Source organism: Aptenodytes patagonicus, chromosome 1 (assembly GCF_965638725.1).
Source record: "Aptenodytes patagonicus chromosome 1, bAptPat1.pri.cur, whole genome shotgun sequence".
NCBI lineage: Eukaryota > Metazoa > Chordata > Aves > Sphenisciformes > Spheniscidae > Aptenodytes > Aptenodytes patagonicus.
In genome coordinates, this window is record NC_134949.1 from 84,726,342 (window position 1) to 84,785,629 (window position 59,288).

A 59,288-nucleotide genomic window follows, 5' to 3' on the forward strand; every position below is an offset into this window, starting at 1 on the left:
TCAACACCACACTTCTATTTGCTTTTCTATCTGAGGGGACTTAAAGCCACATTTGCTACTAAGCTACAGACTTTGCCGATGGAGGGGTATTACCCCATTCGGCCTGTCAGAGCTGCCTGGTGCCCGCGCTGCCAGCAAGCACAAGGGGGAGCACAGCTTATGACAGATGAACTGATCCCATCTGCTGACCATGCTATCTGTGACTGCCAGACTTCTTCGCCTTCTGGGTTTAGTCCAGCTTTCCAAAGTAATTTTGCTAACAAATAGCTTAAGCCATTAGCAGGACAGAATCTGCTCTTCGAAGGGCTCCTTCACGTACAGAATACCGTCCTGTTGCTGGAGGTAGTCCCTTCTTTCTCTCAAGCGTAGCAAATTTTACGAGGTACTCAGTTCATCACTATCTTGCTTCTGATGACTGTTGTGGCTGGTCTCCGAGTGCTGCTCCTTGTCACGCATGTTTGCTTTGTTCCATTTGCTTCTCAACGTTGGGGTAAGATTGCAACTTTGTGTTTAAATGCTGTTATAGCATAAAGTCAAGCCCTTGAACTTACACAACCAGAAATAAGGTTGTTTGTACTTGTGCATAATAATATATTCTTCTAATTCTGTGGTCCCATGGGACCACAGTTCTGTGGTGGCTGCTGACTTCTACCACATGCAGTATATGGTATGAAGTAATAGATGTATTTTTATGCAGCACTGATGGTCTGTCCTGATACCTCAGTGAGGCAAAGATACAAGAAGAGGATAGACATCTCTACACTTCTGACCTGGTGTGAATACCAGGGAACAGCGCTGTATTTTTGGGTATAGGACAGGCAAGAAATAAGAGTGAATGTGGCATGCAAGACTAATGCTCAAAATACTACACAAGCATAAATTAAACTTTCCTCTAATGAAGGGAAAATGAGGTGCAGATCAAATGAATTGATCAACTTTTGAGCTCAGAGAAATAACAGAACTGGGCTAGAACACGTAATCTTGGTCATAATTTCCTCCTTTAAATTATATCCCCTCTCCGTAATCACCTTCCGTGGCTTCACTCATCTCTCATACAACGGGAAAAGTTATTTTATGACATCTTTCAGCTGTGCTTCATTAATTTAGATTCTGCTATGCAGAGTGAACTATTACAGAAGGAAAGACCTCAGATGCGATTCTCACCTCTCGGGGCAGTGACATCTACTAACAGTGAAATTCCTGGAGTTACAAGAGGGTAAAAGCAGTCTGGTCAGGACGAGGTCTGTAAATCTGTTTCTCAACTGTCTGTATTCTTCTCCTCCTGTTTGTCATCAGCCACCATGTAAACAAACGGACACAGATCATACAGCTGAAGGCAATAGGCCGAAGGTCAGTTAGCTGTGTCCTTGACAAATTGAGACTCTACTTTTTTTTTTTTTTTTTTCCTTGTAATAACCTCAGTTCCGATTCTGTAAAGGGCACCTGCAGTTTGCACTGGTCACCACGAGCAGGTTAAAAAACCGAAACAATGGCACTCCTTCCTCACCTCTCTTTTAGTAACAAGAACAACTTATTCAATACAAGCTACACGTACAATTTTACACAACATTTTCAAGGCATCAAATACTGTCATCCTTCCAAGGAATGCTGCACTGCATATACAAATAGAAAACCTCATGCCTATTGAGTCATTTTCCTCTTAATCTCAAATAGCTTCTCATGACCCAAACAGGATCGCTCACGTGGCTTTACTCCATAAATCGCAGTCTGTATCCAGAGTTGCCAGGTACAGATCAAACAAAGTACAGTTTAGGTCATCCCACCTCTACATTCTGTTTTTCTACAAAGACAGCTAAAAATCTGCTGTTAGCACTACTTCCTTGGGAATAGATATGAAAAACAGGAATAATAGCTGTCCTTTAGACAAAGATTCAGTTTGGCAGGCCAAGTCAGCATTTACAAGGGCCAGGCTTCAGTGCCACTTTAAGCAGAACTAACAGTTTTCCCATGCCGTTCCTACCACTTTGATTTTCCAAAACCTCACCACTAGAGCCTGTTTGTTCTTTTTAGTATCAAAGATCAATGCTGAAAAGTTCATATGTAATCCGCTGAGGACTGAAAACACACAGATTCAAAAAATGAAATTATTATTTTCTTAGAAAAACTGGCAGTTTTACACAAGCGGTACTAAATTAAATGGTGTCTTAATGTTTTGGCAAAGTATCAGGAGAATTCAGGCATAATTTTTATTAACAAAGAGACTAAAAGTATAAGCAAGATGATTTGCTCATGCATTTTTGGTGTTCCACCGCTACTTGTTGGTAGATGTACTGACTGAAGAAAAAAAAACAATAAAAGTACCAAGTATGTAACACAGACCTTTTTCACAACACAGGTAAGTCTCACGACTTATAAAAAGGAATACTTCTGCTACCGCACCTTTCATAAACAGAATATTGGTTAGAGCACTTACTTTTCTGGGACCAGAGTTTGATTTCAGCTTAAGGCTAGCAATGTAAAATGAGCTCTAACAGGATTAATCCAGCTCCTTCTAGATGAATTTAGATCCTTCTTTTCTAGAACACCAAAATCAGGTCACATTACTTGCATGATTCTTCTTTAGAAGTTGCTGGCAGAGGAAAAGAAAGCATCTGACAGTTCAGCAACAGATGCTCGCTGGGTCGCTCACATGGCTTCTGTACGGCATGCAGGACTCAATAAAAATACTAAGCTAAGAGTTCGTTAATTACATGGTGACTTTATAAACGTCACGAACTGATTAATATTCCTTTGATTCTCTGTGAGAATTTTAAATTATGCAGTTTCCCCAGAACAGAGCTTTGCAATCTTCACATTTATCAAACTAAATGATAAGAATAATAATTTAAAAAAAAAAAAACCATATCACACTGAAAATAGAAAATAATTTTATTTTTATTTGGCTTCCAGGATCTCTAGTTTTCAAGTGCAGAATTTCAGCAATACACAGAAAGAGATTTCAGATTCAAAGCCAGCTCAGCCAGGATTCCCGTGCTTCCTACATAACAGAACTGCGGACTTCAGAAAGCTACCTGGGACCTTCACCACCCCAGCCGCCTCGCTGTAAGCCTGACTCTTCTGGCAGCCCCGAGAATCCCAGCTCCAGACAGGACTTTCCCTGTGCCCAGCCTCTGCACTGAAGGATTGCTTCCAGCCGCCTGGGTCCACAGCTGAGTTCAAAAAGCTCGACTGCCCAAGATGGGGGGAAAATAGTTTCCAACCTCCCCTCTGCCCACCCGTCATGGGGAGGCAGGAGGGTGTGGGCTTTTTTTTTTTTTTTTTTTACAGTTGTTTTTTTTTTACTGGATTCAAGTTTGTCCCAAGAAATTTCATAGCTGCATCCTGAGCTGTCTCCCCGGCATTTCTGATTAGATTGTTTAATCATAAAACATGAATAATGAATAAGCAGCAAAATATACCTGTACAACAGAGTCCAGAACACTACAGTGTTCCTATTAAGTTGTTCATGCGACAGACTTGTCAATGTGAAATCTTGAAATAAAGCAAAAACTTCACATAGTAAAAAAAAAAAGGAAGAAATAATAATTAAAAATTCTAATTATTGTCACAGGTATATTATTTTGATTTTTCTTTTTTTGTTTTTTAAACACTTCCGTGATTTACAAAATGCAGCAGGTTAAATGCTTGTTTCATGTGTTTCGTTTTGCAACAGTAAAATGGTAAAATGAGGCAGTAATACATTTTATTTTGTGGTCACTGTGACCCTGGAAAGACAACCGTGACTAATTACATTGAAGTTATTCTAAGGAGACACCTGACATTGTTCATATCTTTTTAAGTATCACTGAGCAAATTCAGAAAATGTTTTTAAAACTCAACACCCTGAAGCCCACCCAGAAGATCCTATTCCTACCATAAGCCCTTATTCCTACTACTTAAGTATGAGAATTGCTTATATTTCTGTAGATTACATACAATAAGTTACATTGAATGTCTTTCAGATAAAGGTGATGAATTCAACATTAATATTCTGCTGAAACAGAAAGCAAGAGGCAAAAGTCAACTGCTAACACCCAAGTACAGACAGCATTTATCTCTTCTTGCGACATGATTCTTGAAATTGCAACAAATACCACTTCAGGGTCATCATCCCTCAGAAAAGAGACATTCCATTCCAGAATCTCTGTAATCTCATCCTTCGTCAACAGGATACATCTTACTGCTGCACAAAATTCAGTGCTTAGAGGTCAGAGTCAATGTAGAGGATACTCTGAAGATTTGCGGAAGCATATTACTCAGTTGGTAAAACATTTCCTCAGAAATTGTCTGGAAAAAAATTATAATTAAAAAATACACCAGTAACCTTTGGCTTTTTGCTGTAGTTTCATAGAATCATAGAATAGTTTGGGTTGGAAGGGACCTCTAAAGGTCATCTAGTCCAACCCCCCTGCCGTGGGCAGGGACATCTTCAACTAGATCAGGTTGCTCAGAGCCCCGTCCAACCTGACCTTGAATGTTTCCAGGGATGGGGCATCCACCACCTCTCTGGGCAACCTGTGCCAGTGTTTCACCACCCTCAGCGTAAAAAATTTCTTCCTTATATCTAGTCTAAATCTACCCCCCTTTAGTTTAAAGCCATTCCCCCTTGTCCTGTCGCAACAGGCCCTGCTAAAAAGTCTGCTGCCATCTTTTTTATAAGCCCCCTTTAAGTACTGACAGGCTGCAATAAGGTCTCCCCGAAGCCTTCTCTTCTCCAGGCTGAACAACCCCAACTCTCTCAGCCTTTCTTCATAGGAGAGCTTTGGAAAAATTTGGAAGAGTTTGGAAGAATTAAGTCTCTCCACTTTGTTTCTTGATATTTAAGAGAATTGCTGTTTTTCAGAAGACCACAAAGATCGTTTTCAAACTATGTGTTATAATTCTATTTAATTCAATCAAAAGGAAAAGATGGACCTAAAAATACTGTTTGTGTATTTATGTGACATACCTGTTTCCAGTAGATTTCTTGTTCTAGTAATTGATTATTTCTGCCTAGCATAAGCAGGACAGTGCTGTTTGTTATCTACAGGACTCCTGCTCTCTGAATTCCAGAATTAGACTCAACTTCACTACTTAGTTTGTTCTTTGCTTCCTCCTTGCTCAGCCATTTACTACTTTGTCAAGAAATATGCGTTATTTCTTTCCTAACATAACTCCAATTTTTACATTACTTCCAGTACTGCTTTTTAGAAGAAATAAAACTTAGTGCTGGCCACCTTTGGAAAACTTCCTGTCTCTGAAGATCAGCTAGAACTCAAATCATTTCAGAATCTTAATTACAATTAACTTCAAATACCTAGAGTCATTAATGACTTTGTGGAAGCATGACTGAACTCAGTGCACATTGTTAGACAATATGACTAATAAACGCCTAAACTTATGTAATGCAAGGTTAGCCCATCTCTTCAGAGTAAGTAATAGCAAAAAAGCATCTTTTTCAAAGGTGATGTATTCACCATTTGTAAAGATGACCTTCCCACTTTGAAATTTTAGCATCCTCAGAAGATACTACAGGATATCCAAAAATACTAACCCCTCTTATTCCTGTTTTATAGGCAAGGGACCAAAACCACAGTGATTAATTTAAGCTCACACAAAAAGAGCAGGGCATAGCAAAGAAATCAAAACTAGATCTGCTGACATTTAACTTCTTGTTCCAACGGTCTCCTACGTTAGACATGAACTCGGTTTAACGTACCTGTGGTACCAAGAACTGTACAGTCCGAGAAATTCCTCCATCCCATGAGGCCATTTCCATCATGAAACCTAAAAACCAGCATTCATACTATATGCATTACCTATGCAATCTTCCCCGTCAATTACACCGTTATCAAGCAGTGAGGGAGTTTTCACATACAATTAGGATTTTAACTGCCTTAACTAGGGATATCGTTAATCGCATTTAAATGAGACTTGGCCAGTCTCCTGACTGAAATCTGCTTTAACCGGAAAATCTAATGAGTTATGGAGAAAATCAATATACCCTTGAAGAGCAGAATAACCAGTCCTACTGTACAGCAGAGTGCTAGCCAGCAGAAGCGAGAGGTTTCTCCAAATATGCGTGTTATGAGTTCTTTCAATGGCTTTCTTTCATTGAGAAATAGCTCTTTCCTTTAGCTCTGATGTGATCACATCCACGTGAGCGAGTACAAGCCTGTTGCCAAAAGTACACTGACAACCTGGCAGCAACAGAAACTACCTGGACTGACTTATATGGAAAAAGCTCCGCACTCCTTTATTGCTCAAGTTAAGCTACGGCATTTTTATGCTAGCATTTCCTTACAAATGAACTACAAGGTCCACAGGAACACACTAGTGGCAAATAAAGATACTCAGAAAAATACTTTAACGAAAGTGGCTGTGCGGATGATATTCCACTGTGAATTACTAAAGGTCACAACAGGAAGAGGTTCCTCGAGTAGGTGGTAGAAAGAACATTAACACTACTAACATTTTAAATACTCTAAATGACTGGTTCAAGTACTTAAGTGCAATACACAAGAATGCAGTAAATAATGCCACTTGGAAAGACAGAAAACCAAGTTGAGTCATGAGGACTTTCCAGCAAATTAGCGTATAAACTACTCTTGGAAAAATGTGGGGAGTCCTTATTGTTTGAGGCAATCAAAATACAAAAGACGCTGGAAATTATACTGTAGAGAACCACCAGCTCTTGCCCTCCTTCAGAGATTGCTCAAAGCAGCAGTAAGGGCTTTTTCTTCTATTGTCTACGTTTAAGTTGTAAAGACACTTTTGAAACATTTTTAGTCTCCATTTAAGCGTCTGAGACTATTTCCTGGTAGGACAGTTAATCATTTTAAAGAGACAATATAGGTGTATGTTTTAACAAATGATAAATTATTGAAAAACACCTTTTTTTGGGAAAATATACAGCCTGAGCTAAGGCTAGATGTCACCAAACGCAACACAAAACAAACCCAGCTGAAGCATTCACTAACATACCTTTGACACACTTGAACACAAGCTCTGCCCTCTTCAAGCACCATGGAATGGTCATTTCCTAAAAATTAATAAATGAAAAGCCTCAATGTCCAATGGATCTAACCAACAAGAGTAGCAGGGAAGTTATTAAAAATAATACATTTATGCCATAGAACCACGTTTTCCCATCAGGTGTTCAAGCAGCATTACAGGCCACGAAGAGGGTTCAGTTTTCCAGAGTATTCTAGGCAGGTGGTATATACCTTACAGGTGACCATAAAAGCACTGCAACTGCTTATTGGTAGGAGAGCCCAGTGTCAGAACAATTTATAAATTTTTAAGCTGGGATGTTGAATAAAAATATTGTTGACAATCCTATTCAAGTAACTGGAAATGGGTCTTTTTAATTCCCCTGTGGAGCTTCAGAAAAATGTATAATATCCAATGGATAACTGTTAGACTTGTGCTTCAGCTAGCCAAAGATAGGCTCCTGACCACATCTTAACAGCAGTAACTCATGATTCCTAGTTATTCTTGATGATTCTGGTTAAGGTTTATTGGCATACCCACCGCCTTCAGTAAAAACCTTCTCTCTAATACTGGAACCAGAAGAAGCCCTTCTCCCCTAAAGATGCACTTATGTTAAGAATTAAAACAAACAAATCCACCTTCATCTGATGGAGGAGTTTCAGATATATAAAGAGATAGCAAATTCTTACCTAAAGTTAAATACCAAGATGGGATACGAAAACCACGTATCTGCTTTAAGATATCTTAAGACATGGCTACAAGCACCAGTCTAAATAATTTAAGTAATAGTTTAAACGCTTTAGTACATTAAACATTCTTTGGCTGTATGTTACAAAAGGAAATATATCAAGATGAATATTCCTAGTCAGAGACAGAATGACTGTCACTGTAAACACTTCTCAGAAAGAAAATAGCACTTATTTGTTCTGATGTACTTGTCAACATCAAAATGAGCACTTTCTAGTCTGAATACAGGAATATAGAAGTGGAAACAAATTTATCATTCTATGTACCTTTTCAAATTTATGCTTTACATAATTTTCCATTCGGTAAAGCCAGCCTTTATTTTGCAATGCCAAACACTGTGCAATCTGTCATTTTCAAAGAGCTTAATTTCAGTATTTTAAAAAAGTTATTTGAGAAGCAATGTTATCTAAGAATGCCAACTGATAACACTGAAACAGTATACTGAACGTGGCTGCATTAAACAACTACCGAAAGCCAAAGTTCCTACTTAGGTAGGAGTATCTCCTGCCATCCCCAAAATACGTAATACGTTAAAAACAGCATAAGCTAGAAATGTCTTTTCAGAAAACTGTCTTTCATGATGTAAATCACTGCATCAATAGATGCTGCTTTTAGGGTATACAAAACATTAGTCAGACAGAACAGCTTTTTTTTTTTTTTTTTTCATTTCTAAGCGTTTTGGAAGAAATACTTGGTCTTTGTTATAATTTATCTGCCTATGTGTGCTTTCTGTCACAAGTAATGTAGGCGTTTATTGTTAGTTTTGATCACTGTTTTGGCTTAGGTAAAAAACAAGTGTCTAAAAAGAAAGGTCCTGTTGCTCCGAAGGCAACTCAGGAGTACCTTGCGTAATCAATGAAGGGAACTAAGCCTTAAAAGGACTGATCAAAACAGCAGGATATGACACTATTCCTTGGACTATTTCAGAGGAACATAGATGTTAAATCTTGTGGGCACTCAGGGAAATAACAGGTTGAATCCAGAATGTCACTGCATGCAAGCCACAAGAACTGAAAATGACACAGTAGTGATTCAATTCTAATCCATCTTTAAAAATCTAAGTTCTCATGATTTGGCCATGTTATCAGGATTTTTCTCTATATGCAAACTAAGCAACAGTTCTGGAAATGATAAAGGATCGGCTAAGTACCAATTCAAAATACAGTGCAGGGGATAGGAAAAAAAAGCAAACACCCCATCTCCTATAGTGAGTTTTGGTTAATAGTATTCAAGGAAGTAAAAAAAAACCAAACACCTGGGACTTTTTGTTTTGTTCAGTAGCAGAGACTACACCTCACTCCTTTTTAGGATGCAATGAGTTGTTGTCAAATTAAGATTTCTTCTGCTTGTTTAAAAAAAAAAAAAAAAGGCCAACTTCACTGATCAGAAAGATACACTACAAACCTTTTTATTCAAACAAATTTGTGACAGACTCACTACATGGGGCTGCCACTTTTATAAAGCTAAGGGCTTGCGCCTTTACAGAACAATGTCATAATCAGGTAATGAAAACACTAAAGTCCATAAACATCTTGTGGGACAAAGATTTCAAACCAAATTTCAATGGTTAATTTTAGTAAGTTAAGAATTAGCAAGATGTTTACTCAAAGTATATCTATGCAAACCCTAAACACTGTATGAGCAGCTATACCTTTAAAGGCAGAAAACTCAGATGAGAAATATTTGAGGTTAACACACCCATCAATAATCTCTCTATATACATAAACCATGTTCATAAACATTTGTTACACAGCTTATACTCCCTTCATTTCTACTTTTCTTCAAAACATTTTTGTCTTAACTTATGGTAATAGAGACAGCTGCCTGAGATCCCTGAAGAGTCACATTTTTCTCAGTGTTGCTGTGTAGACAGCAGCAATGGCTCCTATATTGAAATTACCAAGGAGGTGTGCCAGCTCGAGCATTTTTAGTGATGCCATGCTATTACAGCCATTTCATTCCCCAGTTTACGTATCAGTTTATAGCAGATTCAGAACAGTGATCAGACAGTAACACCTCAGTTGTCCTGAATTTGAACTTGTCTGCTTTTGCCTTTCTCAAGTATCAAACCCAGTTTCTTTCCTTCATTTAACTTACTGACCAGAACAGAGAAATCTGTTTTTGTTATTTTCATCATAAGAAAAACTAAGGAAAACAGAATTCCTAATTTTTTTCCATCAAAAAAAAATTAGCTTTATATGAAGGTCCAATAATAATGAAATGTAATGGCTTTATTGAGATCGATACACTCATTACTTCTGTGAGTTTATAAACACCGCTCTTCCATCCATAAAAGAAGAAAACCTTTGGGTAAAGCACAGAGAAAACTCATGATGAATGCCTGTCACAGTGAAGCATGCAAACATCTCTGCAGCTGTGCTCCTGGTTAACCACTTTACAAAAATGTTTTTATGTAGGTGGTAAATGCAGATTCAAAACTGGGGCTGCTGAAGGCACCAAGTTCAGGCTAACTTTCAGAAATCTGTTATTACTCACTTTTCCCTCAACAACAAGTTACATATGCATGTGTTTCAAATTAGAGCAGCCAGCTGCAAAGCACTGTAATAAGCAATACTGCTAATGCAATTCATACAATGCAGTTTTGGCTAAACATACACTTATCATACAGGTCACTTTCTGCTTACTCTGCAGACTGAAAACTTAATATAAAAGGTAAATTGTTTTACCAGGACCTTTTAAGAATCCAGCGCTAGACAAGAAGATAATTCTTCAGTTTCACACATCCAAGCCACCACACACTCTCAAAGCACGTTGAACACTTGGTCTTGTGCTTTATTTGTATTTTAAAATACAGATATGCAAATGAAAGCTAAAACTAACAAGGTCTAAAGAAAAGAAGAAAGAAAAAGAATATAGTCCAATGGCAACTTGATTTAAGAAAAAAAGGTCAATAAATTTATGAAATACAGTAACTGGGTCCTGTGAGTAACCCAGGCTGCTGTCCTGCAAGTTGATTACTTGCATTTGTGCCCAAAAACGGTCTTGATACCAGAGACAAAAAAATTCAGAAATAATGCCATCTGTTCCTAAAAGTCTACTTTTATGTATGGAAGTATATTCTTTAGAAGCTTCATTACTGGACATTTTTAACTTTTGCATTGCTTACACTTTCACAATAATAGACCCTGATCTTGCAAAAGGGGGCCGCTTCTACACTGTGTTCCAATGAAATTCTGTTAAAAAAAAGTCACTGTTAAAGGTAATCCACTGGTGAGCCTTTATCTTGCTATGAGCCAGGCACTTTCAAAGAAGGAAAGACAGTATTGAAATTTACCAGTGAAAAATCAAAGGGTTATTTAAAAAAAAAACACAACAGAGTATAATTATCCATGCAAGGGTATCAGTAATGGCAGCATTATCTTCTTTTTCTCATTTCTTTAAGTTTATAGACTTTTCACCTCCTAAGGAGGTGAGGCATATGGCTGTACTGCCTGTCCACTGGTTCTCTCCCTGCCTCCTCACACCCTTTTCTTCTCTGCTAGTATCTTGTGGGCCAGATGTGACAGAGGAAAGAGATTGTCAACGGTATTAAATTACTATGCACTATGAAAAGTTACAGTGGAGTAAGAGACAAGCTCTACACATTAGTGTCCCACTGAAGAAGAGAATACAAAAGGTCAGCACAATAAGTAAGCACATTTGTATCTACAAAGAGCCTCAGCAATATGCTGCTTCTTGCCCAGCTGGTATTTGGGGGACTTAGAGAGAAAATGGACAGAAATTAAGGATGCAGGTGATTAGGCAGTGAAGAAGGAGACAGTTCAGAGCAAAGGTGAAATTTGGTTGCTGCTGCGTAGGGCTGAAGTGGTGTTTAGGGATACAGAACTCTAAGCCAAGCTTTGCTAGTTCTGCTGCTCATAAAACTTAGTTTTAAGGTCTTCTAACTAGCAACAATTGAAACCGGGGATCTGCTATCACCATTGCATCAGCGACTCTGAAGGTATAGTTTCTAAGCAAGAGCTGTTGCCAGAAGACTTCCAGGCATGTAGTTAATGGAAAACACATAAAAACATCTTTCATTAATACTTGTGCAACTGTGCAATGAGCTGGATCAAGGAAGTGAAGTGTCCAAAATGCGGGGTGGGAATAAAAAACCAAAGTGATTCAGCTGGCTGAAATGTTTTTAACTGGTTCAGTTCCTTAATTTGGGTCACCATACAGATACGAGTGCCAGAACAATGATGTGGCAGGAGCCTGTGACCAGGATAAACTGTCCCATTTGGCTTAAACCAGCATGGGACATACCCATTGCAAAAATCACTTTTGTTCCATCCTAGAAGATAAAAACAAACGAAATCTTTACATTTACTTACTTCTGACATATCGTGCACCAATAGGAGAGGAATACTAATGGTAGTAATGTCGTGTGTGCAGCAAACTTTGAGAATGTTTCTGAGTCCCATAATTGCAGGATCCCGAGCAGTTATGTTACCGGATCTTACATTATCATCCACACAGAGGTGAAAAGCAACATGAATTTCAGAAAGATTTGAATGGCGTGTGATGTAGAATTCTCCTACAGAATAATATAAACCAAGAAGGCAAGATATCATGGTAGTGATCTGTACTGAAATACAATTGTTAGGCAATGCAAGGATAGGGTCAGTTAAGACAAAAGGCAAATACAAATATACAACAGAGATCAGAACACAGACATAAGGAGATAAAAAAAAAAAGTTAGAAACCAACTGATCTAAAATCTCTTGGAATATCATTGTTTTGCATTCATCCTACACTCACTTCCCTGCTTTGATGGGTTTCACTAGCATCACAGGCACCTGGTGTAATAAGACATAATAGTGCCAGTACAGGCGGATATGATCTATATATAGCACGAAACAGAAAAACAAACACAGAGGAGCTGTAATACTCAAAATATATAATGTAAGCACTGAATTGCAGACAGATGTGGGAGGCGGAAATACCAAAAATGGATGGGTTAAAATAAAGGATGCAAAAAGTCTGTGGAAAAAGATAGGGGGTTATGTAACAACTGAGATACGTACTGGAAGACAAAGGTATCAATGACCATTAGAATTTAAAATAATTCATAGTAACGGGAAGATTAGTTACGGAGTTGTTTTCAAAAAGTTACCAAGACATCTTGTTGGGGGTATTTTTAGACTTGGTATTCATTTATCAAAAGGTAGAGAAAGAGTAAGGGGCAGTGAAATGCAGGTCTCTCCATTTTACCTTTCTGCTGGAGATCAAAAGTCTATACTAGAGTCAACAGAAAAGCAGGTATGCAATAACCTGTCTCAGGTCAACAGATAAACATCTTTCTTCAAACCTATTTTCACTGGTCATTTAAGATACTACCTTTGTACTGGGATGGCTAAAGAATGGGTATGTACTCCTTTCTGATGACTGCTAAGGAGGTGGTAATCCCTAGCAATGACCATCTAAGAGCAGTAATACACAAGCCACTGCCACAAGATTCACCCGAATTTATCTGTTAAGGACCCAAGTTGATTTATAATCCACTTATACTAACAAGATCCAAGGCAATCATGAAAGCAATTTTAAGAAGCCCTCTTATTCAACCATGGATCGTATGGATTTAACTCCTTCCCCCTCCAACTGTGTATTCATCTTCAAATTCCACAGAAGCTTTCCTTACTAAAAATCACAATATATTACGGAAGATACTTCCCCTTTGAGAGGAATGGATTTGTACATTCTCAAAGTTAAAAAATACATTCTAAAATGCTTTACTGTATCACAACAGTGACATATATATAGTTATTTTAAAAAATAAAATTAGTTGCTAGTATTTAAGTTTCACCTTTTCCCAAGATGCTCAGAGATCTTTTTTTCACCCTCAAATTCTGAAAAGAAATTTTAGGCATAGAGAAGTTAAGTGATTTGCCCCAAGTCACATGATGCAGTGGCAAAGCTGGGAATAGAAACCAGATGTCCTGACACCCAGTTCTCTGCCTTAGCCACAAGAACATCCTTCTCTTCTGATTGAGGTCAACTCAGGTTTAGTTTATAATTTATGTTCTGACTTTAGAGCTAAAAATGTGCATCTATAAAACACAATTTGCTTTAAGAAGAGGGGGAAAATGCAACAGAACTTACCCGGCAAAATATTTGACTGGTTTCGTTCAATATTCTTTAATTTATCTTCATTTCCACTAATTTTGTTTTCTGTATATAAATACATAGCACAAATATTAAACATATCATCTATTAATTACGCTTTGGCATGAAAGTTTGATGTAGTGAGATAATATCTGGCTTGAATTTTTACCATAAAGCTACCATAAAGTCCCCAAAAAGCAGGAGGATGGACAGGAAGTGTTTTTGCTATCTTCAATAGACACTGAACTGAATCCTATCTCAAATCATTAGCTTTCTTATTTAATCATCCTACAATACCTCTTCATTTGGACAAAAGAAAACACAATAACCTCAAACATAATACTAAACTTTCCAAATTGCCCCCACAACTACATAGTACGTTGCTATTGCTTTTTAAATAATGTAACTATTTAAAACGAATTTGTTCCTAGTATTACAAGAAAAAATTTAGAGATTTACATAAATCAGCAGTATAAAAACAGCTTTCAGTATTTTCCTCAAGACTACAGCAATATGCAGGTTCCTAAGAAAACTTGTTTCTCTATGTACTCTTATGAATCTATTCATGTTACTGACGTATTTAAACCACATAAGTAGTTCTCTGCAACAAAAACAGAGTTTCATGATGTACGAGTACTGCCTTAACACCATGTGGTCAGAAAATTTCACAGCCATTTGTAAATATAACTGCAAAGCAAACCATTCACAAGGATTTGGTCAGCACTGAAAAGTGTACACATTTAGTCAATTTATTATTCAGTTTTTAGCGTTCACTTACAAGGAAGGGAAAAAGTCATAACTCCTCTTCTGCAATTTTTAAAGCTTTACATTTAAATAGAAATAATCAAGTCAAGTCAGGCAAAGTCTGTGTTGCTACAGACAGCTTAAACTGCAGAGGAAAGCACAATGGCCCCAGACACTTCCCATGCTGTTAAAGTGTGATCAGAACCTAAGGACTTATACTTTTTTTTGGGGGGGGTAAGGTATGTCTGTTATGGCAGCAAAGACATCATGTGAACATGCTGTCTGTGAAGAGAGAATTTCCTGCAGACTTCTCACAGTTTATCGATAAACTAGAACATTCCATTTTATAGATGAGGTAACTGAAGAACAGTGAAATTAATTTTCCCGTAACCATAAACACTCAGCTGACCACTATTCTATTTCAAGGAAAGTAATTTTGGTTGTCACTGACCATGATGTCTTTTCGACTTACTGCTACGCTGTGCTCTGGCCTTAAGTACAACCTTCTGGACAATTTCAAGCTGTTCTTGAATTCCAGGAAAATGGAAATCCGTGCATTCTTGGCAAACAGTTGCAAAATCTAGGGAAAAAAAAGAAGAGATTAAAATCCACGTCATAAGGCTGTGCTTAGTAACATTACATAATTCTGCTCTACTGTTCAAGCAAGGCCAGTTACAAAGGCAACCCCCCCCCCAAAAACCACACAAAGCCCTGATGTACTCCTCTTTAAATTCTAAAAAAATTATAGCAGAGACAAAACTTTTTTTTTTTTTGAAAGAAATTAATTGCTTGGGGGAAAAAAAAAACCACAACCTTGAGTACTGCTGCTTTTCAAACAAAACCACCCCAACCAAAAAAAACCCCAAATAATAGCAATAAGATATGTGCATTAAATGTAATTGTGCTTTAAAAATGATGTCTTATTACTAACAGTCCTTTAATCTGTGATACTTTATTAAAACATACATAATAGATACTTCCAACAGCAACAACAGCATTCCAGTTTGTTTTGAAAAATGAGAGCTATTAATGAAATTTATCAACAGTGTATCTGGAAAGCTGGAATTACAGTTCTTTCCTTTTAGTTCTCAAAACACAGCTCTGAAAGCTAAAAAGTGTTATCAGCTGAAAAGAGCTGCAAGTTCCTTTTCCTGATAAGCAAGTATTATGTTAGACTTGGAAATATTATACTGATATTTAGGATCATAACATATTGCCTCTGTGACTGGTATTCTAAGCTCCTTATGCTAATGTCCAGCTGTCTCTCGAAGCAAGTCAACAGGAGGCAAAACAAACTATTAGCAATGAGCTGGACTATACTAAGCAATTGCTACTTACTTCCTGTTTTGAGGTACCTGCTCTAATCCTCCTTAAAGTTCTTAATGTACTCTGATTACCTATCTGGAGAGCACCGTATACTCCTGTGAACAGGCTGCGACAAGAACAGGCAGGGTAGAGAGGAAAAATCTTAATGTATTTTATCTTTTTATATGAAGTCTCCATCATAAAATCTATTTTCAAAAGACTTTATTAAATTCTGGTGTCCAAAACCAAGGGAGAAAGAAGCTCATATTCCAAAAGATTGTGTCTTCTGTGTGTAGCAACATAAAATAAGGTCACAAGACATTTTATTTGAAACAAACAAATGAAAAGCCTCTTATATTTAAATTAAAATTAACTTCAATTTTAGTTTATCGTTTGTCTGAGTGTGCCACACCTACTCAAAACCTGAGTCATTAGCCCTACAAAGTCCTAATATGAGAGACTTGAGCTAGGCAATGCATAAAGTATATAAACAAACTTCATTTAGCTTAGAAAAAATAGTCTGAATGAAATGTGCATGTTGAAAGTTCATACATAAGTTCAAGTTTCTGTTCAAGGATGTTTTCTAGAGATGTGTCCAAATCTGATTTCAAAGGTATATTTTGCTAGTTACCATTTACACATTGTAAGAAATACAGAAAACATTTCAGTCGTGGTTTTCTGTCTTGCAAATACCTCACATACATCCTGAATTTTGAGACAAATGGAACCATTTTTGGATAACAGATATACCAAAGATGCAACATCAAAATGTTGCAACAGAACTAACAAAATACACTAAATGAAGCACATTCTTAAGCTTCCTCAGGATAGAGCTAAACAAACAAGGTCAACCAAGTAAGTTGCAGGACTTTGTACGACTGGAGCCCCTCTCTGTTTAGTGCTTGCCGAGTGATTGCTGTTGCTCAAAACAACGTAAAATGCTTGGATAAACAGCGTGCTCACATGAAGCTCATTTACTCCAACTACCTTTGAAAATCTCAGAGGTTTGAAGGAGCTTCTAGCCAATCACAAAATAAAGCCTATTAGGTTTGTATTTTTCCCCAGCTTTAAAACAGAAGCAGAAATTGTTTCTGCACTTTTGTAATCCAGAAATTTAGACTGCACAAGCCACTACCTCTCTATTTAAACAATAGCATCGATGTATTATTTAAAGGTCTTTTATATAGCAGTTTTATGAACCTTTGAATCCCCTAGCGTATTTATTTCTTAAAGAGCCTTTTAGGAAGGAGAATTGGTTCTGGCTAGTGCTCTTGCAACAAACAGCTTTAACAGTTTAAGAGCAAAGTCTCCTCTCAAAGGTGTTTATTACTGCTCTTCTGCCAGAAGCTACCACTTTCACCACAGAGTGGATTTAAAGAAATGTGCCCAAACCTCAGCTGCCGCCTATAGTGGTTTGGGGTCTCAGTACAACCAGGCATTCGCTGATGGTTTAAAGCAATATATCTGACTAGGTCAGAGGAGCTGAGACACATTCATTTCTGCAACATTTTTAAAAACAATGGTGGTACAGACAGCTGTGGAACATGCCCGCAGTTAAGTTCGCCAAAGTCCCTTCGGAACTCAAAGAAATAAAAATATATTGAGGATTATATTTTACAGATTGTGATACAGTCCCTTATTATCTGTGGCTGCAAGATCTAATTGGTGGGTAGAAGATGCCATTTTTTGTTTAACAGTATTACTTAAATGTCCATCTTCTCTCGTCACCTAAGATTTAGTATAAAAACAAATCTTCTCTATTTGTTATTAATTTAAATATTTAAGCAGTAAAAAAAATAAGTAACTGAAAATGAGTAAAGTGTGAAATAATATTGTCAGAATTAAGCAACTTGGAAACCATAAACAGCACAAATGCAACTGCAATTTTTACTGATACACTTCTCTTCCCTTTTTGCTACAAGCCTCATTCCACACTGTTTTCAGAGAATATCAACACCAAAGTCTATTTTTTTTACAGCACGCTAGAATAATGACAAGTAATAGTGGCTCCAGTCAAAAAGACATTTCAAGTGTAAATATTTTGGTATTAAACTTCAAGAGGAAGGTGGGAAAGTCAATGATGTAGTTCAGAGAAAGCCTCGGTGACCAAAATTGGAACAGGAACAAAGACATGTTTCATTGGTTAACCTTGATACAAAATACCTTCATCATAGTGTCCAGTTACTCAAAAGACATGCACTTAAAATGGCTGCTAATCAAGCTTTCCAGGAGTAGGCAAGTAATATTCCTATTGTTCATTTTTAATGGAAGTCATAGTGCTGCAGATATCTAAAGTACATGGTATTTTTATACATTTACTTATCAATTTAAAATCTTAGCGTATTTCATTTTCATCTTTGCAAACGGGTTTCAGTATGCTGAGCTGACATTGGAAAGTTATAAGCCCCTACTGATAATAAGTCAGTCTAAGGCAGGGAAATCAACATTGAAGCATTCACTCTAGCACGTTCCTTATTCAAACACAAAACCTAGGAAAGAGGTGACAGATATAACACCACACCTCTGTCCCCAACCCTTATCCGTATCTCTTTTTGCATTTGTTACCGTGTCCAAAACATCAGGGTCTCCAGTAAATTTTAATTTTACAGGGAATATTTTTTGTGAGAGAAGACAGCAAGTTTAATTGACATTCATTTTCACTGACACGATATACCCCATTAGAGGACTCACCTCTTTTGATGCCGCTGTATGAACTGATACGGTTATCTACCAATAAAACCAGGCCACAGAGAGAAGTTGAATAGAGAGACATTGCAGTTTGAAGTCTGTGAAGTTTTACTCCACTTCGATGATTGCGCTTATGTTTACAGAAATCCAGCATATCAGCTCTCAGTAGTCTCAAGTTATGCATGGTCTTCAACTGAGCTCCTGTGCAGAATATAAATTATTTTAATACATACAGTAAAAGAGGAAACTCAGGATTGTTATTAAAATGCAAGGGATCAAAGTGCTCCTGTAAGTTTTGTGAAAAAGATCTATAAGGGAAATATAATCAATAATGCTCAAAGAAAGTTCTTAACCATATATTCAGTTTTACATACATATCAGCAATTTACAAAATAAGAGTAAAAATGCAATATTTTCACATACCGTCACAAAGCAAGGCTTATCTATACGCGAAATGAGCCTTGTTCCCTATTATAAGGCTATGGATGAAATACTAATGCAGTCAAAACAGACAGTGTAAGAAGTCTCTGTTGCATAAACAAAAAGTAAAAACTTTAAGCATCTATTCTTCTGTTAATTTATCGTGGGAATTGAATTCAATACCCACATTTTCTTACCAAACATAAGAAAAGTTAAAATATAAATTTTTAACCACTATGTGTTTTGATGTTAGCGTGCTTTTCTAGGCTAGTCACCTTGCTAGAGTGGATAAAAACTTGCTTCTAGAATGTTTTCCATGAAGTGTATTTCAGGTAGCTAGATACTGTTTGATACAGTTTATACCGTACTGTGCTTCTCTTACATATGTAAAGAACAAATACAGAACAATTACAAACTGTATATATTACATACATTGACGGTTAAATACTGTAAATAATACATGGCTTAACTGCATTATTTATTAGCATCTGTTATTATGTTTGGTTTCTGTGTCAGTCTACTTTACTTACCCAAGTGAATAGTAAAACTTTCTTCTAACAGCCTTTGCTCTTCATAAATTCTTCCATTTCCTTCTACAGATTCTCTCAGTTGACTGGGCTGAACCTTAATTTCATCACTAAAATAATGAGAAACGTACTGAAAAGTTTATCCCAATTTTTGTTCAAGACCAACAATATCTTGTGAAAGCTATCCAAAGTTTTCTCAGCTAGCCTGTGGAAACCAAGAGACGAAACTTATTTGAATGAACTCCACTCATCTGAGGTTTTACCTTTCTGGCATGCAATATTCCAGGTGCATACCAGCAGGAAGAGTAGACTCCACTGTTAGATTTACATTACCTACCTCATTTGTAAAGCATTCTGAGATTGAGAAATAAAAATAAGTCACAATACCTAGTTATAAAATAATAAGAACATAGGAATAAAAGGAAAAAAAAATTAATTCTTCTCAGCCTATTTATAATAGCTAAAACCCTATTTATAAAGTTACTAGTCAAAACATTTCTTTTTTCCCCCCACATAAAATAGGAGGTTTTGTGAAGCCAAGTCAAATGCTCCACAGTGTTCAAACTTAGCAGAAAGTATTTCAGATATCTGTTTTAATTTTTTTGCTAAATTCAACTGTAAGTGATATAAGTACTGTTTCTGCTACATGAAAGAACATGAACATCTCTCCAATTTGTTTCTGCATTGATGAAAAGTTTCTCTTTGTTTTCAAAGTGCCTAACCTTCAAAGGTGTTTTATAAATTTGCAAGCAATTCCACTAATTTGCAAATGCCTAGTGATGAGGTAGAACTGAGATACACCGTTAATAAATATAAATACACACACATATAAGCAACTAGATGCATAAAAATATATATGTGCGTGTGTGTGCGTATATATTTATCTTTGATGTCTACATATGTGTGTAACACACATGGATTTTTATCTCTCACTTTTTAAGCTTCTAGTTGCCCTACTGTAGACTTCCTGTGCATTATTTTCAAATGCACGAGGGACCTATAGTTTTCGGGGCTCAACACAAGCGGAGAGATCACACTTTCTGCTAGGGTATGTGAGTGCAATGATTCAAATACTATCACTTCACATCTGTTATAAGCATCCAAGATTATGAAGCCAAAACATCCTCACTCTCTCTCAGAAGTCCTTGCCTCTGGACCTCTAGCAGTCCATCTCTTCTAGCTTTCAGCTCTTAACGAACTTCACCTTGGTCTTATTTTACAGTAGTAGAAGGCCAGGACATGGGAAGATGTTCACAGTGATAAGAATGAATAGCCTTTGTAATTTCACTATCTTTAAAGCCTATGGAAATAATCAACAAAGCTAACATCAAAATTCTGTGGAAAAATATTTTAGGATTGGGCTTAGAGCTTGAAGCAGACTGTCATTACGGCAGTGATGTTTTACCTGGTCACTAGGTTAGAAAGAGGCCAGCTTGCTTGTGAGCTATGCAGTCCTAGGACATTCTGGGACTAACCCAAGAACTTCCAAAACATAAATTCACAGACAACAAAATCCCGAGGAAAGTAGTGAGAAATCTAAACATATAGCGTCATCTTCCAATATCTTTCCCCTCCTCTTCCTCTTCCCTCACGTTCCATACACTCGGCTTCCTTATCCCAAAAGGAAACACTTAAGAGAAAGCGATGAAGTATTTCACGCATTATGATCCATGCCTGTCTCCTCTTATCACTGGCATCTGCTTTGTTCAAAGGTGTTGTGTTTCCCATAAATTCCTTACTGCATCCACCTAAATCTACTCAGACAGGCTCTTCTACTAACGTGAGGCATGAGAAAGCATCAGGTTTTACGCCTTCTATTTTCCAATTAGTAGCAAAGGTGGTGGTTACTAATGATAGAAAATAAGGATCTCCAAGTTACAAATTCTGATTTCCCTGCTATTTCCTCAATCAGAAAGCTTTTCATTCAACTCTCACCACAAGTGTTCACACTAAAAAATTCCTTTTTTTTTTTAGCTGTCCAGTGATGTATACATAAAACAAACAAACAAAAACCACCAAGAAAAAAAGAGGCTTATTCATTCAAAATGTGTGATACTGTTACCATTTATTAAGCTACAATTATTCTGCAGAACATCCTTAAGTGGTAACAGGAAGCCTTGTGAAATAGTGTTAAAGATAGACATTGTAAATAAAGGCAAAATAGGAGGAAACCCCATTCAGCTCAAGTTGTAGTTTAGTGCATTACACCACTTTCTGGTACAGACAGGTTATAACATTACACAATGAAGAAACTCCTAAAAATATAAATATTTAATTATGGTGGTTTATTTGCCTTTGATTTGCTTTGATTATCCTATTTAAATGGCTAATCTGAAATACAGTTTATATAAAAGCAAGTCCTTTGAACTATTACAGATGGAAGCAAGCATCACAGAGGAATTAAATACCTGACTGAGCTGTTGTTGGGATTCTTTAGGTCCTGATGAAGCTTTATCACCCATTCCTGATATTCCTGCTTCTGGATAGCAGTAGACTGTTTTAATTCATTGGTCCATTTGTTCTCCAAATCCTAACAAGACGACAGTGTTAATTTGAGTGTTTTGGGTTTTCTTTTTAAGACAATTATTTGCGTGACGTATTCTAGTTCACTGAACTTAGTTTACCTGCTGAGATTCAAAATGCTGAGCCGCTAATGAATTTACATCTTGGTCTGTTAGTGATTTCCCTAGCTCCTGCATCACCTTATCCATTTCAGCTCCTTGTCTGAAAGAGGAGCAAACGTAGATTTACAACAAGCAACACTTTCAAAAAACTGGCAGAACACCCCATTGCTGTTGATACAGTTACTGATACAAAGATCAGCTGTATCAGTCAGCTGGTCAATGCTCATCACAAGCAGAGATACAACTGAACACATAGCTGAAAGATACGTCATGCAGTACTTTGTCCATCTGCTCATTTTGGAATTGGTATTCATACATTTAAATTCTGCCCTCACAGCTATCAAAAGAAGGCACGACTACCTCCAGATACTCTAATACAGCACTTCACTATCCTTACCATTAGAAGAGTTTTTGAAATGGACCTACTCAGTCCCTTGCTTTCCTCCCGCCCCAACCACAGATGATGAAGACAGGTAAACACCAGAAGTAAGCTAAACACACCTATTTTTAATAGCCAGATGAGCTTCCAGCTCAAACTACATTCAACAAGGGGACCTGGAGTTAAAGAGCTGCCCTGCTATCATCAGTTCATCCAATACCTTGTCCCTCCTTAGTGTTCTTAATCCCTGGCTTCACTTAGTCTTTCACATTCAGCCCTTTCTTCAGCAAGGAATCGATTTACCCTAGCACAGATTTAGCAATGAATATCCACAAAACAAATCTGAGTTGAGGGTCGGGGATTGCAAGTCAGCTCCCGTGTGAACAGAACAACACCTACACTCATCTGGGATAGTCTCAGCTGCCACCGACATATGGAGTTTCTTGATTATGACAAATAGATATGATAAATTCCACCAGAGTCAACACACAGCTATATCACACTAGAGCTCTACAACATTACTGCTCTTAGGATTAAGTGCTCTCCCTTCTAGATGCATACTTGAGAAGAGTCAATAAGCAGCAAAAAGTTTTGCTAACACATTATTGGCAACGTTTATTCCCAAATTAGAGATATGTAAGATTCAGTCTAGAAGAAACTATATAAACAGGTATGCATTGTATAATGTGAGCTTAAACAAACACAACTCGAGGAATATTGCCACTTAGAATGCTAAAACATACCTACTTAGAATATGCTGGCATCTCACAAGCTTCCCTAGTATTTAGTGTCTATACTGTATCTACATTTGTGAGCATTCATTTTCCTTAACCGATTTAGTCTCAAAAAGAAAAAGAAAACTCCGCATTGTATGTGTTCCCTCTTGTGGACAAAGCAGCCACCTGCAACTATTCAAGCTTATTCGGAAACTCGGGATCCCACATAGACTTTCCCAAATTTCAAACTCAACAGTTTCCGATTTAAAGTTGGTTCAAGTCTTTTGCTCATCTTTTCACCCCATGGAACTTCCAATTTTTCATTTAAATTACATCATAACAAAGGCAAAACATGGTACGTACATATACTTCATTTTCTAGATATCCTACGCACTTAACATTGCTATACCTCTTGTAACGTGGATAGAACAATGGAAATCAAACCTTACGTTACTTTGATGGCCTTAGCTTTCATTATTTTCAGTGACTGAGGAGAATATAAGATAGTTGACCCTAACAATATAGGCTAAGTTTTATATGACTTTAAAGAGGGAAACATAAAACTAAAATAGGGCTTACACAGACAAATACAAGTTGACACGCGTTGTCCTATGAGTTGTATACACCCAGTGGCATGCACCTCTATTTAACGAGAGGGGAAAAAAAAAATAAAAGAAGGAATACCTTTCCCGTAGTTTTTTCAGTTCCACATCTCTTTCACTTATTAATTCTGAGATACTAACAAAATAATTGTGTTCCAGGTTTAACAGCATTTCAGAAGCTGGAGAATGTATCAGATCATGATAAACATCTGCAAAATCTTCATCCCAGCTGGTTTCTTCAGGTTTTGCATATTCTAACGTTGTCTAAAAATTATAAGAGATTTTAAAGCATATGGTACCTTTTAGGACATATAAGGATCCCTCATAATGGTGGGGCAAAACCAACTGGGCACACACACTGTGGCACAACCTTCGACATATATGAATTATCTTTCCTAATTTGAGCTTTCTGTATTCTGCATTAGCTTTAACATTTTCTCCCTTCCCATATTCTTTCTCTTTCAAAGCAACTAACAGTAGAAACATTAAGGTTTTGACTACAATGAGGAATTACCAATTTTCAGCCATCACTAACTTGGAAAGAACAATACTATCTACAACAATATTTGCAATAGATGAATTTTAGATAGGGCCCAAAACACCAGCTGTGCAAACAAAAATGTTTTCCTAGAAAGGATGACTAATCTCTGATGTCACTAGAATTTGATCAACAACACTGATTTAAGAAAAGCCATTGGTATTGAACAAAGAATGGTCCAAAGATGCCAGTTTTGCAAGCTTCTTTATACCGAAACACTCCTTATGTTCGCAATCACTCCCACCAGATCCAGCTGATGAATTAAGATTGTATCATTGAAGTGTAGGTTAGAAATGATCTAATCCTAACCTTTGCGCTCAGGCTAACCTATTCATAGAAACCGCTAGCACGGAAGACTGTAAACTCTTTCAACGTTTTATCACATTCCCATGCTCGCCCAACACAGATTTTTCCTTCTTAAAGGTTAAGCTAATTTCATTTTGTTGACATTCATTAAGGCAGATGATTTGCTTCCAATTCTCTTTATAGCAGATGTATGTTTTGGAATTTTTCACAACATTCTTCTATATTCTATGATAAGCAAATTCAATTCCTATAGACTTTTCCTCAAATGCTGCAGTTTCTGTCATTCTTTTTTTCTGTTCGCTAGGACTCCTCCAGTTCTTTTGCATTCCTCTATTTTGAAGATCACATGCAAAACTGGACGCATTACTCCAGCTAAAGCCTCATCATTGCTAAATAATGTAAAATACTCACATGAACTCAGAAAATGAGCTGAAAATTATCTCCCAACTATACACTTTCTCTTTGGAGCCTTTATTGCTATTATTGAGATTTAGGATAAGAGTACCACTTTCCTATCTCTTGCTTTGATTCTAATGCACTATAACCCTTATGTCTATTTTTGCTTGAATATCACTAGCTATTTACCTCTCAATTTTGTATCTTCTGACTCTACTAAACTCAGGAAAAACCTGACTGAGAACTTGTAGGATAGAAAGACTTAATGATCACTTTCAGATAAAACGAAAAAACTGTAAGAATTGATAGTGAAAGTGAATTTCAGTGTAATTTTGCATCTTCACAGATGTGATTCTGTCTGTACATGTGCACACACTCTCACAAAGCAAGTCCTGAATATTAACTTTTCAGCCTTAATCTTACCTCTTTATAAGCTTTAGCCCAAGTATCTGCCAGCTGGTTTATGTCTACTTTTCCTGATTTCACTGCTTCCAGAGCCATTTCAGCTTCTCTATCATAATCTTTTATAGTTTCCTCTTCTATGAACTTATTAAGAGATTGCTTCAGGTCTATTATAACAAGAAGAGAATGGTGCATCAACAAAACATGTCAGTGGAAGTATCGGTAATCATCTAGGAAACAAAGTTTTTCTGAAAACCTTTTACTTGGGCATCTTACTTGCTAGTACTGACAGTAGTTTTCTTTAATGTTTTGCTGTTTTAAAAACAATTTTTTTAAGACTGTTCTAGTAAATACCCTTCTTGTGGTTTCTTAAAGCAGGTTGTAACACACTTGTGGACATGGATATACGACACTAATTTAAGAAATAAATTCTTACCATTTTCTATAAAGCATGGCAGATTGTGCAGAAGCATTAGACGTCCATGCAAATGACTAATATTCTCTTGCACAGGGAATTTGAGAGGCACGGTAAGCACTAAATGTTGATTTCCAGCATTGAATTTGTACACATAGTCTCTCTCCCTAGTGCAGGTCTTTCCTTTATTAGGCTTCATCTTCTGGAGTTGATTTCCTGCATTAGAAATGAAAATAACATGAGTTATATTCTTGTAAAATCATAAGTAAAAAATGCTAACTAAAAACATGGCCATGTTAATAACAGCTTCTGGCAAGAAAACTTAAACCCCCAAGTTTTTCATAGATACTCATCTCAATTTTGACTTCCAAATACATAAGTTGGAACCGAAGCATAAATACCAGTTTCCAAAACACTGAATGCTTCTAAACTGTAATTGAGTGTATCAACATATGAATTTGGGTAATTACTCTTACAAATTACAATATAAGCCTCCTGACTTAAAGGCAGAACCAGGACAGAAGGAATCCTCATAAATAGCAAACTTTAACTGAGACAATGTAACTGCTGCCATGCATGTCTCAAAATCTGAAATCCTTCACAGTGCATTAGGATTTTATTTCCTCCTCCTTTCTGCGGGTGGTAGGTGACTTGGGGGTGTGTGTGGAAGTTTGCAATAATTTTTAGAAAAAGCTTATTTTGTCACTTTGTAACTGCTTTAAGATAGATTGTCATTATTTTAAAACAATACCATTAAAAATAAGCCAAAAGAAAAGCAAGAGAACTGTCTACAGGATGAAAATACAGGATGGAAGCACATACCTGTGTCAGTAACTTTTTCCCTCCACTAAGGGCTCCTCCGCTCATTTACGTTCCTCTTTTTTGAACATTACCTGCAAAGCTGAACGCATTACTCCAGCTGAAATCTCCCCAGTGAAACCTCCCCAGTGCTAAAAACCATGGTCCAAGAAGAAAAGCAGAAAACGAAGGAAAAAAAAAATTGTATTTTCCACAGCAAAATTCATGGGATCAGTTTGTAGTGTTGTGGTTGGTTGTTTGGTTTTTTTTTTTATTGTGAACATTTTTCCTACATGCTGGAAACGGATTAAACAAATCAGTTACAAATCGCTCCACGATAACAACAAAAATCTCAGGGCAACCGAAGCTAAACCGAGGCGGTCTCCTGGCCCGTCACAGAGAGGGATTTAAACGGCGCCACTTGGAAATACAAAACTGAGGAGCGTCTTTCTGCTACTCCCCGACAAAACGAGGTTTAGTGGGGAGGAAGAGGGGGGGATGAGGTGACGGCCGCTACCTCTGACCCCAGTGCGGCCGAGCAGCCGCTCTGCCCCAGCAGAGAGGGCCAAACCCCCTCTCCACACCGGCGCTGGCGCCCTCAGCTCCGCCACAGGCTCCGGGGTGCCAGACCGGTGGCCTACGCCAAGAGAGGCGGCACTACCTCGCGTTACTGACAAAGCAGAAGCAAAGCTGGCGGCGGGAGGGAAAGGCCTGCAGGATCCCGTCCCCCTTTACCCCCCTCGGGAAGGCTCCAAAACCCCAGGATAAACACAGCCCCTCAGCTCGGATGGGGCAGCGCCCACAGGGGCGGGAGCCGCTACCCCCGCCGCGAAGGGCAGGAGCGGCGTCCTCCTCCCTCTTCGCTCACCTGGGTGCCGGGCGAGGAGGCGAGGGGGGCTCGGCCTCGGCCGCCGAGGAAGGCGGCGGCGCCGGGAGGTTCCCGCCTCCCCGTTAGAACCTCCGCCTCCGGAGCCGCAGATTCGGCACCCGCCCGCTTTGTGGCGAATGTGCCGGGCCGGCGACCGCGCTACTGTGGGTGCTGCCGGCGCTCAAGGCGGGGACGGAGGGAGGGAGAGGGCGGGGCAGCAGCATCGTCATCGACGCGTGTGCCCCGCGGCCGTCAGCCGCCGCGCGCCGCCCGGAGCGGGGATGGCGCGGCCGGTGAGGAGGTGCGTGCGGCGGCGGCGGCTCGCGGCGGGGAGCGGAGCGGAGCGAGGGGCGCGAGCCGTTGGCGCCGGCCGGCCCCGGGGCGCGCGGGCGCCGGGAGCTCGCGCCCAGCGGCGCTGGGCGGCGTTTCCTAGAAAGCCTCAGGGGCGCGCGCGCGCCGCCGGCGGCCGTTGTCCGCTGAGGGAGCGGGCGGGCCCCCTCCTCCCCTCACCCCCGCGGCCGCCGTTGAGGCGGGCCCCGTCAGAGCCCTGCGCCTCCAGACCGAGCTGCTCCGTGGCCTGCTGTAGCGCGGGGCTTCAGAACGGGCCTGCGCCGTTTCCCTCCCTCCTGGGAGGAGGCGCGGGGCTCCTCCGCGGGGCGGGTAGCGGGGGCGTCCGTGTCCCGCGAACGGCAGCCCCGGCGGGTGGCGTCCCTCGGGTGGATCCCTGGCTGAGGGGTGGGCTTGAAAGTGCTGCCTGTGCCCCCTCTGGGTAGGGTAACACCTGCACCGACGGCAGTGTCACATGGGAAACAGCCTAGGAGGTGCACGGAAAACACATTTCAAGTGCCTAAAAGGTGACCCAGGAGATAGATAGTTGCACGGTAGCAGCTCTGAGGCGGTGTGTGCATAAGGAGAATACAGTGCTCCCACAATGACGACAACGAAGAGCACCGTTATTTTAAGATTTAAAAAAATCTAGAAGCTATTCCTGATAACCATATTGTATACAGTAGCACTGGTTATACATACATTTGAACACGTGTTGCTTTTTTCTTGTAAAACATGACTTAACCAAAAGTCAAGTGTTAGCAAGTCAAGGTGCTCAATCTGAAAGGATTAGTAGTGTATGTTTTTTTCCACAGGAACAAGAAAATTGTTGATTATTCTCAGTTTGGGGATTTGGAAGATGATGGTAAGTGGTGTGTTCTTGTATGTAACAGAAATGCCAAACACTAATGTCAGCACCCAAAACATCATCAGAGTGTCTTTAATACATTAGTTCATTGAGAAGGCTGTTAACTGTTTTCAGTGGAAGTGATCTGGGCACACTGTTAATTATCCTAATTCAACAAGAATATGATGGCTGCAAGCCAGACTATAACAACAGTACGTCAGGAAACTGCTGAGTACATTGTGTCTTGTTGCAGGAAAATCTTTTTCTCCCCCTGCCTCAGTTTTTGGTGGTAATTGGTTGCGCCATGCCCTCCTGATTATCAGTTCACAGGATTATAAATCAGAATATAAAGGAGGTGTGAATCATCTGTACATAGATCGAACGTTTCTCCTACAGCTCTCTATCTGATGGGTTTTTGGGTAAGGACGTAGCAGTCGAATTTTGATTTCCATTGATAAGAAAAATAGATTGCAGGCTATTTGTTTTCACGACAGTCCTCCTTTACTTCTAAGCCCTTGTGGGCATTATGCATTTTTCTTACAGAATTTGTTTGCTTTCATGTTTGGTTTTTTTTTCCATGCTGTTTGCAGGATACAGGGAACAGTTTGGATTGGTGGTAAGGGGAGGGCAAAAGTAAATAATGTTGAAGGTCTCATGTGAATCATATGGATTAATGCAGATTCTTAGTTTAAATGTGGTGCATGACTTTTCTTAGTTTATAAGTGACCACTTGTAATATTAAAGAAAAGTGTAAATTCTAAGAAACGTTAGTGATCTTATCTGAGGTTTTTCATCATTTAGAGAATACTGAAGATTATTATTTTTTTCCTTATTTGGCACTGTGACCTGCAGTGTCTTCAGTTGGAAGAAAAACAGTTTTCATGCCTTCTAGTTTTCTTTGAAAATTGGGGAAATGCATTGTATTTGGTGAGAGGCAATATGAAAATGGTAGAAAAAGGGGAGCAGCCTGCATTTTTTTAAGAATGGAGTCATTAAGGGGAACAATTCCCAAAACGCCAAGAACTCAAAACTGTTTAATGACAGCGATGACTATTATAATTGATTGCTGTTCAGCATATCAAAAGGTGAACTTCTAGTTATTGAAAATCTGGTAACACATTGGACATTGAAGCTTTCTTGCCTTATTGGTAATAAAAATTGAAATCATTACCTCTTGAATAAAAGCATACGCAAAAGAGGTGTTGTTAAATTTTCATTTAAAATACATTTAAGAATAGCATAGTTATAGCTGTTGTGTTCTTTAAAAACAATTCATTTCACAAAGGTTATCTTTGGTATATTTTCAGTATGTGATGAAATTAAGTTGAATGACTTCTTTTGGCCATATGTAGGAAAATTCATTAAGGCTTGTTGCTGTTTCCTAAACAGATGAAGACTTTTCATGTATAGCTGCACCTTCAAGCAAAAAATCCAGAACACAGCTCAAGGAACCAAAGAAGGAGAAAAAAGAGAAGCAAAAAAAGCCACACAAAGAATTGACTCCGTCACAAAAGCAGACACCTAGTAAAAGGTAAGAAATGTTGAAATGTGGTCAGCTCTGTGTAAGGCTGGATTTCAATAACAGTATTTGTTTTTTCTTTTTTTTTCCCCTGGCATTTTTAGCAGCTGAGAACAAACAACTAACATATTAGTGTGATAAAGATTTTCAGCTTTATTGGTATAGTTGCAAATCAGGGATAATGTGATTATGTGTAGAGTCAGGGAAACCTGCCTGAGTTCGGTAGTGAGCTGTGTCTATTTTGTTACAGCTCTAAAAAACCCCAGCAAGTGTGGCCTGCATAGGCGCAGAAACAGGTTTGCATGTCTGATCTTGTCTTGACATCTCTACAGTACAAAATAACTGTAACAATTCTGAGTTAATGAGGACTCCTAAAGCTGAGAAATACAAAGATGAATTTGACTCCTTAAAAAAGAACATATTGAAAGCTTGATAGAAAATACCAAGTCAATGTCAATGAAAAAAGAAACGTGATTATTTTGGTGGTCGAGTTGTGTATGAATATTACATTTCAGTGTGGTGTTTCAAGCAAATGTAATCACCTTTTTCTGTGATAATACCAGTTATTAGTTCATATATATATACACCCACACACAATGTTTTGCAGTCATAATACTTTTAAGTGTAGCGTACTTCAAATATTAATTTGTACTTTGTCTAAATCTTTTCAGGAAGTAATATTTACAATATGATCTGCTATAAGTATGTATTGAAATATTAATCTCTTTACAAGTATTTGAATTTTAAAAAGTTCAGTGAGTCAGAAGTAGATCTATAACACTCATGTCATTGTTTTATTATTTAGCATTTTTTTTTTTCAGGATATCCTTGGATGACAAACTTTATCAAAGAGATTTGGAAGTTGCCTTAGCCTTATCTGTCAAAGAAAAACCTGCAAATATCCTTGAGGTGCAAAATTCAGAAGAACAAGGTTATTTTACAGTTCAATGCAACACTCTTTATTTACATGTAGTGAATTCGAACATGACAATTTATTTTACAGTGAAATAGCTTGAAAGTCATGTTTTATTTCAAGATGTCATGATAAGGAAATGAAAATTTCTAGGCAGTGCCTGTCTTCTTATGTTCCTGTGTTTTTTCTATGAGAAAAATTACTCTTCTATAAGATCTTCCAAACATATAGTTTGATTAGAGACAGATAAAAATGTTAGCTGTTTTCATTTCTTAATATCTTGACTTTTTATAATGTGGTTTTTGTATACTAATATTTTATATATTACTGTTTGTTTGTTTGTTTTCTGGATCCTAAAACAGGTAAGAATATTGAATCAGAAAATGTACACAGGAGACCCCTTTTTTCCAACTGCAGTGTAGACAGTGAACTTTTAGGTAAGCTGTTCTCATACTCTATCTTTTCAGAAATAGCATTTCAAGATACATTTAAGTAGCTTCTCTCTTCTTTGTTTCCATTGGTTTCTGTTTTTCACTTACGTGGAAAAAAGAGTCTTTATCTTAAATAAACATTGAAGAATGCATTAATTTTTTCATTAAAAGTTTGGTCCAGTCTTAAAATGGGAAAAACTGTGGACTGCTGAATGAGATTGTTACAGATCACTAAAAGTTAGTTGGAAAAAGCAACAGACGTGATGTCTTTAGATGCTGCGTTTACTTCTTCAAGAAGCTACACTTACCCTCAACTCCTTAAAGGGTCCATAATGCCTAAGCATCAAGTAAATGTGACCAAAACATTTGCTGTGCCATTGGAAACTTTTTCATTTTTCCAGTTTTATTTTTGGTCTTCTGTCCTTTCGTTAATTTGATTACAGATAAATATTGATAACTTTCACAACCAGAAAGTACAGTTTGGTCAGTTAAAAGCGTAGAATGAGAATCACATGAAAACAAGCGCCGATGATATGCTTCTGTATAGTATACTTAAGAATCACAAAAATGAATTCTGGGGACTCAAATACCTGCTTCTTTTTGAGAAGGAGAACAGATTTACTGTGAATTTGAATTAATTAGACCACCTTCCGTTTTCTAGGTCTCAATCAGGTTATGGATGATGACGTACCTAGGGGTGACTGTAGGCAAAGGACAGCAGCATCTAAAGTTCCAGCACATCAGAAGAAGTTGCTGACCGTTGACAGTGATGAGGGAGAGCATGCTACTGACTCTGAGCCAGAGTCTGTACCCAGTACGTTCCTCTCTAGAAAAACCCTCTCCTTAGATGTGCTTTGAATGTGATGCCTTACAGTTAGTTTATATTGTCGGTGAAATGCGTGCTGCTTCTGCTGTATATTCCCTCCCCCTCCCTTACTGAAGCATTATCTTTTAATACTAGTGGCATCTCAGTTGCACTTTGACACTAAATCTAAACATTGGAACTTATTCATACACATTCCCCAAACTGGCAAAAATGATACTTCTTCTCTGCATTTGCTGCAGTGTGTCGGAACAAATTTATTTTACCCTCTTTGTCCAGGAAAGTTTCATCTCTTTAAAGAGCCTGTGTTCTTTTTTCCAGTTGCTGTCTGCGGTTTTGCATCAAAACAGCGGCTCTGGAGTAGTCAGGTGTTGGTGCTTGCAGTATTGGTTTTGTTTAAGCTTATTTAAAAAAATAAGTAGCCTCCCTTCTTTCCTTCCTCCAGTCCTAAACTCTTAGAAAACCATGCTGCACCCGACTGGAGGTCAGCCTAGCCTCACACTCTGCCTCTGATAGCAGCCTAGTATGGATGCCTGCAGAGTATGATGGACATCTCTCTCTCATTCCCCAATGGTTAACGTGTCTGTATCCATTCTTTTATTCCTTACCACAAGGTTTATTGGAAAATATTTCTAGAATTGTCAGTGAAATAAAATATCAGGGGAATAATCCAGATATTCCTGTTGATAGAGAACTATTTTTAATATTGGCTAATGTTTGGGTTTTTTTAATAATAAATCTATAAAATCTTCCTTACAGCTGAAATGGGACATAATGTTTTCCCACTTTAAATAGTCATGACTAAGAATATGTAAAAATCAGAAGCCCTGCCAAATAATTTTAACTTTTTCATCTTGCACACGTGGAATATTGGTAATTCTGCTGCTAAAATCATTATTGTATGCAGTTTATACCAGGGCATTGAATTATTAAAGTACAGAGCAAGAATTCTGTAAATACAGAATGTTTTACGGAGGCTATTTCTTTCTCTGTTCAGCATATAAATACGTGCGAATTTATTTTACTATATCCTAAAGATATCCTGATTCTTTATATCCAAAATGTGATTAGAAGGCCGTGGAGTAATAGTAAACTGTATTTCCTGTGAAGAGATGACATGCCTTTTCCTTGCTGTAGGTGAGGAGTCAGAAGAAGATTCAGATTATAGTGAAGGTGATGATGAAGACTTTGCTATGGGAAAGAAGAAAGCCAAAGGAAATAAAAAGAAAACCAAACAAAAGATGCCAGCTGTAAGAGAGCAGAAAACTCCCAAATCCAAGATTAATACTACAGGTAAGTTTGTACTATGAATTTGAAATAGACTTCTTTATAATAAAAATTCCTTTTATTTTCACTGAAGGAATAGATAAATTTGGCTGACAGACTGACTGCAGGGTTATGATGAAAATGACTATATGCAGAGTAAAGGAAGGAGAGTAGAAAAAAATCCTGAAAGAAAAAACGCCTTATAGTAAACTAACACTCCTTACAATAAAAGCAGACAAAAGTGAATAGCCAAAGTTCATTTCTTTTTATATAACTACATCTAGCTTTTAAGAAAAGGTTAAATAACAATGAGTGATCTGAGGATTTTTTTTTTTTTTTTAAATTATAATCTCGGAGCCTCCTCTTGCAGTTGCATTTATGAATTTTTAATTCAAGGATAGGTAAACAATGCTAGTTCTACTAACCGCTTGGCAAAAAATATTAAATATGCATGCCCTTCAGTGTTAATTGTTCACTGTGTTGCTAACACAATTTACTTTAAATAGCTTAAGAAAATTCTTATCATGGTGTTAATCTTGTGTCTGACTCGGTGATGTGTTTTAGTTTCAGGCCTGAGTTTACAACATGTAATTTGGTAATTTAGTTTAAAATTAGTTTTAGTTATGACAAGGGAAGGTTTGCTTTGTGTAGCTGACAGAAGACTCTTCCCTCTTAGAAATTCGGTATCTGTCAGGTCTTCAACAAGAAATTGTTACACTGCTTGTTTTCAGACCAGGATCGAAATTCCAGAGTATAACACGACTGACTGTATAAATATGTACTGTTAAAGATGTGACAATCTAATAATATCCTCTTTATTTCACTCAATGTGGAGAGTCGCGCTGTACCATGATTATCATCTAATGCAGTGTGATGATTCCTCTGCTGAAGAGTATCTTTCTAAGGTCGCTTTTATTTTCCAACTAAGTACCACCTGTAGTTTCTCCTTCACGGATAACAGAACAAAAATCTGAGCCAACACAAAAGATGATGTCCAGTTCTTCAGAACCAGTTGGGAGGCCTTTACATACATCAAGTCCTGTAACAGACAAGAAGCCTAAATGGATACCACCAGGTACCTGTAAGATTGTAACTATAAACAGATACATTAGTTGACTTAAGTTTTTAGCAATCTCTCCTAAAAGCAAACAAACAAATAAACAGTATTTCAGAAAAATTACTACCCTCTTATAATGAAAGGTATTCTTTTGACCTTAGATTGGAGAAAAAAAAAACAAAAAAAAGAAAGAAAAGCACGCGCTCTGCTTCTTTTCCTCTTACAGCATTAACCTTAACTCCTTTATGTGGGGAGGATAATAAAATATTTTCCAGAGTGTGGATCAAATCTTAATCAAGAGATTGTCTTGTGGCCATTTCTCTCTTATTAAGAGCTTTCTTTATCTCTGGTACGTGCTGCGTTATCATCTATTCCAAACAAATAATATTAGAAAAATGTTGGAGTGTTTTAACTGCTCTAGTGAAGCAAGTGCTTAGAAGCTTTATTTTCTTAAGGTGTTTGAGCATGCTGCTGCTGACTCCTGCCTCTTTCTTTGATTTTCCTTCATATTTACTCTTCTTTTCTGTACACGTTTCCTTTTATTTGGCTCCTTTCTCTCAAGCCTCCTTTTCCCACTTGGAATTGTGTTCAGTTGCGTGAGCACCTGAAAATGCACAGTAGACAGGGAACAGTTTTTGTGTGCTTGTCCAGTGTTGCTCCAGTGTGCTGCTGGTTAATTAAAACCGTGCACCATACCTGCTGCGTTGGCTCCCAAACAAATTGATTCCTGGTGAGTATGCTGATTTTCATGTGCTTCTGTGGTATGTTGTTCAGTCCTTTTTGCAATATCTTTAGAATACTTTTTTTGTTCTGCTATGAAAAGACAACAGTCATACGATTTATTGGTTTTTTCCCCTCTAAACTTCTTACACCTTCTTTTTGTTTTAAAATTATTTTCAGCAGCATCAGGAAGCAGTAATAACTCTATGAAATATGTTTCGGTTAAGTCACCTACTCAGTGTCTTAGACTCGGCCTCTCCAGACTAGCAAGAGTCAGACCGCTGCATCCCAGTGCTACCAGCAGTTAAGTGGTCAATGACAAGGTGTCACGTGGAGGAAAAGACTTTGGAAAGTGTTTTGCTTATAAATAGAGGGTGGGCAGCAAAAGCTTCATGGCATCGTCCATTTTGGAGGACTGTTGTTTGTGTACGTGCCTAATACTATAATGAGTTTTTATTCTGCAAAATGCTAGGCATCCTTAAGTGCTACTGAATAATAATATTATTTAATCAAGGTGACACCTGGGTCACCACAATCAGAGATGTGGGTTTCTGATAATTTTAATTCTCTGTTATCTAAACTCTTGGCATTAAAATAGTTTAGACAGCACTGTGTCAGTTATAGCATTTGATATCTCGAATGGATTCTTATCACAAGTGAAAGTCACAGTTTAAAAAATATTTCTTGGAAGAGTGAAGTTACCACTTTCCACCCCTTCTTGGAAAGTTTGTTAACACTCTCTCAAAATATGTTAACGTTTGCATATCTTATATGTGGATTTTAATGAATTTTTATGTATTGTAAATGTTTTTTAGAATGTTGTAATTTTTAAAAAATGAAAATAAAATATATAGTCTAATTAATCATATTAATTGACTTAATTAATTTTGAAAATCACTTCTAAATTTTTGGCTACAGTCCGGCAAATATTTTTGCATGTGCATACTCTTACTGGAAGTCAACAGCATTAGCCAGTCTCAGACGGCGAGGATTTTGCTTTGAGCTCCTTGGTCTTTGTTGAAGACTGTGGTACCATGCATAGTTAGGGGATTTTGTAAAGTGTTGAAGTGGTAGTTACTGGGTAATGAGACGGAGCTTTCAAACTTACTAGTCCACAAAGAAAATTATTTCCTATCTAAGCAAGTTGACTGTGTCAGATGAGACGGCAGATGCATTTTTCCTTGTGTCATTTAAGGGATCTGGTCATGACTGAGTGAATTGCATTAACAAAGGAATATGTAGCCCTATTCAGAGTAATTACACAGACAAAAGCACGGTGCTGCCTAAAGTAAAACTATGACAAATTGCTTTTTAACTGTATAGTACTTACATTATTAAAACAAGATACTAATAAATGCATATTTATTTAAAAACAATATGCATATTGCCTTATGGAAGGAATGAGAAGAAATCTGTGGATGAAGATCTGTTTCTCAGAAATGGGCATTGTGACATATAATCTCGCTTCATCCACGTTTTGGATGCCTGACTCCTGGCATGGAGTCACATAGCCCTGAGTGAAGTGTGGTCCAGTGAGCTGGGCTAAGTGAGTTTAGGAGGGGAGGCACGTGCCTGCTGTGTGTCTGACTCGTTCGTGAGTTGTCTTAGCTTGCTAAAACAGCACATCAAAAGAATAGAAGTTTGCAGCAGGTTGCCACTGATGAGCTTGAAACTGCTTCCAAACAAGGGCGAAGCAGGAGTACCCACAGGAGGAAAGGTAGGCATCCAAGAATAATGCTTGTGACAACTAGTATGTGATATGTACGTTATGTTATTCCTCTCCTTGATTCCCTTTCTTTGTGCTGACTTAGGTAGCCCCTTTCTGAGGTGTACGGTGGATAAGCGGCTGCAGCGAAGCGGGAAGCACAGAGAGCCTTGGGCCCCGGGGTGGTTCGTTGCAGCATCCCGATCGATTGCCCCCCATTCATGCTTCAGTCCTGTCCTTTCCACTGGGAGTGGTCACGCAAAAGAACAGCTATGTGGGCCCTCGCTGCATCGCGGTCACCAGGTCTCTTCCTATTGGAATTAAACTGTCATGAATTGTTTTGCTTTTAGGGTTTTTTTCAGGGATAAATACGGATTTCATGTAGTTGCACGTTTTCTTGCTACAGGGAAATTTATGTAACAATGCAAAGTATTTTCTCAATGTGATGCTTCAGGAAGATGTACAGCTGTTAGATTTAGTAACCCACTTTTTCCCCCACTCTCCTTTCATCCCATTTTTTCTTTCTCCACAAAACATACATTTGAGATTTGTGTTCCTCTGGTTTCAATCTTGGCATCTTTCAAAAATTACATAGTTTGCAGTCTGTCACCTGTCCTTGAGCCCGTCCTTAAGTTTGTATGGGTTTCTAGTTCATGAGGATTTTCCAGTATTTCTCTACTTTTTTTTTTTCCTGAGTGAAAATTCCACATAGGCAATTAAAAAAAAAGTCTTTGAAAGGGAAGTAGTAAATGTTCTTGACTGTATGTTTCAAAGCTACTCTGTACCTGGTCTGAAGAAAACAGGTCTTGCTGGTAGGTGGAGATCATTTTTGTAAAAGATGACTTATTTTGTGTCCTAGGTTATTAAAGGACATGGTCAAAAGCAGCCAAATTGATTTAGGGGCTGTAATTGTTACAGTAATTATTTTTTCTGTTAGTAACAGAGAGGCTGTCTGTGTTATTCCAGCTGCTTTCAACCTTGGAAAATTAATTTTTTGCTGAAAATAACACTTACAGTTCCCTCATTGCTCTAAATTTTAAACAACGCTACATAGAATTGTCCGTGCATCATTTCTCCAGTAGTTGCACAATGGTATGACATGAAATGCATTTTGATTTCAATTTGTAAAGCAATCAGACAGTGTGTTGGTTTGCATGTCAGAGTTTACAGTTTTCACATACTTGCTGTTTTAGAGCTGTATCTGTATTAATAAAAAAGTAAGAACAAGATTGTTAAAGAAGAGATCGCTATTTGTAGATGTAAACTTTGCTGCCAACGCCCTCAAAGTCATGACTGTGAGTAGATACCATGTCTGATCTAGAGATCACCTCTTGCTTCAGAACAGCAGACGGTTTTTCCAGTGTTGATTGCGACTCCGGATATTCCTAGAGATGGAACCAACTGCACGGTTGTTGAAAGCTGCCTTTGCACGGCTGTGTGAGCGGTTTGTTTGCTATGCCCACGGGGGCACAGGTTAGTCATACAGAACAGGGCTGCATCACAAAAACACTCCGCAGAATTCCCCCAGCCTGAAGACACCGTGCTCCAAGACTGATACATAGGCTTGGTCTGAAACAAGCTTAAAAAAACCCCCTTGAAAATGGCTAAAATTTAGGGACACAGCAGCGTGAAATTGCTTCAAATATTCTTAAAGCAGATTTGCATACCTCCAGACATTCAGTGTCATCAGTGCATCTCTCACTTCCTATTCTCTTTGGGGGTACTGATAATGCCACAAAGAGAGAGGAGTAAATCGCCAGACAAACAAGACCAGCAGAAACCTACAAAACAAAAGTTGAAGTTAAGTACTGCGGATTGGTGGGATAAGTCTGTGTGTCTGGGGACGCCTGCGGCACCTCTTCACTCTCTGTGCCACAGAGTCTCTGTTTTAGACAATGGTGATTGACTGGGCATTTCACGGAAGACGTGTCTCTGCGCTAAGATCCGTGAATGACAGCTTGGCAATTAACATTGATGCTTCGCCACAGCAACTCTTAAGAACTGCTGGTTTAATAGTACCTTTTAATGCATTAAGGTTTAGACTTTAGATTTGATATTCCTAATAATAAATGCAGAGCATTATTTAAAGGACAATGTTCAAATAGGACACAAAGCAAGAGCAGGGCTCGGCCTTCCTGATTTGGTTGGACACAGGGCTTCAGAAGATGCTGAACAGACCTGCAGCAGATGTGTATTTGGAACCTCCAGCATCAGAATGAACAGAGTAGAACAGAACTGAATAGAATATTTCAGCTGGAAGGGACCTACAATGATCACCTGGTCCAACTGCCTGACCACTTCAGGGCTGACCAAAAGCTAACGCGTGTTGTTAAGGGCATTGTCTAAATGCCTCTTAAACACTGACAGGGATGGGGCATCGACCACCTCTCTAGGAAGCCTGTCCCAGGGTTTGACCACCCTCTCGGTAAAGAAATGCTTCCTAATGTCAAGTCTGAACCTCCCCTGGCGCAGCTTTGATCCATTCCCACGTGTCCTGGCACTGGATCCCAGGGAGAAGAGATCAGCACCTCCCTCTCCACTTCCCCTCCTCAGGAAGATGTAGAGAGCAGTGAGGTCGCCCCTCAGCCTCCTTCTCTCCAAACTAGACAAACCCAGAGTCCTTGGCTGCTGCTCACAAGACATGCCTTCCAGCCCTTTCACCAGCTTTGTTGCCCTCCTCTGGACGCATTCAAGGACCTTCACATCCTTCTCAAACTGTGGGGCCCAGAACTGCACACCGTATTCAAGGTGAGGCCGCACCAACGCTGAATACAATGCAACTGTTGACCCTGCTGTCACCCAGCATGCCCAGGTCCCTTTCTGCAGGGCTGCTCTCCAGCCACTTCTCTCGCGATTTATACTTGTGCCCGGCGTTACTCCATCCCAGGTGCAGAATCCGGCATTTGTTCTTGCTAAGTTTCATGCCATGGATGATTGCCCAATGCTCCAATCTATCCAGATCCCTCTGCAAGGCCTTTTGTCACATTCAAGAGAACGAAAACCAAGCTCTTGGATCCAGCTTCCTCATCACTGTTCACTGACTCTTATCCACGCTCAAGAGCTCCATGCATAGTCTGCATTTGTAGTCCGTAGAAAAGTCGCATTTATTTTCTGTGGGTGTTTTGTTCACTAATGAGATTTGAAAGTGTGCTAAGGAAATCGGTGCCGTATTTATGAAGCCTGGATTTTGCACTGATTTTGAATTCCTCTGTGGTGGTCAGAGAACAGCTGAGATAACGTGGTCACAGATGATGTTTTCTATGGTGTTGAAATATCGCAGTGGGGTAAAGGAGTTAGAGATTTTGGTTTGGAAGAATAAGTACTCTTCCGCAAAATAGGGTTTTATTAGTGTTATGAATATGATTTTTCTTCATCCTGGTTTTCTAGTCTCCGTACAAAGGTAAATAATTTCATGACATAAACAACAAATATTAGGAAAAATATAAATTAAACAAAAGTCATTGTATACAGTTATAATTGAAGGTGTTGGGGATAGATAAATAATTGGTTGTAGTGACTGATGAGTTGTAAATTAGTGGAATAGATTATATAATGTGCGAGTAATCTTTGTGATAAAAGCTGGTGTTTAGTGTTTGAGGTGCTTATTATAAAGTACTTACCTACTTACTCGTAAGTTCTTGAAAATAATTTGTTTAGGCTTTGTTTCTGTGCTCAGACTCAGGCCTGCGCTGAATTCCAACAAAAGATATCTAAGAACTTGTGACAGAAACTACCTGTAAAATTTCCTTTCCTGGGAATTAGACGGAGTAAGTGAGGAAGAGGTTCTGAGCAGTTCATATCCCCAGCGTGGAGGCAGGATCCATTGATCCTGCCCTGACCGAGGCTTGTCTAAATCTTCTCTGAGAGGGGTGGAGAGTCCCCAGCTTCCTCAGGTGATCTGTTCCAGAACTTGAGTCTAGCAGAGCACACTGTTAGAAAGCTTTTCAGTAGTGGTAATGGGAGGAGATCTTTGAATTTTTCATGTGGCCTGTAGGCTTGTTACACTCTTCTACATCTGCGGGTATAAGCTGATCTCTTCAGACTTGTTAGAGCTGGAGTCTAATCAAAGTCTAATGCTGACATGTCACGTTGTTTGAATCTCTCTATGCAGTGTAATTCTTCCTCTTCCTCAAAATGTTGTTAACAAACTCATGGATATTGTCTTAGTACAGTTTTATCAGTTTGAGTTTTTCCTTGTGTTTCTGGTAACACGTCTGGGAAGCAGCATGTGAAAAGATCAAAATTTTGCAGCTGAGAAATTAATGGAGCTTAACTGACCAGCAATTCTTAGTGAGCAATCGCTTCCATTCTTTAGCATTATCTTGTAGAAAATGGTATGTGCAGAAGATGATATGTGTCATATCTCTATGAAATATGAAAAATCATCAGCGACCACTAAATATGTAGTCAAATACACATGCTGCTACCATTGTCCTTAATCCGTGCCTTTGCAAAGCATTCCATTAATGGCTGCACTGATTTTTTGCTTGCAGATTGGTTGTCTATTTGCTCTTGGTATATTATCAATCATCTTACCATCATAAGACAAAAATCACTATTTCAACTTTCATTATTTCTGAAAAAAAATAAATTTACTTTTGATGCAGAAGCTCTCAGTTTGTGAATAATTTATTATATGATTCAAAATGTCTGAAACCCAGCCCTCATTCTCCTGGTCTGTATTGGTTATTCTCAGATATTCTGTTAATGTGAAATTCTGTATCTTTGGTGTAGCTAAATAATAATAAAGGTATAACTTAATGCTTACTCAGAGCCATGGGATTTAATAAGGGAAACAAACCTTTTCCCATTATTTTTGTGATAGGAACAAGAATGCCCAAATGCCATTTCCTGAGATCAGTTGCATCAGGAATTCCATGCAACTCTGTGGGCTGGTCTTCCCTAAACTGCTCTTTAATTTTTGACAGAGGGATTGGGTGTAATTTACAAGATGCACTATCCCTAGGCAGATAGTGTCATCTGTCTTTCATGTTTGATCACTTCTGTTGTCTCAACTTTGTTTTACCCAACAGACTAATAACGTGTCGGTGCAAACCACAAAGATGAAAAATCAATGTTACCACTTCCTCTGATCCTCTGTGCAGAAACCAGCTCTTTGCATTTTAAAACAGTTTGTCCTGCTACTTCAAAGAATTATTGGTCTGTCTCCACTCATGTGTGGCATCATTCTCTTGAGAGGAAGCCAAAAAGCTGTGAAAAAAACCAGATCTTATTTGCATTAAGACTGTTTCTGCTGTGCTGAATCTTTCAGTCCTCACACACCCAATATTCACGATGCTTGTGGACATTTTAAACAAAGACTTCGAGTATGCATTGTTCCCATACATTTGGGATATTGAAAATCTGAAATGTCATTTTCTTACATTTTGGGTTTTTTCCCCACTGTTTGTTTTTTATTTTAATTGCTTTTCAGTATAACTCTAATCTCTAAAAAGGTAAAGATTAGTTTTCCCTAGCCTTGACTGAATAAGAGCACGGAAGGACTTAAAGCTTGACTAATTGGCATTGTGTGTAAAAGACAGAATCTACATGTTCCTTAGTGTATTTAAGCTTCTCTCTATTTAATGCTCAGGCATCTCAATTCCTCTCACCAAATTCTTTTTCATAATTACAGTCCTTGGGGCCAAGGCAATCATATTTATGGTGTCATTAAAAATTATAAGACTCTGACAAACAAAGAAATCATCTGACATATGAGACAATAGAACTGATCAAACATGAAAGACAGATGATATTTATCTGCTTGGAGATAGACCATCTTCTAAAGTAGAGCCAAAGATGACAGATTATCTTTCTGTTTCCCTCCTTGAACAGATGAGAGATCCTACTTGGGTATTTCATGTTTTTTTACTTCCAGTAAATCTGTGTAAATCTTGCTTTCACTCTCTTAACTTTGCAGGATTCATTAAACTGAAGGATTCTTAAGAGTGATAATCAGGTAGTTGTTTTAGAAATACCTTGTGAACCCCATCTCAGCAGAAATGTTAGAAGATAGACGCACATTTAGAATGCAAACAGAAGCTTGTAACTCTGTAGGAAATCAACATTGGAGGGCAGTACATTAAGTTATTATTCCAGTACAGTAGAGCTATATGGTTAATGTTTGTATTTGCAAAGTGTATGCATATCAAAGAGTTGGATGACGTATGTGAGCACCAGAGAATGTAAATAGAAATAATGCACTACAATGAAATTAGGAAAAAAGATAAGAACAGACAATGAGACTATTAGGTGGTAGTTGCCAGTGTAGTTAGCTGTTCCTCAGGTCTGCTGTAGATTTTTTGACTGTATGTAGTATTTTGGCAGAAGGCAAAATAAGAATGAAGACATTCAGACATCTATACTGTACTTGCATCAGCAGTGACTGGTGTTTCTCAGTTATCAACAGCCCAGCTTTTGATTATCCAGTGACAGTGAGTCTTAGAATTCTAAGTGAGATTCGACTCTAATTCCTATAGAAAAAAAATACACACTGATTTGAGGATAAACTTTTGAGGATAAATCTTTTCTGTATTTGATGTCTATGATTCTTTGAACACAAGTGTTTTACAAAAAAATGCAATTATCACTTAATAAATAAAATATTACATTACATTACAGTACTAGTGCCCTAACATATCTTGCAGCTTTAAACACCTAGTATGTTTTGCCAAACAGGAAAAAAACCCCCAGAAGGTATTCTAACTATCTAACTATTTTCCAACTCTCTCTATTGAATCTAAACTATCTAGTATAGAAAAACAAATGGAAATTTAATAAGCATTAATCTTCTTAGCTTTTGTCAAAGTATATCAACCACACAGTTTTACTCTAATACATAGCTTTTACTCTAATTCGTAGATGAAGTGAGTAATAATGTTCGTAGGTATTTCCTGCATTATTTCGTTCAGTTATAAGCTTTAATGTATAGTTCTTTTCCAGATGTTTGCTATAATTTTTCTCAAGCATTTTTACCTACCGCTACCTGGGTAAAAATCATATTGATGTAGTTTGTGAGTGTGGTAGTGCTTCCCTGTATTGAAATTAGGTAGCAATTGGCAGCTATTGTCCAGGGCCAGATGGTGTGTAATCACTCAAATCCTCCTTCATTCTCTGTGCTCGTTTCACAAAGGCCAGCTGCAATTATGCATTTGTACTTGAAGCAGCGCAGGGAAATCTGTCTTTCTGTGCCTTAAGACAAACCTCCCTCTAAGGAGTCTGAGAGGACCAAGGCCCCTACAGCGGCAGGGTAGACCATGTCTTAGCTGGGCTTGCTCCTTTCCCCTTACACATTTGATTGCTCTCTCAAGAAGACACTTCTCCTGATTTTGCCCGTGTAGGATGTTCAGAAGAGCATAGCAGGTGGCTCCCACCCTCCTTCACAGCCTGGCACCCCGTGTTCTTCAGTGCATTGCGCCTCCAGCCTCCTCTGTGACACAGCAGACGTATTCTTGACGACCTTCTACCGTTGTTGCCCAAAGATTGTCCAAAGTTTTAAAAGATGTGTTGATCTGTCTCCTTGATGACTGAAGGAGGCCCAGAGGTCTATTGACTGGGGGAACTGCTAACTGTGGGTTCCCTGTGTGAAAACAAAAAGTGATAGTAATAATACAAGATTCTCGAATAATCCTCTCTTCTCCTCCAAAATTGATATTTTTTTCTAACTCAGGGTTGCACGAATGATAGAAAAATAAAGCCGTTGCTCTACACAATCATTTCTGTATTTTAACCTATGCTAGTAAGCGAGCCATGCTGTGCCACATGTGTTACACGTCTTGGATTATTATAAAGGGGATTGGAAGGATTGTATTTTGCTGGAGGACCATGAGCAGAGTTGCATCCATATGCAACATGGGGCAAGTAGTCTATTTTTTTCTTCTAAATGTCAATGAAAGTGAGGGAATCAGTCATTGAGAGACTTGCAGAGGTAGCAATAGAATAAGAATGAGAGAAAAATTCAAAATGACATCTTTTTTGTATTAAATGTTTGTTCGAATCAAATTGACATAAGGGACAACTTCTATACATCAGTAGTTTCACAGGTGTCTTAAAACACTCAGACTGCAGAATAGCTGCCTTGCTCTTACTTGAACTCAAGTAATCACAGTACTCCCGATGTTGTCAATTCACTCTCAATAATAAGTCATTAAATGTGGAATTCATGGCTGATTTCATGATACTGTGATCTCTTTTGGGTGCTATGTGTGATTTTCACTTTTGCTGGATTAGTCAAGTCCTGATTAATTATTCAAATTCTGATGATGTTGATTCTCAGCAATAAAAATAATCTCTACTTGAGTGTTGACAATTATTCTTTTAATTATCATTAGCATTTTGGCATAGATTTTGATCTGTTATTTTGGTGCTACCAGGGAAAATCAGTAATCCAATGAACTGACTGCTGGAAATATTAATGCTTGTGTGGACCTTCCTATTGAATAGCTAAGCTTTATGGAATATAAAAGGAAGAAAACATAAGAAACTAGAAGCTAAACAAGTTCCTGCTATATATAACGTGCTGTACAGTCATTTCAAAATTAAGTAAGAATGAAGATTGTTAACACTGCCTCAGCTAATGTATGCTGGGTTTCCCAGCTCTACAGAGCAGGGACACAACCTTTTAATTTCTTCCAAATGTAATCACAAGAGGGATAGCATTTCAGTGTTTAATAAAAATCCATTTTAAAATAGTAAAGTGGTCAAAGTTTTTAAGTTGACACAGAATTCATGGCTAAGAATTATTCACAAGCTATAAGACAGTCTCTCTCTCTCTCTTTTCCTCCTGACATCTATCCTTCTCACCTGGTATGGCTGCCTTTGAGTTAGGAGTTGAAAATATTAATTATTCTACTTCTAGAAGTCCCAGAAAAAGAGGCCACAGCTTGCTGAGATATTTCTGTGCTCCCAGTTTAAATGCCAGACAGTAATGGCAGTGTGAAAGCACCACAGAGATGCTACCAACAGGGTACTTCCATCAGCATGGCAAGGCAGCAGAAGCTGACAACCGCTGCCAAAAAGAGGCACTCAAATACCTCCCTGACCCTGATCACTTGTCCTTAACCACAGGGAACGTTTCTGCCACCGTATGGTGAGTTGGAAGAGGACTGATGCAGGTTAACACTAAGCTGAGTTTGCTTTGCTGGTTTAATTTTAACCTGAGTTATTTTTTGATCCAATTTATTGTAGGACTTCGTGAACATTTGTGCTGGCATGAAGAAGGGGACAGCTGAGGATTAAGAATGAATAGCAAAGGGAGGAGCAGACTTCTCCCCCCTCCCCAGCCCCCTTTTAGCAACAGTGCTGGTTTAAAATGCTCATGAAACTACGGCGCTCTTCTCTGCCCTGCTGTAGTCTGTCTCGGTATGCGTGAAGAGACACCTTGGACATCTCCTTGTTGGTCTCAATTGTTCTCAGTCTGGACCTATCCAGACTGCTGTTAATAATTCTAAATATTAGTTTAGTGTATGAAAGCGTAATGTTTTTTGAAATGTGTGTTAATTAAACCCATGGTGGGGGAGAGCAGACAACAGCAATGTTGGATATATGCAGTTTCTTCTGTATTTGGCATTTTATCTGTGATAACACGTCCCAGTAGGAACAGATGTGGTATGTGAGGGATATCTGCCAATTACCTACATTTTACCCTCTCAGAATATGACACTGAATTTCAACCAACTTAATTCAGGAAATTCACTCTTAACGATAGCAACATGGTTTAAGTCACCAGCTCCAAAACTTCGAAGTTTGCTTCAAAGCCAACTGAAATTGTGATCAGTCTTGATTTCAGGAGGCTTTTGGTCAGGTCTTTTGAGGATAACGCCCAGTAATAACAAAGACTGTCAAATTTTTTTTTTTTTTTTTTTTTATAATTTCCTGGTGACCTTGGAAAAGCCCAGCACAATTCACTGAATGGAGCAATTCTGAGCTGACCTATGGTGGATACCCTGGGAAGAACTTAAAGGAAGGCATCATTGTGTTCTCACTGCTTGGCATGTAGAGACTTACTTTTACCTGTAATCTTTTGCACTTGGTTGCTTTTTTTTAAGAAGGTAGATAATTTCTCCTGGCATGGGGGGCTATCTCTGTTTAAGAGGGAGCCAGGATAACGAGGGAGTTGCCTTTTAGGGTGGCTGAGCCACATTCTCTTCAATGTAGAAGAACCTGGCTGAGCATTAAATATGTCTTTGTTTAATTAAGTTATGGCAAGAGTACACAAGGGCTTTTGACACTGAAGGCTGCCTTAGTCTCAAATGTAGCAAGACAATAGAATTATAGTAATTTAAGGGGCAGAGTTTCTCACATCTTGCACTGGTGTCCAAATAGTACTGTTAAAATGCCTTTAAGGACCATTACTTGAAGACTCAAAGTCATTTTGCTTTCCCCATTTTCCATTTATAGTGACAATTCATGCTTGGTTATGGTTGGTCATAAGATTCCAAACTTTAAAAATGAACAATTTTGGTAATCATCTTTCTTTTCCCAGACCCCTATTTCAGTCCAGTAAGCTGGAGGGCTCCAAAGGAAATGCTTATATTCTGAAATCTTTTAAGCTGTTTTTGAAATATAGTAAAATACTAGAACCTCATCTGTAGAAATTCTGCTAAAATTCATCACATTCACTGCCTCCAGTCTACAGTTTACTTGATTATGGGTTACTCTGGCTTTAACAAATCTTGGAATATTGCTTGTTAAAAGTTATAACTTTTTCAGGAAATGGAAGATAAGATGGAAATCATAATGATAGTTTTATATAATCTGTAACCATTAGAGTTTTAAAATTCTACTTGTCCTTGACCACCTCAGCATTCATTGAATTTAGTCATATCTTACATCAAAGGCATTAATTTTCTGCAGGACATGATGTATGCTAAAGCTCTGTGTCTTCGTATATGAAGACCTAGCAGGTTCATCATAATAATTTTAATAATATCTAGTTCTTTTGTGGTGGTTTTAGGTAGAACTCAAATCCCCTGTAAAAGATGTTCTCTTTGGCTGTGTTCACATGGCTGTGCAGAAGTAACCACGAAGCCACCGCCAGCCTGCAAGCTTTGGAGAAGCAGGCCAGCTGGTATGCTTGAGAGAAAGATCCTTAAGTGAACACTTCTGAGCTCATTTTCCTGCCACATGGATGGGTCTTAGCGCTCTTGCGCCTTGCCTGGCTGCCCCCACCCATTCCATTTGCCCTTCTGACAGATCCCTGCAGCCAGCGCTGGGCAGACACGACGGCCCAAAGCCTTTTCTAGGAAGGTTGAACTGTGTCCATAAAGCTGGCTGAATTTAGGCTACCTGCAAAGGAACTGTAAATGTGAAGTGGAGAGCTGCCAAAGTTCCTGGGAACATTTAAATCAGCACGATACAGATATAGCACTGAATAGTTTTGAAACCATCATTTAAAGAAAAATCATGGTCTGTATAGGATATGTTTTCCACCTATGTGGTTGTATATAGAAAGTCTGATTCTCCTCATTCATCGCCTTTGTGCACTGTATCTTCATTAGTCCTGGTGAGGTTGTAATAAACAATAAGTGATATATATACACACAAAGAGTGTATATTCTCTGCTGAACTGCATACACTTTGGAGCATGAGTGAGCTCGTCTCTGCTGAGATCAGCTCCCACTGCCCCTTTTTTCATTTGCTTTGATTCATCCTTCTTGCCAAAGAAATTTGGAGGCAGATTTTTCCGGCTGCTCCTGAAAGAGTGGGGAAGTATGTTATTGAAGTGATGTGAAGCATTCTGTCCTCCACACATCACAGCCAGCCTGTTCCTAAGCAGGAGCTGTGCCTGACTCCCAAATTTTGATCTGCATCATTCCTGAGACATGTTACTCAGCACATACTGCAGTAGCTCCTCTGTACGCTCTTGATGGTTTCCATGCATGTCCCTGTAAGGAAAAAAGGATTTATGAGCAAATTTTGGTTTTGTTAACATGTGATATGATTTACTACTCTTCTGATGATATTATTTTACAGTCTGTAGTTGAACATGCAGGGCGTGTCTTTGACACAGGGTAAGAAAATGAGTGTTACTGTCCAAAGTGTGAGACAAGGCTGTGGTAACACCAGTAAAAAGACAGGTCAGCACAACCTTTGTGTGTATAGTAAGCAGTGATATCACAATATTACAGTCACAGAACTGTTTAGGTTGGAAGGCACCTCTTGAGATCATCTACTTCAACGCCAATTATTCTCTGTACAATAATAGGTAATGGTTAAGGAAATAGTTCTCCTTTGAAATCTCCCTAATATTCTGTGTATCTATAATGTACATGAAGAGAGTATTATTAAAATATTTTTCCCAAATAATAGGAAAGTTCCTTTATTAAATACATATTTCTCCTGAAATGCCACTGGGGCATGATTTCTAACACATTCCTCCTCTCCAAAGAGAAATCTTTTATTTAAATTAACGGTAGCAATGCACATGTACCAGGTGTGGACTTTTTGGCACATCTCTTTGATACAGTGATATTCACGTATTAAAATTCAGCATGTGTACTGAGATTGTGTCAGCACCTGGATCTAACAAAGGCTGTAAGCACTCACCTTTGAAGTACATACAACCGCTTGCATACTTCAAATTAACTATGTGCTGAGATATCTTACTGGGTCTGTGCCTCAGACTGCTAATTAACTCATGCCTCATGCCCACAGAGGTGTTGCCTTAACCACATGTTATTCAAGTCATAGTTGACCGCTCAGTTTAATAACAGCACGGGAAATGTAGACTGCAGTCTGAATCCCAGGGGTTTCCCGTGGTGTCCAGGCACTGAGAAATATCTCTCTAGGCCAGTGGTTGCCAGCTGATAAGGCACATCAACATCAGAGGTGAATCAAGGAGGTCCGCCAGGCTTGCTCCCTTGGCCTCTTGGCCACACAGTGCTGCCAGGAGCTGTTAACACCCCGAGGAGGCTGCAGCGGGGATGGTAGTGCTGCTAGTATGGGAGGCAGCTCAGACCCTTCTCATGTCTTGTGCCCCTTCCTCCTCATACTACAGCACTTCGGTACCTCTGGCTGCAGCCGTAGCGCTGTGCCTCTACGGAGGCTCAGTGCTGCTGCAGGTCTGGGGAAGGAGGTGGACATGGACTCCTGAATGAGGCACTGGATGAGAGCGGGAGGAAGTGACAGCAGTGAACCACTGCACTCAGCATGCACCTGCATTTCTGATATGCCTAAAAGTGCCTACAGCATTTCTGAAAATTGGGGTTTGGCCACTGGAACCTTTGTAGCTAATTGTAGATACCTTGCAATAGCTAGAAGTAGATACCAGCAGCAGACAGTCCAGCCTCCCTAAATAAGGTCCCTGGGCTTCATGTACAGCCCTTGCAGGAAGGCAGAACCATTCAAAATACCCAGAGGGAATCACCCAGAGCTAGTAAAAAGCAAAATGTAGGCAGAGGGACGTGCCTGGAAGTTGCATCCTGCCTTTACATAGTTCCACCTAATCATTAGATCTGTTTTTGTTCCTAATCACAAATATATGGATAGGACTGTCTTTATTTTTTAGTAGGAGCCATGTAATTGCAATTGTGATGACTAAGTGAAGTAAGGTTTGGAGAGAGAGGTGATTTCTTTCATCAGCCTAATTCAAAATGTTGGAAAGACACAGACTTAATTCTTTTTTTGTTATTGTTCCTGTTGTTTTTTTCTTCTGTTTAATCTGGGTTCTGTTTTCTGATAACAATTGACAGTTCATCTGCAGAGCCAAAGTTTGTTCCTGTACTTATTCACCCATTCAGATTATATTTGCCATGTACTTTTTCTATTAAATGGTTCACTGGCAGCCATGATGCAGTTTCCCAGAAAAACTGTGGCCATCTATTTTGTTGACTGGTACTTGATTTCTCTCAGTATAGAGTCATAAAAAGTTATGAAGTTTCATGTTTTCAGGTGATTGCATATACAGCTACCTTTTTTTTTTATTATTCAGTTATCTGCTTTACTTACATTTTGCATTCAGAATCGAACTGTCCAGTTTTGAAAATGTTTTCTCTTTTTCTTAAATTGTCTCTTCTTCCAAGATTCTTCCCAGGTTACCTACTATCAACCTCTGCTATTCAGCTGCAAAAGCCTGTGATTGCCTCTTGGTGTGTAACACTTCACTGTTCTGCAGTGATCTTATCCTCTTCCTCCTCTTCTACCTTCCCGTTGGCTATGACCACTGGTGTCAGCTTTACGTAAGACCACATTTTGTGGGTTAGTCCCTGCCTAGCACTGTTAAGTGTCATTAACAGCACAAAGTTGTCCTGACACCTGACTGATAACTCCAGTCAAACAATGCATTCATTAACCAAAAGAGATTCATCAAATAAAAACTCCTCAAGGAAGCCCAAACCTGGGCAGCAAAAAAATGTAATTCATTACATGCATCTATATTGATTAGTATGCATTAATTTGCTTTGTAATTTTCGTATTTAGGCTTGTTGTGTATAGCAAAGAGTTTTGCTTCATACAGGTAGCTGCAAGAATCGGAGGTGTAGTGAAGCAGTGTGCAAGCACAGAGGAGGGTGTTGAACTGTTATATGTACTGTTTTAATAAACCAATTATTTTATTTTACTTCAGCAGTCTGTATGAAGAAATGAAGTGATTCTCATGACAATTAGAAGAGACGTGGCCTATGATTAGCAACAGGTCTCTAGAAACTTCTAGGAAAATACAACAGTAAATTAATTGCAAGACCGACATGAAAATATTAGTGTCATGTAAATGGGAAAAGTACGGGAAGACACATAATGTCAGTGGCATTCTTGCTTGATTAGGCCTGGGGTCTGTTCAGCAGAGAGGCAGGAGATATCCGCTGTAAGGTGGGCAAATATTTAAGCACTGAAGTAGATGCTGCAATGGCAGAGAGCACTGTGAGTTTTAATTTCCAGGAAGGTGGTTCAGCTGTCAAGGGTCTGGGATGTGCCTGACTGGGAGATCCACGCTGGGAAACGGGGAGATCTGCAGTGTGCCCCGCTCGGACTCCCACTTGTGGTACATACCCATTCAGTTTTCCACAAGTACAGATCAAATTATGTCCTTGCAGGAGGTGCAAGTTAAATTTACACACAGGCTCAGGACCTCTTAATACCTGTTATTTTCCAAATGTCAATAATATTTGCTCTAGCAGTATACTGATGTCAAGTCACTGCCATGCACTGGCACTTGTTGAGCTCTAAAAGGAGCTGGTGCAGATTCATATAGCTGTCTCTCCTCTCCTCCCAAATCAATTTAACTTTTTCAAGTATGTGGAAACAGAGTCAATTTGCCCCCTCCCGACACCTCCAAATTAATTTGGCGGGTATCGTAACCTACACTAAAATGATCAGCGTTATTTGGCACCTTTTGATTGTCAGGTTCATAAGTATTGTGTTTGTGAAAACTAGGGGAGTCATGACAGGTTTCTCAACGCTTGAATGAAAGTCACGTTTCCCTTGTTGACTTGCTCAGTTCATAGTGACTGTGGGTCAGGATCTGGGAATGATCCACTAGACTTCACAAAAAACTTATTTGATTTCATACAGTTCCTCCATTTTCCATCACTTTCCTTGTCTCCTTTCAAGCTCTAACACTTCACTGATGTGAATTGGAGCAGGATATGAAGGCAAAGCCAGAATTTGTTCATTATGGACTTTACAGTGCAAGTCCTTCCATTTATTATTTTTATTGCTGTATCTCATGCCGTGTGGAACAAACTCTTTGCTGATTCTCTGAAATCTTTCTCAAGCTTTGAGATTCTACTTGTCTTGTAAGAAAAGTTATGGTCTTCAGATTTTATTGTTTGTTTCTTTGGTTTTTTTTTTAATTAAAACAGTTTTGGGTTTTGACTTCTTGGCATTTATGTTTTATCATCCAATTGTCTTTTTTCTCAACCTTCTCTTTCCTTCCCTCCCATTTTTTTTTTTCAAACTTCCAAAGGAAATAAAAATTGAATAAGGAGAGAGTATAATTTCAATGTCTCTGTGGTCCTGAATCTTTTTTTGCATGAAAACATTCTGAAATAAGGATCAAATAATATTAGTGTTTGTAAAATTATTTTTTAACGTTAAAAATATAAGAAATTTAACTGGTATTAATTTCAGTCTTTTCCAAAAAACAGATTTGGAGATTTCTTTTCTCTTTTTATTCCAAACCCACTATGGCTTTATTGTCATAAGGCTTGTGTTGCTCTTCTGCTTTTTAAAAATCTTTCTTTCACTTTGACAAAGATTTTGTCTGCATTTTTCTGCTGTTTATGAAACATGAATTGCTTTATCATTCTCAAAAGAAAAGTAAAGAAAATAATGAATTGAGACTAAGTGTTAGCTATTCCCCCACGGAGCCTGTCAGGAGTACAAAAATAGATTACAGCATGCTGAATAAAAGATCACTGAAGTCTGTTCCCTTAATATTCCAAGCTTAAACTGCTCCTTCTGCAAGCATTTGTTTTGCTGATGGAATATCTAAAAGGCTGTCAGGGCGCATAGAGGATTAAAATTTAAGCAGAGACGGGACTACCTAGAAACAGTCATTGCAAGACTGCAAGTAGTTTTGGGGGCTAAGAGGAAGCTGTGAGTGAAATGCTTGGGGGCGCTCTTTGGATCCTCACCAAAACTCTGAATTACCTTTGAATTACCTTCTTTAGACAGTTTATGTTTACAGCAGGAGAGCTGAAGCTATGGCTGTGTCTTTGAAAAAGGAAAAAAAAAAGAAGAAAAAAAGGAAAGCAAATGATGCACCTTGTGTGCCTCAAGGGACGGTTTGCAATTACACTGAGCCTAATTGACGAACATGTTGTGCTTGCTCTAAGTCCTCAAAGATTTCATAGCACGTCAGCAAACATGCTACTATTCACAGTTCAGTTTGATATTATTTGGTTTGTGTCAATGCTGTGGAACTGTGGTAAAACAACATGCGATTTGATTCCAGCCAGCGCACCCATAAAAATCGTCAATCAGCCCATGCTATTATTCATAGAGGGGCACCTGTGTGGCCGGGTTGGATTAGATGAACAGTAGTGTCAGGTTTAAATTACAAGGAGAACAATTTAATGGAGACAGATTTAAAACATGGAGCTTTGTCACTATGGGGAAAGAAAGAAGCAGCAAGAGCTGCTGTGATTTCAGCTTCTTCAATAACTCTTGTTTACGAATGAGAAGAAATAGAAGAATCCAGCCTAAGGTAATAGTGGTTGGCATTTGTTTTTATTGTGTGATGTACAAATGTTTGTACTAGGTTATGCCATACCTGTTGTGAGGAATGGAAAATAACTATTAGAAAACAGAAAGAAGACAGTTTGATCAGTTGTACCATCTACCATCAATCCCATATGATATTTTTATTGGATTAATCATTATTTAAATTTGTTTGGAGAAGGGGACTTATAGATTCATAGAATATCTCGAGTTGGAAGGGACCCATAAAGATCATCGAGTCCAACTCCCTGCTCCTTGCAGGACTACCTAAAACTAAATCATATGACTAATAAGGTGACAATTTTTAATGAAAATATAATTAATGCTGCAAAGTTAAGAACGGTTTACATTTCTAAGTTACAGGAGTGTCTTATAGGTTACCTCATAAATGGTAAGCAAATGATGAATTTGTAGAATCCCAGAGTACCTAGGGTTCTGCAAAAGATTTCAGATTGACCTTTTGGTTTACGTGAGAGGCTTTGTGGTTTGTCAAAAATATATGTATATTGTAGACAGCCAGTCTATTTTTTATTTTAGAGAAAAATAGAAATATTTTTCTCTATAGAAATCCCAGTGAGTTGTATTAATCTGAAATAAAAAGTTCTGCCTTTTTAAAAATGCGTGTTTCTAAGTTTAAGCTAACATTTGATCATTTTGTTTAAACTGGCATTCTACAGGAAAATCAGTGTGAGGGGTCATTCATTGATGTGCTACTAATTTTATACTAGTATAACCCCTCTGAAGTAATGAAGTTGTGAAATGATGCCCCTGGTTTTCCTCCCTAGATGGCACTATTTAGGAAGTCATCTGAACGTATAGGTGAATGTCTGATGTCAGTAGTATTTGGGAAGGCATTTAGTAAGTGCAGTTATGAACTATACAAGGACTGAGAGGCCTTGATTCTTCTGGACTAGCCTCTCCACCTTCCACTTCCATTCATCACAGGGGTGACACAGATGTTTCCCAAGTTTGACCTGCAGATTGGTAGAAACAGCTGGAGCTCTTTCTTGAAAGAAAGATCTTGCAAGGCTTTCAGGGCTTGATAGGAAAGTTAAAAATTCTTTTCCATCATGATAATCATAGAATCATAGAATCATAGAATAGTTTGGGTTGGAAGGCACCTCTAAAGGTCATCTAGTCCACCCCCCCCTGCTGTGGGCAGGGACATCTTCAACTAGATCAGGTTGCTCAGAGCCCCGTCCAACCTGACCTTGAATGTTTCCAGGGATGGGGCAGCCACCACCTCTCTGGGCAACCTGTCCCAGTGTTTCACCATCCTCAGTGTAAAATATTTCTTCCTTATATCTAGTCTAAATCTACCCCCCTTTAGTTTAAAGCCATTCCCCCTTGTCCTGTCGCAACAGGCCCTGCTAAAAAGTTTGCCGCCATCGTTTTTATAAGCCCCCTTTAAGTACTGACAGGCTGCAATAAGGTCTCCCCAGAGTCTTCTCTTCTCCAGGCTGAACAACCCCAACTCTCTCAGCCTTTCTTCATAGGAGAGGTGTTCCATCCCCCTTATCGTTTTCGTGGCCCTCCTCTGAACCCGCTTCAACAGGTCCATGTCTTTCTTATGCTGAGGCCTCCAGAGCTGGATGCAGTACTCCAGGTGGGGTCTCACCAGAGCAGAGTAGAGGGGGAGAATCACCTCCCTCGACCTGCTGGCCACGCTTCTTTTGATGCAGCCCAGGATATGATTGGCCTTCTGGGCTGCGAGTGCCCATGCTGGTTCATGTCCAGCTTTTCATCCACCAGTACCCCCAAGTCCTTCTTGGCAGGGCTGCTCTCAATCCCTTCATCCCCCAGCCTGTATTGATACCGGGGGTTGCCCCGACCCACATGCAGGACCTTGTACTTGGCCTTGTTGAACCTCATGAGGTTCACACAGGCCCACTTCTCGAGCTTGGCCAGGTCCCTTTGGATGGCATCCAGTCCCTCTGGCATGTCGACTGCACCACTCAGCTTGGTGTCACCTGCAAACTTGCTGAGGGTGCACTCGATCCCACTGTCTATGTCATTGATGACGATATTAAACAGTACCAGTCCCAATACGGGCCCCTGTGGGACACCACTCGTCACCAATATCCATCTGGACATTGAGCTGTTGACCACTGCCCTCTGGATGCAACCATCAGAGGGTCATCAACCAATTCCTCACGCACCGGATAGTCCACCCATCAAATCCATACCTCTCCAGTTTAGAGAGAAGGATGTTGTGGGGGACCATGTCAAAGGCCTTACAGAGGACCAGATAGACGACATCTGTAGCCCTCCCCATGTCCACTGATGTAGTCACTCCATCATAGAAGGCCACTAGGTTAGTCAGGCAGGACTTGCCCTTGGTGAAGCCATGCTGGCTGTCTCAAATCACCTCCCTGTCCTCCATGTGCCTTAGCATAGCTTCCAGGAGGATCTGTTCCATGATCTTCCCAGGCACAGAGGTGAGACTGACTGGCCTGTAGTTCCCCGGGTCTTCCTTTTTTCCCTTTTTAAAAATGGGGGTTATGTTTCCCCTTTTCCAGTCAGTGGGACCTCCACCGGACTGCCACGACTTCTCAAATATGATGGATAGCGGCTTAGTAACTTCATCTGCCAGTTCCTTCAGGACCTGCGGATGGATCTCATTGTGTCCCATGGACTTGTGCATCTTCAGGTGCCTTAGATGGTCTCGAACCTGATGTTCTCCCACAGTGGGCGGCTCTTCATTCTCCCAGTCCCTGCCTTTGCCTTCTGCGGCTTGGGCAGTGAGGCTCGAACACTTGCCAGTGAAGACCGAGGCAAAAAAGTCATTGGGTACCTCTGCCTTCTCCATGTCCCGGGTAACCAGGTCTCCCGTTTCGTTCTGGAGAGGGACCACAATTTCCCTCATCTTCCTTTTATCCCCAATGTACCTATAGAATCTTTTCTTGTTGCCCTTGACGTCCCTGGCCAGATTTGATTGTATCAGGGCTTTAGCTTTCCTAACCTGATCCCTGGCTGCTCAGACAATTTCTCTGTATTCCTCCCAGGCTACATGTCCTTGCTTCCACCCTCTTCAGGCTTCCTTTTTGTGTTTGAGTTTGTCCAGGAGCTCCTTGTTCATCCATGCAGGCCTCCTGGCATTTTTGCCTGACTTCCTCTTTGTTGGGATGCATCGCTCCTGAGCTGGAAGGAGGTGATCCTTGAATATTACCCAGCTTTCTTGGGCCCCTCTTCCCTCCAGGGCTTTGTCTCATGGCACTCTACCAAGCAGAACCCTGAAGAGGCCAGTCTGCTTTGCTGAGGTCCAGGGTGGTGAGCCTGCTGTGTGCCCTCCTCGGTGCCCTAACGATCTTGAACTCCGCCATTTCGTGGTCACTGCAGCCCAGGCTGCCCTTGAGCTTCACATTCCCCACCAGCCCCTCCTTGTTGGTGACAACAAGGTCCAGCATAGCACCTCTCCTCGTTGGCTCCTCTACCACTTGGAGAAGGAAGTTAAATAATGATCTTATTTGCTTAATAATGATCTTATTTGCTTATCATCTTTTTTTTGCCTATGACTTTTCAACATATCTAGAGCTACGTTTCATCTGTGCACCCCAGTCAATTTAAATCAGTTTTTCTGGTCCATGTCCAATTCCTGCTTCTCATGTGATTCCTCTTCTATTTGTGAGTCCAGGAATAACCATATTTTCTGTTCTTGGAATAGTCCTAGGAACAGATTGATGCTTTAGAAAAACCTGTTTGAGCACTGATTTCTAGGCTATGTCCTTTGTTTGCCCAGTCTGTTTCCTAGAAATGATGATGTTGCTAGGGTCCTGGTGGCTTCGTACAGTCAAACAGCTGTTTGGAAAATCCCCATGTACCCAAATTCTATTTGAATTCAGTCGTGGACCCTTGCTCAGATGTTAGGAATATCTCCAAGGTTATGACAATTACATCCTTAGCTACACGATGTCTTAATTTTCTCCTATGTAAAATTGCATTCATGATTCTCATCTAGCTTTTGAGTCCTTTTAAAACTGAACAGCATTATTAATTTGTTTTTCTTGTTTGCTAGGAGAAAGAGCAGATCCTAACTGTGATAGGAATTGTTAATAAACTTTAAAGAGCCAACTTCCTAGCAAATAATTTAAATGTTAGAAACTTGACTTTACAATATCCCAAGCTTTTGCACTCTTCTGTGGAAGACACATTTTTGCACTCTTCTGTGGAAGACACATTCTAAAGAAGTCAGAAACTGTATGACTGGCTTTTACATTTCCATCAGACTTGGACTAATTGGTTCATCTGGTGGGATCTTTGCTCAAGTAAATGTATGCAAAACCTTAAATCACCCATTCCCTTTGCACTGATTTTACAACAGTCTTAGTGACATAGTTCATATGCTTTATTACCGCAGATAGAACAGGAGTGATTTAAGAAGTTTTCTGGCAACTTCACTCACATTATTCTTTAGGGACTTATGGTAGTCACCTTCCCTGCTTCAACCTGCAGTGGCAGCTTTCTCCATGGCACTGGGCAAGCCTGTATATATGCCACAGCACAGGGCTGGACAAAAAGGGTTCAGTTCATTGTTCCTCTGTGTCTTTTGTCCTCACCCAAATCAGGAGGACTAAAGTGCAGGAGGAGCACAGTAAAGGGTATAAAGAGTAGAATTAATCTAATCTAATTTTAGGGATATAAAAATTCAGGATAGCTAGTCTACATTACTTGCATGGGCTCCTTCTCAAGTCAAGCCAATAAAAAGACAGGGGCATTTCCACAGGGAAATTTGTTTACCTTGAGCATTTAGGCTAATCCTCTTCCCACTCCAGAATGCCTGCTCCTTTGCAGGGGAAGTTCTTTAATTTCCTTTACCTCTAATACTATTCTACTTCACAGAGATGTTGCCAAACTTAAATTCGTAGTTAAGGTTTTGTCTACATGATGATCACCACCAGTGATCACATCCACGCAGAATTTATCTACCATTGCACTTAGCTCCTTTAATTAAATATCTTTCAGAAACAGTTA

General features: G+C 39.0%; 2 protein-coding genes across 10 annotated transcripts; one reads left to right on the forward strand and one right to left on the reverse strand.

The window, feature by feature from the left end:
- Window positions 1-2,871: 2,871 nt before the first annotated feature.
- Window positions 2,872-27,654, reverse strand: FERRY3 (FERRY endosomal RAB5 effector complex subunit 3). 6 transcript variants are annotated; one of them, XM_076345327.1, is made up of 15 exons: window positions 27,553-27,620; window positions 26,709-26,836; window positions 25,908-26,102; window positions 25,493-25,638; window positions 23,912-24,093; window positions 22,133-22,232; window positions 21,917-22,038; window positions 19,512-19,618; window positions 18,565-18,762; window positions 15,041-15,148; window positions 13,822-13,890; window positions 12,054-12,256; window positions 6,964-7,021; window positions 5,699-5,766; window positions 2,872-4,287 (listed from the first exon to the last, which is right to left on the reverse strand). In XM_076345327.1, exons 3-15 carry the CDS (start codon window positions 26,083-26,085, stop codon window positions 4,195-4,197), a joined length of 1,632 nt encoding a protein of 543 aa, XP_076201442.1. In that variant the 5' UTR covers window positions 26,086-26,102; window positions 26,709-26,836; window positions 27,553-27,620; the 3' UTR covers window positions 2,872-4,194. The 6 variants fall into 6 exon arrangements, with proteins under 6 accessions (XP_076201442.1, XP_076201415.1, XP_076201434.1 ...); XM_076345300.1 differs by having other exon boundaries at window positions 15,020-15,148; XM_076345319.1 differs by having other exon boundaries at window positions 15,020-15,148; window positions 26,709-26,787; window positions 27,553-27,611.
- A 127-nt stretch (window positions 27,655-27,781) lies between these two features.
- On the forward strand, window positions 27,782-36,320 carry RAD51AP1 (RAD51 associated protein 1). Of its 4 annotated transcripts, XR_012995951.1 has the most exons (10): window positions 27,782-27,853; window positions 28,695-28,744; window positions 30,116-30,257; window positions 31,067-31,176; window positions 31,521-31,595; window positions 32,251-32,403; window positions 33,550-33,705; window positions 34,607-34,753; window positions 35,298-35,465; window positions 35,636-35,684. XR_012995951.1 is itself a non-coding variant. In XM_076345360.1 (9 exons), exons 1-9 carry the CDS (start codon window positions 27,834-27,836, stop codon window positions 35,761-35,763), a joined length of 981 nt encoding a protein of 326 aa, XP_076201475.1. In that variant the 5' UTR covers window positions 27,782-27,833; the 3' UTR covers window positions 35,764-36,320. The 4 variants fall into 4 exon arrangements, 3 of the variants coding, with proteins under 3 accessions (XP_076201475.1, XP_076201483.1, XP_076201492.1); XM_076345360.1 differs by lacking the exon at window positions 35,298-35,465 and having other exon boundaries at window positions 35,636-36,320; XM_076345368.1 differs by lacking the exon at window positions 35,298-35,465 and having other exon boundaries at window positions 35,639-36,320.
- The last annotated feature ends 22,968 nt before the right edge of the window (window positions 36,321-59,288 follow it).

Excerpts from the sequence above, each read along its gene's own strand:
- FERRY3 (XM_076345345.1), bottom strand. The coding sequence starts at position 26,085 with ATGAAGCCTAATAAAGGAAAGACCTGCACTAGGGAGAGAGACTATGTG. Across the intron at positions 13,891-15,019 it reads TAAGTCGAAAAGACATCATG|AAAACAAAATTAGTGGAAAT; the intron begins GTCAGTGACAAC and ends ATTTATATACAG. Across the intron at positions 5,767-6,963 it reads TGTGTTCAAGTGTGTCAAAG|GTTTCATGATGGAAATGGCC; the intron begins GTATGTTAGTGA and ends GCTGGTTTTTAG.
- RAD51AP1 (XM_076345360.1), top strand. The coding sequence starts at position 27,834 with ATGGCGCGGCCGGTGAGGAG. Across the intron at positions 31,596-32,250 it reads TGTAGACAGTGAACTTTTAG|GTCTCAATCAGGTTATGGAT; the intron begins GTAAGCTGTTCT and ends TCCGTTTTCTAG. Across the intron at positions 33,706-34,606 it reads ATCCAAGATTAATACTACAG|TACCACCTGTAGTTTCTCCT; the intron begins GTAAGTTTGTAC and ends TTTCCAACTAAG.